At 42.2% G+C, this 53,510-nt stretch overlaps 1 protein-coding gene across 2 annotated transcripts; it reads right to left on the bottom strand.

Annotated features, from left to right (window-relative positions):
- Positions 1-8,441: 8,441 nt before the first annotated feature.
- On the bottom strand, positions 8,442-52,450 carry LOC122754108 (zinc finger protein 84-like). Of its 2 annotated transcripts, XM_044002161.1 has the most exons (10): positions 52,091-52,450; positions 51,475-51,563; positions 51,063-51,154; positions 45,320-45,446; positions 43,042-43,137; positions 24,811-24,919; positions 24,476-24,518; positions 15,749-15,875; positions 14,139-14,234; positions 8,442-11,549 (listed from the first exon to the last, which is right to left on the bottom strand). In XM_044002161.1, exons 1-10 carry the CDS (start codon positions 52,114-52,116, stop codon positions 9,091-9,093), a joined length of 3,264 nt encoding a protein of 1,087 aa, XP_043858096.1. In that variant the 5' UTR covers positions 52,117-52,450; the 3' UTR covers positions 8,442-9,090. The 2 variants fall into 2 exon arrangements, with proteins under 2 accessions (XP_043858096.1, XP_043858097.1); XM_044002162.1 differs by lacking the exons at positions 8,442-11,549; positions 14,139-14,234; positions 15,749-15,875; positions 24,476-24,518; positions 24,811-24,919 and adding an exon at positions 33,326-36,140.
- Positions 52,451-53,510: the final 1,060 nt, after the last annotated feature.

Below are 53,510 nucleotides of genomic sequence, written 5' to 3'. Positions count from 1 at the left end.
AATCCTGTATTTCAACATCAAAGAAAAACTACAAACAGTCTGAAACCAGCAGCTTCAAGTACCAAAGAAGTAGAGCCAGGATCCCATAATACCTGGCAGCTACTACTACAAATAGGTGAAGATTAATTGGGATACAGATTTTCAGTTTACAGTGAAAAATAATGTACCCTACAAAGTTGAGTGTAACCTCTGTGTGTGTGTGTGTGTGTGTGTGTGTGAGAGAGAGAGAGAGACAGAGAGACAGAGAGACAGAGAGACAGAGATTGAGAGAGAGAGAGAGAGAGATGCCTAGAGAAGGGAGCGATACCCGAATGTGGAAGGAGAAAGAAGAGGCTGGGACTTGCTATTTCTCATAACTGTGGTGGTGAGAAGTGTATGTAAATATGGAGGAAGGGGAGAGGGAGCAGGCATTGGCTAAACCTCACTTATCTGACATGGACAAAGGAGGGTTGTGCACTCACATACATGCTCCAAACAATTTGGTAGAGAAATACCAATAGGGAAATAAGTCAGATTGGGGAGGAGACATGCTTAAGAGTGAAGACAATACCAGGGAGGGAACAGTCACAAAACTCCTCAAGGGGGAATTTAAAGGGGGAGAGAAGAGAGAGAAAAGAACTAGACTCTAAGGAGGTGCCTCAGAGACAACTGGGAAGTGGATAAGCAGAATAATAATGGAATGGAATATCACTGTGCCATAAGAAATGACAAGAAAAAAAATGATAAGAGAGACAATTTTAGAGAATCCTGGGTGGTATGGACTGGTTGTGAAGGGAGCAGAAACAGAAAAACAATTTCTACAAGGAGGGCGACATTGTAGACTTAAGAACTCTGATCATTTTTACAGCTGGTGTTTCTGATGAAGGCCTCATTTCAAAAATATATAGGGAACTAAATCAAATTTATAAGAACTGAAGTCATTCCCCAATTGAGAAATGGTCAAAGGATAAGAACAGGCAGTTTTCAGATGAAGAAATCAAAGTTATCTTTTGCTAATATGAAAAAAATGCTCTAAATCACTATTGATTAGAGAAATGCAAATTAAAACAACTCTGAGGTACCACCTGACACCTATCAGATTGGCTAATATGACAAAAAAGAAAAATAATAAATGTTGGAGAAGCTGTGGAAAAATTGGAACACTAATGCATTGTTGGTGGAGCTGTGAACTGATCCAGCCATCCTGGAGAGCAATTTGGAACTATGCCCAAAGGGCTTATGGGCTGTGCATACCCTTTGATCCAGTAATACCACTACTAGGTCCGTATCTCAAAGAGACCATAAAAAAGGGAAAAGGACCCACATGTACAAAAAGATTCATAGCTTGCTCTTTCAAAGAATTGGAAATCGAGGGCATGGCCATCAATTGGGGAATGGTTTAACAAGTTGTGGTATATGAATGTAATGGAATACTATTGTGCTGTAAGAAATGATGAGCAGGCAGATTTCAGAAAAACCTGGAAAAACTTAAGTGGCCTAATGCTGAGTAAAGTGAACAGATCCAGGAGAACACTGTACACAGTAACAGCAATCTTGTGTGATGGTCAACTGTGATAGACTTAGCTCTTCTCAGCAGTGCAATGATACAAGACAACTTCAAAGGACTCATGATGGAAAATGTTCTCCACATCCAGAAAAAAGAACTGTAGATTCTGAGTGCAGATTGAACCATACTGTTTCTGCTTTTTTTCTGTTTTTTGAGGTTTTCCCTTTTGTTCTGATTCTTCTTTCACAACATGACTAATGCAGAAATATGTCTAATGTGATTGTACATATATAACCTATATCAGATTGCTTTCTGTCTTGGGGAGGAGGGAGGGAAGGGAGGGTGGAAGAAAAATTTGGAACTAAAAATCTTATGAAAACAAATGTTGAAAACTATCTTTACATGTAACTGGAAAATAATAAAATACTTTTATGATAAAAAAAAAAAAAGAACTCTGATCAATGCGATCAATGACCTTCCAGTGTCTAGATGATAGATGATGCAGCTTGGTACTCACCTCCTAATGAGATGAACAACAGGAATTGTGGCTGTGGCCACTGTGTCGATTCATTTTGCTTAACCATACATGTTGAATACAAATGTGTCTTTTTCCCTCTTTTAAACTGAGAGAGAGTACAGGAAGGGGTAGCAATAATGTTGTTGTTCAGTCATTTTTCAGTAGCGTCCAACTTTTCATGACCCTACTTGGGATTTTCTTGGCAAAGGTACTGGGGTGGTTTGCCATTTCCTTCTTTCTTTTTTTGCAAGGCAGTGAGGGTTAAGTGACTTGCCGGGGTCACACAGCTAGTAAGTGTCAACAGTCTGAGGCCGGATTTGAACTCAGGTCCTCCTGAATCCAAGGCCAGTGCTTTATCCACTGTACCACCTAGCTGTCCGCATTTCCTTCTTTAAACAAAAAAAGTATTTTATTATTTTCCAGTTACATGTAAGGATAGTTTTCAACATTTGTTTTCATAGGATTTTTAGTTCCAAATTTTTCTCTCACCTTCCTTTCCCTCCCTCCTCCCCAAGACGGAAAGCAATCTGATATGTTATATGTGTACAATCACATTAAACATATTCCTGCATTAGTCATGTTGTGAAAGAAGAATCAGAGCACAAGGGAAAAAACTCAAAAAAGAAGGAGAAAAAAACCAACCCCAAAGTAGAGATAGTATGGTTCAATCTGAATTCAGAATCCACAGTTCTTTTTTCTGGATGTTGAGAACATTTTCTATCCTGAGTTCTTTGAAATTGTTTTGGATCATTGAACTACTGAGAAGAGCCAAGTCTATCACAGTTGTTCATCACACAATGTTGCTGTTGCCATTTCCTTCTCAGCTTGCTTTTACAGAGGAAACTGAGGCAAACAGGGTGAAGTGAGTTGCCCAGGGTCACACAGCTAATAAGTGTCTGAGGCCATATATGAACTCCTGAAGATGAGTCTTCCTGACTACAGATCCAGTCACCTACCTGGCCTGTAGCAATAATATCTCCTCCCCAAGGATGCCATTATAACTTTTTTTCATTTCATACTTTTTTACTTGAAAAATTCTATTTTACAAAATACCATTTTTCCTATCAAAGAAACTTCCCTCTAGAGTATATAAACAGTTTTTCTGCCTCAAAGATTATTACATTATAAAAGAAATTACTAGAAGGGGAAAAGAAACAAATTTTGTAACAGCCACCTATTTGCAAAACCTACAACAATGTAGATACAAAACTGTCTTTAAAATGCTAAAGCAAGTAATGAAATATAATTGTTGAATCCATTTGAAATTTTTAAAGTTTCTTTAAAATGGTCCATAGAAGAGACAAGATATTCTGGCTTACTCCACTTTCCATCGGCAGATCTGCTTGGTCTGAAGTTCTGAAGCCTCTTCATCGTGCTGTTTGACCTCAATACTTTCCCAATTCCCCCAGCCTTTTCTCCCTCCATTTGGAGGGCTGGATGGGGAGAACTCCACCCAAAGCTTCCCTTTAGAGGGGCAAGACCTGAACTTTCCTACCTTGGGCTCCATCTGCAGCTCTGCTGGATAACCTGCCCCCTCCTCCCAGTTCCCTACCCCACCAGCACTCACCAGGTCCACCCTCCCCCACTCGTCCCCTTCCAGCTTCCTTTTGTGTGGACTTCCCCCTTTAAACTGTAAGGGTAGGGGGGCAGCTAAGTGGCACAGTGGATGAAGCACTGGCCCTGGAGTCAGGAGGACCTGAATTCAGGTCCGGCCTCAGGCACTTAACACTTACTGGCTGTGTGACCCTGGGTAAGTCACTTAACCCCAATTGCCTCATTAAACAAATAAACTGAAAGGGTAGGGACTGCTTTTTTCCTATTCTTGCCCCCAGAACCTAACACAGTGTCTCACTCATAGTTGATGCTTACTTAATGTTTAGGGAATTGCATTGAATTCAGAAGTGTTATGGGAATGTTAGCTTTCTCCATAACAGAAAGAAACACAATTAGGCAGTACAGTTTTAAAAGTAATGTGCAGAAGTAATTATATATTTAGGCAAGTTGTATAAACTAGCCCACAGTTTTATACAGAATCTTCTCGTGCCTGCTATATTATGGAAACATTCTTTTTTGGTATTTAAGTTCAAAATTAAAAAAAAATTTTAAGTGATTCATAGGTGGGAGGGGGTATTACTGAGGCTTATGAACCTTATTTCAAGCAGAGCACACTCACTGAGGGGGTCAGGGTATGTAAGTATTAATGAATCCTAACGTACAGTATGACTCTATTTGATAAATCCAATCCAATTAATGTGTGGTGGATTAATTGTAGTCCACATAAGTCATTCTTACAATGTTAAATCAAATTTAACTCTACTCCACTTATAATCACTGATACCATTGAATCACAATGACCCCAATAAATACTGATTAAATTGAGTAAGGGTCGGGGCAGCTAGGTGGCGAAGTGGATAGAGCACCAGCCCTGGAGTCAGGAGGACCTGAGTTCAAATCCGGCCTCAGACATTTGACACTTACTAGCTGTGTGACCCTGGGCAAGTCATTTAACCCCAATTGCCTCACCAAAAAAAAAAAAAAATAGAAAAATTGAGTAAAGGTAGCAAAATTATCTTCGCCATGTATCACTGTCTCCTTGGAGCCTTTACAACCAAATAGATATTTGTTTGGCATTTAAATACCTTCACAACCATGTCCCTTCCTAACTCTCCACACTTCTTATACTTCTCTTCCCTCCTTGCAGTCTATGATCCCACCATATTGGTCTACTTGCATACATAATGTTCAGACTTCCTTCTCAATATCTTTGCAAGGGTTCTCTCATGAGAGAACTAGTCTCCTCACTTCCCTCCTTGGAATCTCTAGCTTCTCTCAAATGACTAGTCAGCTCATTTCCATGTACCGTCCTCTCTACCTCTGCTGGTTGCCCAAGCTGCTGGAACATCCTCTCCTCAAACTACCTTTTATTCATTGTGTATCTATGTTGCAGGTGACATAGATGAGAAACTTGAAAGGGCAGCTCCCACACATGTGGCTGGTTCACTGATGTCAACTGATAATCGATGGGGGAGCACATTGGTGGGGGTCTGTGAACAAAAGGATCAGAAGCCACTCTCTAAACCCTCCAGAACACTCTAGCATCTTTGGGGAAGCCAGAATTGTGTTCCAGGGACCTAGTTTGTTAGGATTTGAGGGAGATCACTGTCTAAATTGTTCTCCAGGTTCTCAGGTTCCTCTGATTCTGTCCTTTTCATCATTTTTATAGCATGAGAACAGTCATGAATCTGGGGGTTCAATGCCTAGGAGTGCTATCACTGGGTCAAAAGGTAGTTGCAATTTAGTGACTTTGGGGGTATAGACCCAAACAGCTTTTCCAGAATGGCTGGACCAATTTATGACTCCACCAACAGTACATTAGAATGCCTGTGTTTCAACAGGACCACTAAAAACCGTCATTTTCCTTCTAGGTCATCTTTACCAATCTGATGTATATGAGGGAAAACCTCAGCTGTTTTCATTTGCTTTTCTCTCATGATTAGCAATCTGGAACATTTTATTTATTTGTTTGTTTTTTAAATCTGGAACATTTGGATATGGTTGCTGGTAGCACTTCAATATACAAAGAACAGAAAGAAAGGATTGCATATGAAACCATAAACCTCCATTAGTAGTTTGCTTTGCTTTTCAAAATTATAGCATAAATATAAGTGTCAAAGCTCTCCTGGCTACTTATGGGGGTTTTTTTTGGTGTTGTTTTTTTTTTTTTAGTGAGGCAATTGGGGTTAAGTGACTTGCCCAGGGTCACACAGCTAGTAAGTGTGAAATGTCTGAGGCCAGATTTGAACTCAGGTCCTCCTGACTCCAGGGCTGGTGCTCTATCCACTGCGCCACCTAGCTGCCCCTTACTTATGTTTTTAAATCTTGTTTCCTTGTACATGTTTTTGGGGTTTTTTTTTTTGGCAGGGCAATGGGGATTAAGTGACTTGCCCAGGGTCACATAGCTAGTAAGTGTCAAGTGTCTGAGGCCAGATTTGAACTCGGGTCCTCCTGAATCCAGGGCCGGTGCTTTATCCACTGCGCCACCTAGCCGCCTCCTTGTACATGTTTTTTAAATGGCTATAGGGACCGTCTTTTCTTTTTGTTGGGGAGTGGAGGAAGGGAAGTATCATTAAATCAAATACTACTCTCCTAATCCCTCCTTTAAAAAAAAATTCTCACCAAAAAAACCCAGTTAAGGAAAAAAAAATCGACATATTAGCTGTGTCTAAAAATGTATGGCTCACTCGATGCCTTGAGTCTTTCAGATATTGAGCAGGAGGAATCAGGAAAAACTTGAATTTCCTCTTAAAGAAAGGGAGAGGGGCAGCTAGGTGTCGCAGTGGATAGAGCACCGGCCCTGGATTCAGGAGTACCTTAGTTCAAATCCGGCTTCAGACACTTAACACTTACTAGCTGTGTGACCCTGGGCAAGTCACTTAACCCCAATTGCCCCTCCAAAAAAAAAAAAAAAAAAGGGAGAGCTCTGAGACAGCAGTAAGGAGAGAATTCATTTCAGGCGTGTGGGATGACTAGTATAAAGGCACAGGGGGAGGGGAGGCAGGAAGAGAGAGGGACAGAGCGTCCTGTGTGAGGAACAAAGCAAAGGCCAATTTGATCAAATCTTAAGAGTACAAGATAGGAATAATGTCTGGTGAAATTGTATAGAGCCAGGTTGCATTTGGTTTTAAAAGCTAAAGTTTCTATCTTATCTTAGAGGCCAAGGGAAGCCATCAGAGTTGAGTAGGGGTGAGTGCCACAGTCAGATCTGTGCTTAAGGGAAATTAGTCTGGTGAGCAGCATGTAGACTGGACTGGAGTGCTGAGAACCTAGAGAGACGGAGTCCCATTGAAAGGCTGTTTCAACAAGTTAGTTTCAAGGCAATGAGGACCTGTCTAAGTGGTGAAACAGATGGATTCAAAAGAGTTGTGAAGGTAGAAATGGCAAGTTTTACAACTGATTGGCTATGGGGGGCAAGGAACAGAGGAATAGGATCATGATAAGGTTATGAACCTGGGAAGATGAAAAGATAATGGTGCCTTGGATGAAAAAAGGGAAGTCTGGAAGAGAGGAAGGCTTGGGGGGAGAGATAATGAGCTGGTTTAGAACATGTGGAGTTCAGATACCTATCTATCAATACACATGCTCGCGCGCGCACACACACACGACACTCTATCTGTGAAATCTCTGGATGTCGCCCAAATAAAGGTGATAACTAAACTAAACCCATGGGAAGGTGACAAGAACAATGATGATGACTGCCAACCAGCACGTGAAGGTTTGCAAAGGGCTTTATAGGCAACTAGCGCCACTGAACGGCATGGAGGGTTTGATGGCACTTCTCATCCCATCCAGCCTTCATTGCATTCTCCTTCTCTCCACTTGGAATAGCACTGTTCAAGCTGCCTCCAGAAGCCAGCAGCACAGTACCTAGGGAAGTGAATACACTAACTCAGAACTCCAGCTCTCCTGGTGCTATAGTTTGTCATTGTTGGGTTTTTTTGTTTGTTTGTTTGTTTGGGGTTTTTTTGCAGGACAATGAGGGTTAAGTGACTTTCCCAGGGTCACACAGCTAGTAAGTTTCAAGTGTCTGAGGCCGGATTTGAACTCAGGTCCTCCTGAATCCAGGGCCGGTGCTTTACCACTGCGCCATCACACCTCATCCAACCTAGCCCCCGGCCATCCTTACACAGGACCTACATCTCCCCACCTGGAACACTAACTTTTCCTGTGAGTATGAGTCCTGGGATGAGCTGAAGCCTTTTCTGTATTCATAACTTTTACAGCATTTCTCTCTGACATGATGAATGAAACAGATCAACTGACTAAATGGGGTTTTTTTCCCATTAAAATTATTTTATTATCATCTTAAACATAAAGACACAAAGAGCAGAAAAAAGGATTGCATATAAAATTATGAACCTTTATTATTTTGTGCAACTTACTGAAGTTGTTACATAGTACATATATAAAGAACAAAAAAGAAGACTGTATTTCAAACTGAAATTCTATTATGTGCAGTTTAAGCAAATATCAAATTTAACACAAGAGAAATAAATATGCCCTGCTTGTCTGAAATTCTTCCTGCTCTCTTCTTTGTACTTTTTTTTCTTTTTTCTTTTTTTTGGTAGGGCAATGAGGGTTAAGTGACTTGCCCAAGGCCACACAGCTAGTAAATGTCAAGTGTCTGATGTGGGATTTGAACTCAGGCCCTCCTGAATCCAAGGCCAGTGCTTTATCCACTGTGCCACTGCCCTTCTGTGTACTTTTAAACATTTCACTGACACTTTTTTTTAAGCACCACTATTACTACTAGGCACAGGGCAGCTAGGTGGCACAATGGATAGAGCACTGGGCCTGGAGTCATCTTCTTGAGTCCAAATTTGGCCTCAGACACTTACTAACTAGGTGACCTTGGACAAGTCACATAACTGATTACCTTGGTTTCATCATCTGCAAAATTAGCTGGAGGAGGAAATGGCAAATCATGCCAGTATCTTTGTCAAGAAAACCCCAAATGGGTTGACAAAGAGTTGAACATGACTGAAATATCTGAACAACAACAATTACTAACCACTTGTTCTCCCCTAACAACTCCCCCCACTCCAAATAAAAGCCCTCTCTGGTAATAAGTAAGTATAGTTAAACAAAATGAACTCCCCTCAGCTGTGTCTGAAAATGTATTTCCTATAATGAATATATAGTCAATGACTTCACTGCCAATTAGTCTTCTGATTACTGATTACAGATAAATCAATGTAAATTATCATTTCACTGATTAGATTTCTAAAAATTTTCAAGGGTGTTTTACATTACTGTAGTCAATACATAAGTTGTTTTATTGGTGCTGGAGGTCTTAGTACATACATATATACATAAAATATTCAAACAGTTTTTCTCCCCTACAAATTCTCTGATGTCTAGTAAGTTTGTTTTCTCGTTGAAGCCTTCCAAATATCCATTTTTTCCCTCTAAACTGAGTCTTCTGTTAGGTTTATGATAAGGCTTGTCCACTGTCTGAATCCTTTCCTACTTTAAGTATATTCAAAGAGTTTTCTCCAGTGTAAGTTGACTCATGACTAATAAGGGTTCCCTATTGACTAATGGCTGTCCCATTTTCATCATATTTAAAAGACTTCCCAGTAGTGTGTGTTCTCTGATGTCTCTTAAAGGACCCCCTCTCATTGAAGGCTTTCCCACATTCATTACACTCAAAGGATTTCTCTCTAGTATGAGTTTTCTGATGTCTGATGAGGTGTCCCTTCTCACTAAAGGCTTTCCCACACTGATTACATTCAAAAGGTTTCTCACCAGTATGAATTCTCTGATGGGTAACAAGGTTTCCTCTTTGTCTGAATCCTTTCCCACATTCATAGCATTCAAAGGGTTTCTCTCCAGTATGAGTTCTCTGATGTCTCTTAAAGGACCCCCTCTCATTGAAGGCTTTCCCACATTCATTACACTCAAAGGCTTTCTCTCCAGTATGAGTTCTCTGATGTCTAATAAGGTGTCCCTTCTCATTGAAGGCTTTCCCACACTGATTACATTCAAAAGGTTTCTCACCAGTATGAATTCTCTGATGGGTAATGAGGTTTACTCTCTGTCTGAATCCTTTCCCACATTCATGACATTCAAAGGGTTTCTCTCCAGTATGAGTCCTCTGATGTTTATTAAATGATCCCCACTCACTGAAAGCTTTCCCACATTCATGACATTCAAAGGGTTTCTCGCCAGTATGAGTTCTCATATGGGTAATAAGGCTAGCCCTCCAACTAAAGCCTTTTCCACATTCCTGACATTCAAAAGGTTTCTCTCCAGTATGAGTTCTCTGATGGCTTTTGAGAACATTACCATCACTGAAGGCCTTTCCACATTGATCACATTCAAATGGTTTCAATCCAGTGTGAATTCTTTGATGTGTTTTGAGAATATTACTCTTACTGAAAGCTTTCCCACATTGATTACACTCAAAAGGTTTCTCTCCAGTGTGAGTTCTCTGATGTGTGGTGAGGTTTGCCCTCTGTCTGAAGCCCTTTCCACATTCATGACATTCAAAGGGTTTCTCTCCAGTGTGCGTTCTCTGATGGGCAATAAGGCTGGCCCTCCAGCTGAAACCTTTGCCACATTCCTGACATTCAAAGGGCTTCTCTCCAGTGTGAGTTCTCTGATGGCTAATAAGTGTTCCTTTCTGACTGAAGCCTTTGCCACAATTCTCACATTCAAAGGGTTTTTCTCCAGTGTGAGTTCTCTGATGACTTTTGAGGACGTTATTGTCACTGAAGGCCTTCCCACATTGGTTACATGCAAAGGGTTTCACTCCAGTGTGAGTTCTTTGGTGGATTCTGAGTACTTTCCGCTCACTGAAAGCTTTCCCACATTCATGACATTCAAAAGGCTTTTCTCCGGTATGATTTCTCTGATGTGTTTTGAGACCATTACTTGAAGTGAAGGCTTTCCCGCATTCATGACATTCGAAAGGTTTTTCTCCAGTATGAGTTCTCTGGTGGCTGATGAGAGTTCCCCTCTGACTGAATCCCTTCCCACATTCATGACACTCAAAGGGTTTCTCACCAGTATGAGTTCTGAGATGCCTATTAAAAGATCCCCACTCACTGAAAGCTTTCCCGCATTCATGACATTCAAAAGGTTTTTCTCCAGTATGAGTTCTCTGGTGGCTGATGAGAGTTCCCCTCTGACTAAAGCCTTTCCCACATTCTTTACATTCAAATGGTTTCTCACCAGTATGAGTTCTCTGATGAGTAATAAGGTTTCCTCTCTGGCTGAAGCCTTTCCCACATTCATGACATTCAAAAGGTTTCTCTCCAGTATGGATTCTGTGATGGTTTTCAAGTATTTTATTATCATTGAAGACTTTCCCACATTCATTACATTCAAAGGACTTCTCTCTAATATTAATATTTTTCATTTTAATCAATCTTTTTTGGTGCCTAAAGGTTTTTCCATATTTACGATATTCACATTTGTCTCTAGTTGGAATTTTCGGGCACCCAGTGACACATGATCTTCTGCCAAAGGTTTTCCCCCTTTCCTTATCCTCATGGAGCTTTTCTCCAGCATGTATTCTATGAAATTTAATGAGGTCCGAGTGGTAACTGAAGGGCTTCTTGCATTTGTTATATTTAGAAAGGCTCTTCCCTAAGGAAAAAGCATTGCATACAAGTAGGTCTGAAAAATCATTTACCTGCTTTTTAGGTGTCTCACATTCATGGAGATTTTTCTCCATAAGATTTCTCCATGATGGAACAAAGGTTGATTCCAGATTAAAACTTCCTCCCAAATTATTACCATGTGGTACAGACATTTCATTAAAAGTTGTTCTCTGTGGGACTGCTGTTAGTCTGGATTGTCTCTCCTGGTTGCTGTTTTGTAGCTCTAAATTAATATCATATTCCATTGTTCCTATTGATTCTGTTGTCCTGGAATGCCAGAGGATATTCCCTGAAAGCCTTGTCTTGGCTGATTCCCCCATGTAAATGCAGTTTATCGGACTTGATTCTTTGCTTTCAAACCTGGTCTCCTGACTAGAAGCATCTGAAAGAAATGTTTAAAAAGTTACTGGCCACTGTTGGCCATGAAAGAATGGAAACTTCTTTGGAATAAGTTCTAGTTCCATCAAGAGAACAAGACACAGGGCAGCTAAGTGACACAGTGGATAAAGCACCAGCCTTGGATTCAGGAGGATCTGAGTTCAAATCTGGCCTCAGACACTTGAAACTTACTAGCTGTGTGACCCTGGGCAAGTCACTTAACCCCAATTGCCCCGCAAAAAAAAAAAAGAGAGAGAGAGCAAGACACAATCTGGCCTCAGTAGGATAAACACTACTCAAAAGGAACTGAAGCCAAGGACAAGGGAGAAGACACTAACACAACAACTGGCTACTAAGTACCAAATTAATTACATTCTAGGGAACTCGAAGAACTCACAGATATCATAAGAAAACAACAAGCATGAAAAGCTGAAATACCTTCTTCAGGGAAGTCTATAGAAAACCATACAGGGTGGGGGAAAAGTAGGTTAGAAAATGGGAGCTGGAAAACAACTTGCAATTTAGACAGTTAAAACTGATGGAACGGGAAAACCAAGCAATTGGGGAACATTTCAGAAATACTGTTCTTCCCCAAAATTGTAAAAAATAAAAGAATCAAATCTATTTCAGAAATTTTTTAAATTCTCAAAATATTGAAAAAAAGACAAAACAAATCCATTGAATATCAAAAGCTATAAACAATAAACTCAATTCAACCAGACACATTTTTGTAACTCTTCAAAAATATGACTAAAAGCAGCATGATGAAAGGCATGACAAATCATATAATAGCAATCTGACTTACAGGACTCCTTCAAAAATAAGTACAGCACCCCCTACTGGCAACCCTGCCAACTTGAACTCAAAAGCTGGGTGTTGGAGGTATTACTATTCCAGGTTCAAGGTATTTTGTGTGTTCAGACTCCTAAAACTATTGCACAGCTCATCAACCCCTACCAGTGTGCTTAAGTTTAACAGTTAAAATGGCCTAATAACAACAGTAACAATGAAACTTTTCACCCCCAAATGAGAATCCTCCCCTTAAGATAGACATCCATGGTCAGAATGGGTGCATGCAATGATGGAGAGGTTGGTAGATCTGTGAATCACTACCACCGTTTTGGAAAGCCAACTGAATTATTCACATAAATTGAATAAAACATCCATACTCTTTGACCCGGTGATTCCATTACTAGGCTTATTCCACAAGGTCATTGATAAGAAAGGTCCCACATACACCAAAATATTTATAGCAGCACTTTCTATACCTGCCAAGAATTGGGAATAAATGCTCATTGATTAGGAACCAGCTAAACAAACTGTGATACATGAATGTAATGTAAGATTACTGTGCTGTAAGAAATGGTGAATGTGATTAAAAGGGTGAAAAGCGCTGCATGAACTGATGCAGAGTGAAGGGAAGAGACAAGAAAATAACATACACAATGACTGCAAAATTCAACAGAAAGAACTACCACAAAATCAAAAGGGAACGCAAGCCTGGCTCTAGAGGGCAGTCGTGAGAAGACACCCCCACCTGTCCCCAGGCAGAGGCAGGGAGGCCCAAAGTTCTGCACACTGAGCACATTTCTGGACTTTTGAAATGTAGGGATAAATTATACTGATGTTTCCCTCTTCCTTCTCCTTTTTTGTCCCTGGTCTTTACAAAGGTGCTATTTGTTGTAATGTTGAGACGACTCTCTGGGAGGGGAAACGGAGGGATACTGGGGGAAATGATGATAAAAAAGAACTTGATAAACTCATTTAAAAAAGTAGGCCTGGGCCTAAGTACGGGAGGAGCGACTCTCCACGGTCCTCCCTCTGGCACAGCAGGATTCCTTCTGAGGCTTCGGTTCTTGTCATGATCACTACAGAGCCTGCTGTTTCCCTGGGCGCCTGGGCCTACTCTCTGTCCATCTCCACAACTCTCCTCACCAGGCAAGCCCTCTGTGGACAAGGGTGGGCTACAGGGGCAGGTGCTCTGATGAAAAGTGCGCTGCTGATGGTGGGGAGAGACCTCCTTTCACTTCACTAGACAAGAGTCACAATGGGAAAAGGCCAAGAGCAAAAGCTGGGATCTACCCCGCACCTGTCTCTTGCTGGCTGAGTTTCTGAGACTTGTCTGACCAGCTTGGGACCAAAGGGCATAAGAGGAGGGAGACCAGGAGAGTAAAAACTACCACCTTGAACCTCAGGCTTTTTGGACGTCTTAGCCAGTTTGGCTGAATTGGATTTTTGTTGTTCTCCTTTTAAATTCTCCCCCTTATAGGGGAGAGAAAGGAGTAAGTTGGAGTATGTAGATGAAATGTGAGATTCGTACTTGATATATAGACAGCTACTAAATTTTAAATCACTTTACACACAAAAGAAAAAACACACCTCGTTCCCTGAGACAGAGAAACATGAAAGGAGAGAGATCAGGGAATTGATGCGCTCCGGAGAGGCCTCATTTTTCCCCACACATACTAATGTCCTCTAAGAAGAGGTCACACAAGTCCAGCATAGCAGAGGTATGGTCACCTTCTTGGAGAGCTGTTGCCTTGCTCCAGATGGGGATGACTCTCATCTGAGTGCGTTTCACTGACTCACTTACCTGGGCAAGGGCCTTGGGGACCTCCTCCCTCTGGCTGCCAAGGTACTTCCCCTCTCTCCAACAGGGAGATCACATCCAGTTTGGAAACAGGAAGTCCTACATATAGGCACAGAAATGATAAAGTACTGAAAAGGGGAGCTTAGGAAGATACCTAATTCAGTTCTAGTTACGGAAAAGAAAGCAGCTAAGAAGCCTACAGGGTGCACTGCACCTGTTCTGTATCCTGAAGATTTGTGGGTTACAGACCTACTTCTTTTGACCCAGGCCAAGCTTAGGGGCTGAGACCTTTTTTCCATGCATCTCGATTGCAATTTGGGTATTTCGATCACATGATTCCATTGGCCAAGCACCTGTGATGTGCCAGGCTCATGCTAGACATTAGGGATAAAAAGAAAAGGCAAGGGCAGCTAGATGGTGCAGTGGATAAAGCACCAGCCCTGGATTCAGGAGGACCTGAGTTCAAATCCGGCTTCAGACACTTGACACTTACTAGCTGTGTGACCCTGGGCAAGTCACTTAACCCCAACAGCCTCACCAAAAAAAAAAAAGCATAAAAATCACTGCCCCTGAGGGAGCTGACACTCTGCTGAAGGAAACAGCATGTATACAGAGAAGTAGATAAAAAATATATTGATAATACATACAAGTGTGTGGTCACTGAAGCCTTTTTACAGAATGACAAACAGGATAAAGCAGAAGAAAACTGAGACACACAGGACAGCTTTGAAAGCAACACGCTGAACTTATTATTTACATAAAAGTAAAAGCAAACTGTACATGAGATATTCACAGGCTAATGGCCAATCCTCTTTTTCTAGGAGGAAAAGCAAAAAGGCCATTTCTGCTGGCTGAAGAATGCCTAAAGGAGAGGAATGTGGATCAGCCTGGAAAGGGAGGTGGGAGCTGGGCTGTGACAGGCTCTGAATGCCAAGCAGAAGATCTGAGAAGTGACAGGGACCCACTGAAGTCCTGAAGAGGAGGACCTGGGTCTGGACTGGGAACTTCTTCTGTAATTCACCCTGCTGTACTTCAGACTTTCTGTGAGCAGAGAACAGTGAAGGGAAGAGGAAACTTGAATGAAGACAGGCCACCATTTGCCTCAGGGGGCTTCCAGTCTAGGGAAAGGGAAAGCCATTCAAAGCAGAGCCCCAGAGTAGCTAATATGGGAAAGAATGGGGGATAAAACTGAGGCCTGAGCTGAGATCCTCAAAACGCGAGTAGAGCATACTGTTTTTCCCCTGAAGTCTGTGGTTTAGTACCAACTTCCTCACATATGCCTCTGTTTACTGAAATATGCTTTCCTGTCTGTAAGCAGCTCACCACAATGTACCTGTGAAGCCCTGCGAGAGAAGATTCCCCTAGTATTTTAGCATCCCTGGAGCCTCAAGGCCAGTACAATGAAGCTGTGGGACACTGGCCACCTGGGAAGAATCAACAGAAATGTCATCTCCACTGGCCATAAGGAACAGGGGCCTTCTGCCACGGGTCAGGCAGCCTTGAACGTTCCTGCAGAACAAGCCTACACTCAGCTCAGCGTTTCAGGACACTCAGAGCTAACCCCAAGGAAACCTGTCAAGACTCCGCAGGGGACAGAGAGATGGTGCACTTACCCAGAAACACCAGGTTCTCATAAGTCTCCCACATCACATCCCTGTGCAGGGCCCTCTGGGCAGGCGCCAGGCGCCTCCACTCCTCCCCAGTGAAGTCCACAGCCACGTCTCTGAACGTCACGGACGCCTGAATCAAACACATGCCTGTTTAAGTGTTTGTTTAACTCATATGCCTGGAGACACACAAAGCTGTAGGCAATCAAGGAAAAAGTTTGCAGAACATTCAGTTCTGAGTTTTCTACTTAGCAACTTGTTCTGGGCCTCACTTTATACTTGACTCAGCAGCATATGAATTGTTTTCCTTGATTGATGAGGTTTACCGGGATACGTCCTCTTCAGTTACTCCTAAAACTCTAAAACAAACAGCAGATGCACAACGCTAACATCAGCAGTCACACTCCTACATGTCTACTTAGCCACATTTTAACAACCACCTCCACATTCTGGGGAGACTGACTGGGGAGGCAGGCTCCCACAGACACTCTCTCAGGCTGCGAGGTCGCTTTCAGCCACTAATAGTGCTCTGCTCTCTCTTTGTACTGTGGAGCCTAGAAGGAAAATCCGGCCCCTAGCCCCCTCCATATTATGTCCTAAGGGAGATGCTTCTGCTAATGCTCCAATGGATCCAGGCCCTTTGTGGAAGGCTCATCCCTCCAGAGATGCCCACAGCCCTCCATGCCTCCTCAGCCCAAATGAACCTTGCCTATATCTCCCCAAGAAACCCTGATGGGCTCCGACCAAAGGTCAGGGCCCTTTCTCTAAGCCTCTTATTACACAAGAGCTGCACACAGGCACGCTGAGAGCTGTCCAGCTCCTCCCTCGTTCTGCATCTATAACAAATCTCATAAAACAAGATAACATCTGTAAAGCACAGTGACGGCCTGGGGAGGGGGGAAAAAGAGGGGGTACCTCATAAACGCTCTTTCCCTGCTGTTCTCCTTCCATCCTTTTCCAGTCCTAGATTTTTTCTATCTTTGTACACAATTCTTCACTGGAAACAGGCCACGGTCTATTTACACACGTGCCCTCCTATCTCTTCACTGACACAGTTCTGAGTGCCCATCAGTGTTCTGTCAGTCACCGAAATAATAAATGCATCAACAGAAAAACAGTGGTGTTAAAAAATGGAATTCTGGGGGCAGCTAGGTGGCGCAGTGGATAAAGCACCGGCCCTGGATTCAGGAGGACCTGAGTTCAAATCCAGCCTCAGACACTTGACACTTACTAGCTGTGTGACCCTGGGCAAGTCACTTAACCCTCATTGCCCAGCAAAAAACAAAAAAACCCAAAACAAAACAAAACAAAAAAAAGGAATTCTGTTTCAGGCAGAAACTGAAGTCATTCTAGGCACAGCATAATTTCCCATGTGCCAAGGAGCCTGTTCTCTTCCAAGCACATTCAATTCAGGTTCAATTCATGTCTCATCACCATCACTCTCATCCTCTGTCATTTCAAAATCATCTTCTGGACAACCAGCATCCTTTGCCACCTTGGTTTTTCTGTTGGGGCTGGAAGAATCAAACTCTTCAGAATGAAGGGACTCTCTTCTTCAGTGAGTGAGAAAGGGGTAGAGGATGGGAGAGAAGTTGGGGCTGAAAATAAAAAAAAAATTCAAAAAAGGAAGGGACTCTGCAGTGTGCTGGCCCTAGACCGAAACACAATAGCATACCTAAAGTAGACCATTAGAGAGCATTCTTGGGCACTGTACTTATTTGCCCTTTTGTCTTTGCTGTTTGGGGTATGTGCAAGGCAAACATTCTGCCCCCATTAGTTTTGTTGTTGTTGTTGTATTTTCAGGAAAGTCTAAACCACCATCTTGTGTTGAACATCTATTTGTTTTGCCTCCTCTCTGTTGCATTTTGAGCTCTAGTGCTTTTCAGAATAGATTATTTCATTATCTTCTGAAGTTTCTAGTGGACACAGAATCGTCTTGTCTTATCTGGACATCCTGCCTGAAGAAACAGAGCAAGAAGCTATTGGTGCAGCTAGTACCCAGAAAGGCAGGGGAACAAGGACTCAAAGGAAAGGAGAATGACCCTGGGGGCAGCACGGGGCAGAACGACTGCTAAAAGATATGGGGCACAACAATTTCTACCACTGGGACTTGCTACAATCTCTACTACTTCCCTTATGAATTAATATTTCTGAGAACGAGGCAGAGAAAAGATAACGGAGCAAGAGCTGTAACATACAAATCAGTCAGGAGTGACAGCTCAGATCTGGTACTTTTGAAGCTCTGAATGAATTAATAAATAAAGGGATTGGAGAAGAAACAAATCAGGGCAGAGGCCATGAATCAGAGAAGAAGAGTTCAGACTGGACAGAAAATGACCAAGATTAATGAAGCAAAGAAAAGAAATCCTTTTTTAGAAAGAGGTACAAACCTGCCCCCCTTATCCCAAAAAGAAGTTCAAGGAGGGACCTTGAACATTTTTTTTTTGTGGGGCAATGGGGGTTAAGTGACTTGCCCAGGGTCACACAGCTAGTAAGTGACCTTGAACATTTTTTAAAGCACTACTTAAAAAAATAAATAAAAGAAAGCAATACTAGAGACATGAATGAGAAAAACATAAACTTAACTCTGACTACTTTACATGTGAATTGATTAAACCAACAAAATGAAAGATAAATGGATAAGAAAAAACTACTACAATTTACGGCTTACACAAAGCACATCTAAAAAAAGACAAACAGAATCAAAATAAAATGCTAGAAAGAAATTATGTATCAGATGTGAACATGTGAATCAGAAAAAAAAGAAGTTGCAATTATGCAACTGGGCAAAGCAAAAATAAAAATCCACAATATCAACAGAGATAAACATGGAAATTACATTATGTTTAAAAAGAAAGCAGAGATTTAGAACATGGGAAAGAGTATTGATTCTGGAGTCAGAAGACCTGGATTCAAATCCTGTCTCTTATACTTACAACCTGTATGACCTTGAGCAAGTCACAGCCCCTCACTGGGCCTCAGGTTGCTCATCTGTAAAATGAGAGGGTTGGATTCAATGGTTTCTGTGGGTCAGTTTTACTTACATATCTATGATCCTCTGGTCCTCTGATCCTAAGTCTCTTCCCTACTCTGGGCCTTGATGTCATCATTTTACAGCTAAGGAAAGAAAGGGGTAGAAGCAGTGGCCTCTGAGGTCCATTCTAGTTCTATATCAATGATCCTTGTAGCAACCAGCATAGGATCTAAATTCATAAAGAAAACATTAACTGAAATTTGAAATTAATTTGAAATAGACAGTAGAATAGAATAAATAGAAGAATTTAACATTCCTCTCATAGATGAACAAATCTAAAATAAAGAGAAACAAAAAGGGAAATACAGAGGCAAATAAAATGTTAGACAGTTAAGAGCTAAATATGGTACCCTTCTGAATGAGACCACTGAGAATACACATATTTTTCAGTACTAGATAGCATTTTTTTTTTTTGCAGGACAATGAGGGTTAAGTGACTTGTCCAGGGTCAAGTGTCTGAGGTCAAATTTGAACTCAGGTTCTCCTGAATCTAGGGCCAGTGCTTTATCCACTGTGCCATCTAGCTGCCCCTAGATAGCACTTTTTTGTTCATTTGTTTGTTTGGGTTGGGGTGTTTTTTTGGCAGGGCAATGAGGTTTAAGTGACTTGCCCAGGGTCACACAGCTAGTAAGTGTCAAGTGTCTGAGGTCGGATTTGAACTCAGGTCCTCCTGAATCCAGGGCCAGTGCTTTATCCACTGCCACCTAGCTGCCCCTAAATAGCACTTTAAAAAAAATTGCAGACTGCCTTAGGGCAATGGGTATCAAACTCAAGTAAAAGGGCTCCATATTAACTTAGAAAACCACAGATTAGCACTTTTTTTAGTGTATTTTTTATTTATTTTGTTAAACAGTTCCCAAATGCATTTTAATTTGGTTCAAGTTGCACTCAGGAGTTTTGAACAATTTCAAATGTTTATACAAAGGAAATGCTAAATGCTAAACACATACTTTGAGAAAATGCTAAACACATGAGGAAATAAAAATAGTAATAAAGTCAGGAAGTATAAGCAAAAGAAACAAACCTAAATTGAGGCTTAATGATGAAATCCTAAATGATGAGTAAATCAAAGAATAAATCATAAAATTAATGAATAACTATTTGAAAAACAATGATAGTAATGAGATAACATGCTAAACTCTGAGATGCAGCCAGAGCAGTACGCAAAAGAACAATCATAAGCCATAACGCATAAGACAGCCATCCCACAATCTGCCAGTGCCCTTCCCCCAAGCCTGGCATCCCTCCCTGAGCCAGCACTCCCTCTAGAACTATACCTGAGACCTGAGCGCCGCACCAGGGTCTTACTTAATCTATGCTTCCAGGTAAAAGTCCCAAGCCAGATGACTGGTGAGTGTGTGCAAATGAGTCCATCCAGTTTACTGTCTCTACTGGGTAATCCTAGGCACCAAACAAGGTTTCATTGGCACATTCAGTCATCTAGTCATAGGAAGACTTCAATGAATGCATCAACAATAGCAAAGTAAAAAAAGAGAGGATGAACTAAATATAGATTTTTTAAACTAGAAAGATAACAAACCAAACTAAAAGAATCATAAAAGAGGAAATCATGGAAAATTAGAATAGAAATAGAAACCAAAGACAGATCAACAAAACCAAAAACTAAAAAAGTCAGACCCTTTGAAAAGAATAACAAAATTGATAACTCTTTAACCAATGTCATTAAAAAGGAGAGTAGAAAATCAAATTAATTTTTAAAAACCAACAAGGCAAAATCACAAGCAAAAGAGATAAAAAGAAGTATCAGAACCTACTATACATAGTTATATGGAAAATAAAACAAACCTGAGCTATGGGGCTGTGCATGGCCCTTTGACCCAATAACACTAGGTCTGTATCCCAAAAAGATCATAAAACAGGGAAAAGGACCCACATGTACAAAAATACTTATAGCTGCTCTTTTTGTGGCAGCAAAGAATTGGAAATCGAGGGAATGCCCATCAAATGGGGAATGGCTGAACAAGTTATGGTATATGAATGTAATGGAATACTGCTGTGCTGTAAGAAATGATGAGCAGGTAGACGTTAGAAAAATCTGGAAAGACTTAAGTGGACTGATTCTGAGTGAAGTGAGCAGAACCAGGAGAACATTGTACAATAATCAGCTGTGATGGGCTTAACTCTTCTCAGCAATACAGTGACCCAAGAAAGGACTCAGGATGGAAAATGTTCTCCACATCCAGAAAGAAGAACTGTGGAATCTGAATGCAGATTGAACCATACTGTTTCTACTTCGCTGTTGATGTTTTTTAATTTTTTGAGGTTTTCCCCTTTTGTTCTGATTCTTCTTTCACAACATGACTAATGCAGAAATATGTTTAATGTGATTGTACATATATAACCTTTATCAGATTGCTTTCTGTCTGTGGAAGGGGGAAGCAAAGGGAGGGAGAAAAATTTGGAACTCAAAATCTTATAAAAACAAATGTTGGGGGCAACTAGGTGCTGTAGTGGATAAAGCACTGGCCCTGGATTCAGAAGGACCTGAGTTCAAATCCAGTCTCAGACACTTGACACTTACAAGTTGTGTGACCCTGGGCAAGTCACTTAACCTCAACTGCCTCACCAAAACAACAACAACAACAACAACAACTATCTTTACATGTAACTGGAAAAAAAAATTTAAAACACAACCCCCCTCCCCACAAAAAAACCAACAACCCTAAGCATTACAAAAGGCATTATAGGATAATACTCAAATTAATGGAACACCAAAAAGAAATCTTAAATAATCCAATAGCACAAAATTTAATTAAATTAATCAAAGGGAGGCTGGGGGTGGGAACCTCCTGGTCCAGATGAATTTACAATAGAATTTTATTCATCTTTTAAAATATGTCCAAAACTCCACTTTTAATCTTTTCCCCTAAACCTCTCCCCTCCCCTATCAATGACAAGAGCACCCCCATCGTCCCAGTCCCTCAGGCTCACAGCCTGGGTGTCGTTCTGGACTCCTCACTATCTGTCATCCCCCATTTACAATCTGCTTCCATAGCTGGTCGATCTCAGCTGTGTAACTTAGAATCTGCCCCCACCCTGGTGTGGGCCCTCATCCCCTCACACCTAATAGTTGCTAGGGATCTGCCTGCCTCAAGTCTCTGCCCACGCCAAGCCATCCTTTATTCTGCCACTAAAGTGACTGTCCTGAAGTGAAGCTCCAATTATGTCACACACCACCCCCACCCAATGAACCCCAATGGCTCCTTATTGCCTCCAGAAGCAAATAGAGAATGTTGTTTGGCATTCAAAGCCCTTCCTAAGCTAACCCTCTCCTAAGTCTCCAGCCTTTTTACACCTTCCTGCCCCACACAGACTCTTCCAGCCAGTGACACTGGCCTCCTGGTTGCTCTTCCAACAAGACCCTCCATCTCTTAGCTCCAGACAGTGGGATACTCTCCCTCCTCCACTCTGGTGTATTGTCTCCCCCATTAGACTGTTAGCTCCTCCACCACAAGGAATGTCTTTTGCCCCAGGGCTCACTACAGTGCTGGGCACACATAGCTGCTTAATCACCATTTATTGATTGATGGAAGAACAGTTAATACTGTACCAATTTTTTAATAAGAGATATAATCTTAAGACAAATCAGTAAAGGACAAAGTAAAGAGAGAAAATCATAGACTGACATCATTAATGAAGATCAATCCGAAAACTCTAAAGAAACTCCTGGTAAAAGGGCTACAAGAATTTATCCCCCCAAATCAATCACTGCAATCAAGTTAGATTCGTATCGGCAATGTAAAGGACAATTCAACATTAGGAAAAGGACTACCATGATTAATAATACTGTGAAAACAGAAACTACTCTTTATCGAAGTATATCATACAATCTATAATTGTCCATTTATAATGGTGACACAGTCTAGCGTTAATGACGTGTGTGTGTGTGTGTGTATAGAGCATATACATGCCATATGTGAGAAAATAATTATTAATAATGGATTTCTTGGGCAGCTAGGTGGCGCAGTGGATAGAGCACCGGCCCTGGAGTCAGGAGGACCTGAGTTCAAATCCGGCCTCAGACACTTGACACTTACTAGCTGTGTGACCCTGGGCAAGTCACTTAACCCCCACTGCCCCACCAAAAAAAAAAAAAAAAGGATTTCTTGGGGGGACACAGGGACCCAGTCTTAGTCGCTTTCTCTTCACCTGCACTGTAAAGTTTAGTTCAGGAACTTTAGCTGGTCTCTTTCAGAGACAGCCCAAAGGTCTAATAGAAATGAGTGACCACCTCAGTGGAGTAAGGAGATTCAAACAACACTTATTTGAATTCCCCCTTGCTCCCTGGGGGTCCTTCTTCTACCAGACTCTGACGTCATCACCATGATTACAGCTCATTTTAATATGGACCACCCTCGAGTCAGGGCAATCACCAATTGGCCCTGATCAGTGGGTAAGGAGCCCCCTCTATGGGAAGGAGGAAGAGAGAATGGACCAAAGGAGGCTTCCTCTCTTTTTCCTGGGAGAGACACTCACATTCACTCACACACACACACACACACACACACACACACACACACACACACACACAGAGTCTCTGTTTCCACACACACTCACACACACCCCCACACACACTCTCCTGTTTCTGTCTGTCCACACACACACACACACATATTCTCTCTCTCTACACACTCACTCTCTCCTGTCTCTCTCCACACACATACACACAGTCTCACACACACACACATACACACTCTCCTGTCTCACACTGTCCCTGTCTCTCTGCACACACACACACACACACACACACACACACACACACACGATCACATTCACACATGAACACGAACTCTCTCTCCTCTGTCTCTCTCCACACCCACTCACACATACTCTCTGTCCCTCTCTCCACAATCACACTAACATTCACACATGAACACGAACTCTCTCTCCTCTGTCTGTCTCCACACACATGAACACTCACACAATCACACTCATATTCACACATGAACACACTCTCTCTCCTCTGTATCTGTCTCCACACACATGCACACTCTCACACACACTCACACTCTCTCCCTGTCTCTCTACACACACACACAGACACACACACAATCACACTCACATTCACACATTCACACACGCTCTCTCCCTGTCTCTCCACACACACAATCACACTCATACACAATCACTCATATTCACAAACACACACACTCTCTTCTGTGTCTGTCTCCACACACACATGCACACTCACACACAATCACACTCATACACAATCACTCATATTCACAAACACACACACACTCTCTTCTGTGTCTGTCTCCACACACACATGCACACTCACACACAATCACACTCACTCTCCTCTCTCCACACACACACAATCACACTCATTCACACGAACACACACACACACTCTCTCTCTCTTCTGTGTCTGTCTCCACACATATGCACACTCACACTCACTCTCTCCCTGTCTCTCCACACACACACAATCACACTCATATTCACACACTCACACTCTCTCCCTGTCTCTACACACACACACACACAATCACACTCATATTCACACACGAACACACACACTCTCTCTCTCTCCTGTGTCTGTCTCCACAGACACACACACAGAGTAGATTCTGTATCATCCCTCCAAACCACAGACTCGTGAGAAGGGTGACTGAACCTTAGCCTTGGCCGGGCCAGATGAGGTCGGGCCCTTAACAAAGTCCACCCGAACCCACCTGAGAGCCGGTGGTCCCTCGGGGCTGCTCCTCTGCGCTCCTCCTGTCTTGGGGAAGGAGAGGACGTGGATAAGGAGGACGCTGGAGGAGAGGCCCAGCCCCCCCACCCCAGGAAGCCCCCATCCGGCCTCTTCTCCCCCTGAGCTGAGCTGACCAGGGCACCCGCCCGTCCCTCCCAAGGCCTGAGCATGGGATGCAGACAGAGACCAGAGGCCGGGAAGGGTTTGGGGGGGACCAGGCAGGAGGAGGCGGCGGGGTATGGACGGGCAGGGTCTGGGGGTCGCGGGTTTCTGGTCTGCCCCGGGGCCATCCCCCCAGGAGCCGGCCTCGCTCACCTCTCCCTCCTGGCTCTGGGGCCGGCTTTTCCATGGTCACTCCCCCTGTGCCCGGCGTTCAAGGCCCCTGTCGGCCGCTCGGGTTCCTTCTCCCAGGGGCAGCCGGGACCTGGGGGGTCAGAAGCGAGGTCATTTCAGGGAGGCCCCTCACCCTGGGCCAGATGACCCCCTCCCCCAGGGGCCCGACGCCACGCAGAGGCACGTACTGGTATCATTGACTCAGGAGGCCGGGAAGAGCCTGATTGAGCACACGTGGGTGCACACCTGCGGGATGTGACGCGTGGACGCGGTGTGTGTGTGAGGAGGTCACTCGTGTGGTGTTACATTAGTGTGGGGTGTGTGACACTTGGGTGGGTGTGAGGGCGTGTCCGCAGAGTGCCCCGTGGGTATGTTATATGGAGGAATGTGTAGACAGCGGGTGTGTGTACGGTGCGTATATGTATGAAGTGTGTGCACGCGTGGGTGGGGAGTGTCTGTGCCCACGAGCACGGCCCGTCCCTGGGTCTCAGCAAAACCAACCAGGGCCCTTTCAGGCGGGGGAGGGAAGGAGGGCGAATCGTTAGGGGGAGCGCACCGACCCCCCCCCCCCAGCTCCCACACTTACACGCACAGTCACGCATGCTCTCACGCGGACACGCGTGTCTAATGGCCCTTTTACACCCTCCCCTTGTCCACATAGAATCACTTAGAGCAGGAGGCCGCGGGGGGGGGGGGGGGGGGGGAGGCCGGCTGGAGAAGAAGTTTCGGCGCGTGCGTACTGTCCTTCCCCCGCCCTCCCCCGCAGGCCTCGGCCCCTGGGATCCGCACCAAGAGTTCAAGTTTGGAAGTCGGGCGACGGCCCCTCCACTCCCAACACCGGAAGGACGCTCCTAGAAGGCGCCGCGCCGCCCGGCCATTCGCTAGGGACAAACCGGAGAGGGCCGGAGGAAGTACGCAATGGGCAGGGTCCCCCTGCCGCCTTCTGGGAAATGGAGTCCAAAAGCAAGAGGCCCCGGCGGGGCGCGCGCTCACCTGGACTCCATCCCCCAGAAGGCGCTGCGCTCCCGATTAGCCACGCCGGAGGTCCGCGTCTGCGCACTGGGCGTCGGCAGGGCCCCTCTGGGGCTGGTTTTGTCTGCCCAGGATTTGGGGCTTCGCCTCTTTGCATCCCTGACCTCGGGGAATCCGCTCTAAACGTATGCAGCAGTGACAGAGGCAGAGCGGATCAATAAATTGGGCACGCGACTAAAAACAAACCAACAACTAACTGGAAAAAGAACAAACTTAAAACCCCCAATTAAACACCAGATTGGAAATCTGAAAATCAAAGTAACGAAACCACGAACTAATCAATACAACTAGGAACTGGTTTTGTGTAAAAGGAGAACAGCAGCAAGGACTCTGAGCGCACCCTCTAGAGTAAACCACTGGTTAATGTGATTTTTAAAAAGGACACCAAGTTGGACAGCTAGGTGGCGCAGTGGATAGAGCATCGGCCCTGGAGTCAGGAGGACCTGAGTTCAAATCCGCCCTCAGACACTTGATACTAGCTGTGTGACCCTGGGCAAGTCACTTAACCCCAATTGCCTCGCACCCCCCCCAAAAAAAGAAAACCAACCCACTGGCATCAAAAATGAATAGGGTGGGGGGCAGTTAGGTGGCGCAGTGGATAGAGCACTGGCCCTGGAGTCAGGAGTACCTGAGTTCAAATCCGGCCTGAGACACTTAAGACTTACTAGCTGTGTGACCCTGGGAAAGTCACTTAACCCCAATTGCCTCACTAAAAACAAACAAACAAACAAAAAAAGAAAATAGGGTGAATTCACCACCAGTTAAGAGAAGATCAAAGCAATCATTAGGAGCTGTTTTGCCTGATTAAATGCCGATAAATCTGACAATCTAACTGAAAGGGAGGAATATTTACAAAACATAAATTGCTAGGATTAGCAGGAAATAGGTAACACTGTTAAAAAAATAAATTGAACAAGCCATAAATGAGCTCCCTAAGAAACACTTCCCTAGGACCAGATGGATTCACAGGTGCTGGTTTTCTCCTTCTGGGGCGCCCTAAACTCTAATGGAGGGGACTATGAGAAACAGGTGCAGACCACCTTCTCAAAATAAGTTCCTTCAGAGGAAGCTTTGGTATGACAAAAGCCTTTATTGCATTCCCATGAGAATGGGGCAACCACAGTAAAGCCAATCAGTGAATGCCAAATGCTGAAAGCAAGCATCAGTATTTATCCTTCACCCTGCTGCAATCAGTCCCTCCCCAGAGCCATCATAGGTTGCTAGGCACAGGTTCACAATCTTCTCCGGGAGTTCTAGCTAAATCCTCCTTGATATATTACCCCTCCCATACACATACACCTTCATGCAACCCATGATCAAAAATGGGGTGGAGGTTTTAGGCAGGGGAGAATATTAATGTCTATTAAGCAAGGCAGTAGAGACTAGAGTTAACCTTTTACCTACTTTTTCTAGAACACTGGAGAGTCAGCTCAAACTGGTTTCTATCTCTAGCCCTGAAAAACTTACTTTTCTCTTTCTTTAGTTGACATAATTCACTAGATAATATTGTCTGCTGTTCTCTATACAAGCATGCTTCCTTTGAGAAAATTTCCCCATGTATCAAGCTATTCTGAGAAGATTCCACCATGTATCAAACCATCACCATTTCTCACAGGGCCAAGGGCAGGGGGTTCCTTCCCTAGGCAAAGACTCATTCAGACTGGATTCTGTTTATACTGTAAATAAAAATTAGTTTTCCTAGTTAGGTGAGGTCCCCTCAACCTAGTTAACACGCATGTGCTTTGGGGGCTAGGAATAATCTCATCACTCAGCCATGCCTTTCACAGACTGACTGACCTTTTCGCGACTTGTGCCTTAATAGAAATAAGAGGAAAGGGATGGATCACAAATTATTAATTACTTATTATTATAATAGAATAATAGTAATTTCAGGGAAATGAATCAGGAAAAATTTTCTTGTGAGCACAGTAATAAAATCTATGCTCCCATTATTTTTGGAAAAGGCATTATCAGTTGACTGTCTTATGGAACAATGTACTATTTCCTATGACTGCCAAAACCAAAATTCTTCCCTGGTCACATGTATATGTTGTCTGTAAGAATGTATCTTCTTTGAAGTCAGGGACTATCTCACTTATACATTCCTATCTCTGGCACAGTGTACTTGGCATATAGTAAATCTGTTGATTCTGGTGTTACAACAAAGACATAAAAGAAGAAAAAAAAATCTCAAATCAGCAAACTATTTAAAAATTTTTCATAATCAAATTTTTTTTCAATCTGCAAAAATCTATCTTCTTTCACCCATCACCACTTACCTCCCCTACTGAGAAAGGAAGAAAAATAAAACCATTACAAACATGTATAGTCAATCATTACATATTTTATGCATTGTCTATGCCCCACCCCCACCCCAAATCATCTCTCATTCTGTACTCAGTATTTCACTTCTATCATCATTAGTCCTCTGGAATCATGGTTGGTCACTATGCTGATCAGAGTTCCTAAGTCTTTCACAATTGTTTGTCTTTACCATGTTGTTGTCATTGTATAAATTGCTATCTTAGGTCTGCTCACTTCACTCTGAATCAGTTCAAACAAGTCTTTCCAGGCTTCTCTAAAACCATCCCCCACTTCATCAACTCTTACAGCACAATAGTATTCCATCACACATATATCCTATAACTTGCTTAGCCATTCCCCAATTGATGGGAAACAACTCAGTTTCTAATTTTTTCCCATCACAACTCTCTTTCCTGAATTTTGAACTGAGGATGTAAAGACATGAGCAAGAAATCATAGTATTTAAAGCAGCTTTGGGGGCAGCTAGGTGGCGCAGTGGATAGAGCACTGGCCCTGGACTCAGGAGGACCTGAGTTCAAATCAGGTCTTAGACACCTGACACCTACTAGCTGTATGACCCTGGGAAAGTCACTTAACCCTCATTGCCCAGCAAAAAATAAATAAAATAAAGCCTTCCTACTGCAGATAGATAATGCCTACAGACAAAAGGGTGGAAGGGGAATAGTTTTCTTCCCCACTGACCTTCTCTCATTTGGCAAGTGAGAAATGAGATCACCTAGGAAACAGGATCAGGGTATTGGCTTCCCTGGGTAATTATTCAGCAAAGAAAAGGAAGAAAGCAAAATGTCATACCAACTACACACCTGCTTAGCCCACCTGTTTGTTCCCATGTTCTCCATAAACTCTCTTCCCTCAAGCTCAGAATTGAGTTTAGTTGGTTGGGGGAGGGTAAAGGAAACTATTCTTAACAAGGAGGCTATTCTTAACTCAGGCTAGGGGTGAAGAACACCATGGATTTGGAGTCAGAGAATCTAGGTTTGAATTCTGGCTCTGAAACACACTAACCTGCTCTATGTCCTTGGGCTAGTCACATCATCTCTAAGACTCAATTTTCTAATCTATAAAATGAGGTTGTTGGACTATATTATATCTAAGGTCTTTCCAGCTCTCACCTCAACCCACTCCCACCGCATGCTACAAATCAGGTTAGTGCCTCAGCTCTGGTTCTAGATTCCTCATCTCTGCTCTCCTCCAGTAGTGGCAATCAGGTGACAAAAGACTGCCAGTCATTCCTCTGTTCCTTGTTCAGTAAAGCTAAGGTGGAGTCCAAATAAACAATGCAGCTGCTGCTCCTTGTCTGCATGTCTGCCTGACTTCTTTGTGAAAGGATCTCTTTATGCCACAGGATGGCAAAGGGCATAGTTTTCCAATGTGACTGTACATTCTATTCAATCAACCAACTAATAAACATTTTAAGTGGCTCCAGTGTGCTAGGCACTGTGCTAACCACCAGGGATACAAATATGACAGTCCTTGCCCTCAAGGAGATTACACTCTAAAGGGAGAATACAACATAACAAGAGGAAGCAGAGAAGGGGAAGAAGCAGGAAGGTAGTGGGGAGAATGATGGAAAGAGCCACAGAAGTACAGCAGGGTGATGCTGTAGAAGTGCTTAGAAGCATGTTAAAAAACCTCATTTTGGGTTCAACTGAAAATATTAGGAAATAATATTTAGTCCAATTCTATCTAAGCTTGGTGATATGGATAGTGGATAGAGTGCTGGACCTCGAGTCAGAAAACCAGTTTAAATCTGGCCTTAAATACTAGCTATTTGACCCTTGATAAATCACTTAACCTTTGTCTGCCCGTTTCCTCAAGGGTAAAACAGGGATAATAACAGCACTTCCTAGGACTGTTGTGGGGATCAAACAAGTTAATATTTGTAAAAAGCATTTAGAAAAGTGCCTGGTACAAAATATCCCTTAATAAATGCTTGTTGACTGACTTCCTTTTAGGAGATTGAGTAGGTCAAGAACAAAAGCTAAAACCTTCCTCAGAAAATGGATTAAGGGCAATGACCAAATCGAATTCTCTCATAGTTAAGATAATTGTATTCCCCACCCACTGAAGTGATTGGACTATTGCCCCCTCTTCCCAACTCCTGGAGAAATGAGAAACTTCAAGTTACCAGTGACAAGCTAGGGGATGGAGGTGAAGCCCTTGAGGGGAATGGTCAAAGTAGAATGAGCTCAAGACAGTTCTCCAAGAGATATCTGAAAGATTGACTGGATTTATTAGATGAGGTAGAATGTTAACCTAGACCTGTTTCATAATTTTGTGACATTTTAATTGTTTGATAAGTGTCACATCAAATTGCCTGTCAGTTTAGACATTTCTCTATGCTAGAAATGCTTCGCTTTAAAATATGACTAATAAAGTTCCCATCAGACAATAAACATTAAATGACTACTTATGTGCCAGGCACTGTGCCAAGTGTTGTGACAACAAATACAAATTTTTTAGAAAGACAATACCTGACCTCAAATCCTTACAATCTAATGGAGGAAAACACCACACAAAAAGAAAGATGAAAGGGGAGGGGAGAAGAGAATGGAGATACCATGAATTGGGGCATGATGGAGAAATCCAAAAGGAATGTGGCTGGTAGAAATGGGGAGAAGCCTATGATCACCCCCTTTCTTAAATAGAGGCTCTGGAGCTCATGGCCCTGCCCTCCAGTCAGAGGGTCCAATCAGGGGAGCACAAGGTACTGAGATGTGAATATCAAGCAGATTTAATTTAACAGCATAAAAAGGCTTTGGGAAAACTTATGCCTAAGAGTACAGAATTTTCTTTTCTTTGCAACACTACTTTTCTTTGAAGTATGATTTGACTTTTTGCCAAAGGCTTTTCCACATTTGTTTTGTTCATACTGATTTTCTCCAGGATGTACTCTGAAATTTAATTAGGTCTCTGTGGTAACTAAAGGGCTTTCTGAATGTCATACTGAGCAGGTAGATAGAACAGTTGAAATCCAGCCTCAGGTATTCACTAGCTGTGTGATCCTGGACAAGTCACTTAAATTCTGTACACCTGTTTCCTCATCCATAAAGTGAGAAAATGATAGCGATTACCTTCCAGGGTTGTGAGACTCAGATAATAATTATAAAAGGGCTCAACACAGTGTCTTGGTGCTTAGGAAGCACTACATGTTAATTGTTATTGTTTCCTAAGAACAAAGTATTACATGTGAAAAACCCCTAAAGTTCATTCAAAGTATCTTAGATTTATGGAGACACTCTCCCATAGTTCCTTCTCCATACTGCAACAAAGACCAACTCCAGACTAAAACTTCTTTTCAAAAATGATGTTGTGGGAGTGGTGATGACTTCTCTCTCGGTTCCTCCTCTACTTCTTCGCATCACATTCCCTGACTTCTCTCATTTTGTAATGCCAGGAGCTGTCACCTGACAGACTTTTTTGGGCTAATGTCCCACATCAGATATGAATGGGCAGTTTTCAAAGAAATCCCATTTATCAATAATCATACAAAATGTTCTAAATCACTAATTAAGAGAAATACAAACTAAAGCAACAATGAGATTCCACTTCGTATTTATCAGACTAGGAGATGAAAAATGTCAAAAATGACACTGGAGAGGCTTTTGAATTAGGCCTATACCCCAAGGAAATAGCTCGAAATCTATTAAAATATTTATAGTAGGTTTTTTTGTAGTAGGCAAAAATATGAAATTAACATAATCCTATTGGGGAATGGCTAAACAAATTGTGATATAGTAATAATATTGTTTTGCCATAAAACATGGTAAAATGGACAGTTTCAGATTAAACAAATACAATCTCTGTGAACTGATGCAAAATGAAGTCAGCAGAACTAGGAGAACATGTTTTACAATGATAAGATTAATAAAGAAAAACAATTCTCAAAAACTTTGCAACTCTCATCAATGCAATGATAAACCACAATTCCAATAATTAATATGAAACACAACACTCACCTCGTCACAAAGATGCAATGAACTTAAAATGCAGAGAAATGTACATTTTCAAATATGGACAATATGGGAATTGGTTTTGACAAATATGCATATATCAAGGATATTATTTTTTGAATTTTTAAAAATATTGTTCAATGAGGGTAGGGAGAAGTGACAGATTTTTAAAATGTTTGTTACTTGAAAAAATAAAAGTCTATCAATAAACATTTATTAAGCACTTACTATGTGCTAAGTGATGAAGATACAAGGGCAAAAAAGTAGTGTTTATTAGAAAGTAATGTCTTTAAAACTAGTTGGCATGTTTTAAAAAAGATTTAATATGTAACAGAAATAGGTAGATAAAGGAAGGTATTTCTAAGGAATCCAAAGACCCTAACTACTAAGATAAGGACTCAATATGTAATAAAACTGAAAGCGGTTGGGTAGAAATTTAGGCACATGCCAGCATTTCATACTATCTACCAAAACAAAATAAGGAACAAAGAACCCTCTAGTGGACATAGGATTTAGATATAAAGGGTGAAATTACAAGCAAATTAGAGGAATAAGGAAGGAATTACCTTTTGTATCTATGGAGAAGGAAGAGTTGATCAAAGGGATAGAAAGGATCACAGAAAATGGACAGTGATTACACAGAAGACTGCTCTATTCCATAAACTTTTTAACCTGGTTACGCTGGCCTACCTGCTAGTTGTTCACCGATACAATACCCTATCACCTATATCTGTGGCTTTGCATCGGTTGTTCCATGCCTGGAATGATCCCCTCCCTCATCTCCAGTTAGGAATGGAAGATCACCTTCTTTTTAGTCTATATCTTATGTACCTAGCTGTTTATATGCTATCTATTCCATTTGAACGTGAACTGATTGATGCCAACAACTACTTTGTATTTCTAGCCTTGCAAATAGTAAGTGCTTAATAAACATTCATTTATGAAGTTGATTTTTTGGTACCCTATTATCTGCATTTATCATTATTGGATTTTCTTTCAACCCATGGTCGTCAAGATCATTTCAGGTAGCTCTTAATGCAGTGTCAGCTATTTATCCCAGTTTTGGGTCATCTGAAAATTTGATGAGTATATGCCATTCTAAAAAAGTTATATGGTCCACAGTAAAGCACAAACACCTGGGGTATTCAACTGAACACAGCGATAATGAACCATTTGGTGCAACTCTATTAATTACACGTAAATGCTTTACTCCAATATAAGTTCTCTAATATATAAAGGCATTCCCACATTTGTTACATGAAGTCTCTCTCCAAGATTAATTCTGTCATAGGATAAAGTATCTCCTCTGGCTGAAGCCTTTTCTGTATTAAGTATACATAACGGACTTTCATTCTGTAAAAGTTCTATGATAGTTAATAAGTTTTGTCCTATGAGTAAAAGATCTCTCACGTTCACTATGCACAAAGGGAATCTCTCTAGCATGAGTTTTCTGATGGGTATTAAGGTTTGCCTTTTGGGTAAATGCCTTCCCACATTCATTACACGTAAAGAATTTGTTTCCAGAATGATTTCTCTGATGGCTGGTAAGGTTTGCCCTTTGTGTAAAGGTTTTCCCACATTCATTACATGCAAAAGGTTTTTCTCCAGTATGAGTTCTTTGATGAGTAATGAGGTGTCCACTTTGTCTGAAGCCTTTTCCACATTCATTACATGCATATGGTTTCTCTCCAGTATGAGTTCTCTTATGGATAATAAGGGTCACTCTATGAAGGAAACTTGTTCCACAGTCATTACATACAAACTGTTTCTCTCCAGTATGAGTCCTCTGGTGAGTAACAAGGCTTCCCTTTTGGGTAAATGCCTTCCCACATTCATTGCATGAAAAAAGTTTCTCCCCAGTATGAGTTCTCTGATGGCTAGTAAGGTTAGATCTTTGGGTAAAGGTTTTTCCACACTGATTACATGTAAAGGGTCTCTCTCCAGTATGAGTCCTCTGATGGATCATGAGGTGTCCACTCTGTCTAAAGCCTTTCCCACATTCATTACATATATATGGTTTCTCTCCGGTATGAATTCTCTTATGTATAATAAAGCTTACTCTGTGTAAGAAGCCTGTTCCACATTCATTACATATAAACTGTTTCTCTCTAGTATGAGTCCTCTGATGAGTAACAAGGCTTCCCTTCTGGGTAAAGGTTTTCCCACATTCATTACAAGCAAAGAGTTTCTCTTGGGTATGAGTTCTTTGATGGCTATTAAGGTTTGACCTTTGAGTAAAGGTTTTCCCACACTCACTACATGCAAAAGGTTTCTCTCCAGTATGAGTTCTCTGATGGGTCATAAGATGTCCGCTCTGTCTGAAGCCTTTTCCACATTCATGACATGCAAATGGTTTCTCTCCAGTATGAGTCCTTTGATGGATATTAAGGTTTACTTTGTACCGGAAGCCTATTCCACATTCACTACATTCAAAGGGTTTTTCTCCAGTATGATTTCCTCTATGGCTAATAAGTCTTTTCTTTTGAGGGGCTTTTCCATATTCATTAGGAGCAAACTGTTTCTCTCTGGAATGAATTCCTCTATGAGTAATAAGGCTTGCCTTCTGGGTAAAGGCAATCCCACATTCATTACATGCAAAGAGTTTCTCTCTTGTATGAGTCCTGTAATGAGTAATAAGGCTTGACTTCTGGGTAAAGGTCTTTTCACATTCACTGCATGCAAAGGGTCTTTCTCCAGTATGAGTCCTATAATGTGTAATAAGGTTTGCCCTTTGTGTAAAAGTTTTCCCACATTCATTACATATAAAGGGTCTCTCTCCAGTATGAGTTCTCTGATGAGTTATAAGGCTTGCCTTTTGGGTAAAGGTTTTCCCACATTCATTACATAGAAAAGGTTTCTCTCCAGTATGAGTTCTCTGATGAATAATAAGATATGCACTCTGCCTAAAGCCTTTCCCACACTCATGACATACAAAGGGCTTCTCTTCAATGTGAATTCCATGCTGTGTGGTAGAATACCTGCTCTTTTTGAAGCCTTTACTGCATTCATTACATGCAAAGGAGGTCTCTCCAGAATGAGTTTTCTGATGGGTAATAAGACTTAATCTGTTTTGAAAGCCTGTCCCATGTTTATTACATGCAAAGGGTTTCTCTTCAGTATGAATTCTCTGATGCACAAGAAACTGTTCCTTTCTACTCCTGTCACATTCATCATACACAAAGTTCCCTCCAGTATGAGTTATCTGCTGATTAATAAAGTTTCCCCTGTGGCTGAAAGTTTTTTCACATTCATTAAATTCAGAGATTTTTTCTCCAGTGTGACTTCTCAGAGGTGAGGTAAGGATTTCCTTCTCACTGAAGACTTTCCCATATTCATTATAGGCAAAGGAATTCTCTCTAGTATAAATTACATTATGTTTATTCAAGCTTCCCTTATGGCTGAAATCTTTCTCATCTTTATAAAACTTGATGTTTTTCTCTCCACTATAAATTCTCTGAGGTCCAATAATATCTGATCTTCTGCCAGAGGATTTCGATTTCCCACATTCATTCTGTTCATGTCGCTTTTCTCCGGCATGAATTCTATGAAATTTAATTAAGTCTGAATGGTAACTAAAGGGCTTTTTGCATTTAGCATACTTAAAAATTTCTTTACTTAAGGAGAATGCATTATATGTAATTAAATAAGGAAAATCATCGCTGAAGCTCTTTCCAAAGGACTTATATTTATAGAGATTTTCTCCCATTAGCCCTTTCCATGCTGCAACCAAGTCTGACACTAGAATAATATTTCTAGCATTATGTTGAGGTGCCTGTACTTGACTGTAAGTTGTTCTGGGAGTGACTGTTCCTTTTCTCCATTGTCCCTCCTGATTGTACTTCGGCTCTTCTATGTTAACCTCACATTCACTTGCTTCTCTAATCTTGGAATGCCAGGCTACTGTATCCTTGCACACTCTTATCTTGGATGATATTCCCATGCAAAAGGCCTGCCCTGGATTTGAATCTTTGGGTTCAAACTTGGTCTTCTCACTAAGGGAATCTAAAAAACAAAAAAAAACAAAAAAAGGCTAAAAAAGTTAATAAGAGCAAGTTCTAATTTCTGTTTCTCATCATAGAGACTGATGCTCAATTTGTACAAACATATACTGAGTTCCTACTATGCACTGGGAACTGTATTCATTTATTTACTTATTTTGTAGGGTAATGGGGTTAAGTAACTTGCTCAGGGTCACACAGCTAGTAAGTGTCAAGTGTCTGAGGCCGGATTTGAACTCAGGTACTCCTGAATCCAGGGCCGGTGCTTTATCCACTGTGCCACCTAGCTGCCCCTAGATTATATTTTTTATCACGTATGGACTAGATAGATGGGTCTTGTCCAAACTGGATGTTCTGTGATTCCCTAAAGTTACATGAATCTCAATCATGTCAAATTGTTATTTTTTTATCTTTTGAAAATCCATAGATTATGAAAATGAAAAAGCTAAGAATGAACAATAAAAAGAATTATAATTACATAAAATTTTTAAAAGATGTTTAAATGATATCTCTATAGAGAAAAGAGAGACTAAGATGTAATTTGTATCTTGGAGAGTGGTGGAATAAAATTCACAAGCCTCTTTCCCTTCTTCAACCAGAATTGCACTTATGGTCTGTATAGACAAGAGACGCAGGATGACGAGCAGATGAGAGCAGTCGGAGGATGGAAAATCTGCTGAAAAGAGCTCTGGTCCTCCCTTGTCATGGACAGGCTTCCTACCATAGTATCACCCTGAAGATGGTATAAGGAATTGTGCTGGAGGATTTCTCTGTGGGTCCTCCCTCCTGGGGAAAGTCTCACTATCCCTGTGGATTTTCAGCAGAGGTTAGGCTTCCACGAAGATAGAATCAAGATAAGATTAAGACTGATGATAAGTAAGTAATAAAGAGAGAGTAGTGGAGATGCAATGCCTAGCACATAGTGGCAGAGAACCTATACCCATTGAGGAAGAGAAAGAAATATGGTTAACCTTAGTGGAAGACATTTGCAACACTGCAATGCTAGAAGCATGAGATGTCCCCTCTATGCACATATCCTAGTTATATGTATTCATTGCTAGAGTCCATCCATATGGGTGTCATGCCCATATGGGTTCCCCATGTGAACATTACACAAGATTCCTATACATATACCTATATATATTGGAAGAGTGGTTTATTCTTCCAATGAGAATTGTGTATTTGTGGAAATCCAATGTGTGGGTGGATATTTCTGGAATAATTATATGAAGCATGTTGTTACTATTATTACTAAATATCCTGACATGCTTTTGCTTTAAATGTTTCTACAAGCTGACTAGTAAAAATAAGCACACTAAGGGACAGCTAGGTAGCACAGTGGATAAAGCACCAGTCCTGGATTCAGGAGGACCTGAGTTCAAATCCAGCCTCAGACACTTGACACTTACTAGCTGTGTGACCCAAGGCAAGTCACTTAACCCCAATTGCTTCACCAAAAAAAAAAAAAAGGCACACTAATGGGGGTTTCTGTGCAATGGTTTGGAAAAGGATTCTGGGCTTTCAAGTGCATAGTAGCTAAGATAAGTTTGTACAGGTCCAAGGGTGGGAACAACTGTCCCAAGTAATACACAGCTAAAAATAAGTGATAGTTATAAATAACAACTGTGGAAAGAAAGAATATTCTTATCTATTGGGGGGAAAAGACACTATAAGAGAACACTGATTATATAAAAAGTTTTTGCACAACAAGAATATTTCCAGAATAACAAAGATAAAAAAGTGAGAAAAATCTTTACTATCAATAACTCCTATTTTTAAAATGACATTTGGATAGGAATGGAGGCAAAATGTTACAAAAGGATGAACACTAGCTCTGGAGAAAGAGAATGTGGTTTCAAATGCTACTTATGCCTCTTAAATTACCTATGTGACCTCAGATAAACCAGGTAAAACACTTAACTTTCCTGGACCTCAGTTGCTTCAACTGCAAAATTAGGTACACTAGAGGGGCCCTGAAGTTCTTTCCAGCTTAAAGTCAATGATCCTAGGAATGAAAAGAAATCTGTGGAGGGCAGCTAGGTGGCACAGTGGATAAAAGCACCGCCCCTGGATTCAGGAGGACCTGAGTTTAAATCCAGCCTCAGACACTTGACACTTACTAGTTGTGTGACCCTGGGCAAGTCAATTAACCCTTGTTACCCCACAAAAAAAAAAAAGAAAGAAAGAAAGAAAGAAAGAAATCTGTACAAAAATATTCCTAGAAGAGTTGGTTAGAAAAAAGGCTAGGAAACAAACCGAGCATCCAAGAACTGGGAAATAAGGAAGCCAAGTATGTTATACTAATGTTTTTGTTGTTCAGTCGTTTCAGTCTTGTCTGATTCTTCATAACCTCATGTGGGATTTTCTTGGCAAAGATATTAGAATTTGCCATTTCCTTCCTCAGCTCATTTTTACAAGGGAGGAAACTGAAGCAAAAAGGGTTAAGGGACTTGCCCAGAGTTGCACAGCTAGTAAGAGTCTGAGGCTAGATTTGAACTCAGGAAGAAGTGTCTTCCTGACTTCAGGCCCAGCACTCTATCCACTGTGCCACTTAGCTGTCCCATGTTATATTAATGTAATAGAATATTATTAATTGGAAGGATAAAAAAGGAAGAATCAAAGAAATCTGAGAAGGCTTCTATATCATGGAGAAAGTGAACAAATAAGAGCTAAAAGAAAAATATACAGACTTCCCACTCTAAAGAAATAGCAACAAAACTACATTATAAAGCTAAGACAGGTGGTTAGAAAGGGGAAACATAAGGATAGTGTAAGGTGGTATTGTAACTGATCATTACTACATCTTTTAGGGTAGAGATAAATATTAAATGACATTTAGACATAAGTATATTCTTTTTTCTTTTTCTTTTTTTTTTTGCGGGGCTATGGGGGTTAAGTAACTTCCCCAGGGTCACACAGCTAGTAAGTGTCTGAGGCCAGATCTGAACTCAGGTACTCCTGAATCCAGGGCCGGTGCTTTATCCACTGTGCCACGTAGCTGCCCCCTAGACATAAGTATGTTCATGTGTCAGTGCATGATTTTGGTTTTTATCTTAAATACACACAGCACACACAAAAAAAAATCCTGATCTTTTAGTATATCTGAGTATCTGTATTTGCCAATGTAAACCAAAATGAAATTTATGTTTTAAAAAAAAAAAGAAACTAATGAAGGGCCTTAGGGGGAAAAATCTTCAAGTGGTACATGAGACATCTATACTCCTGTGCTGTAGAGATGATGAACATGATGAATAGAGAGAAGCACAGAAAGATAATATGAACATAGGCAAAATGAAGACAGATGAAGCAGGAAATAATGATGTACAAAACCAACCACAACATAAATGGAAAGAAAATAAAGCTATCCAAACCAAATGTGGAGAAATGATTACGTCTAAACTTGGCCTTGAAGAAGATCTAAGACAACCTGCTCCTTCCTATTCCCACTATGGGGTAGAATACATATACAGTAGCTCCACAGCCTCAGTGCTGTTTTAAGCTATCACAGGAAATGGCAACAACCTGGAGTTATCCTGCACAACATCGGACTTTATTTTGTTAAGTTTTGCAAAAAAAATTTTTTCCTATTAAAAAAAGAAAACTTTATTATACAGTGGGAAACGAAGGTAATGTAAAAACAAAAAAGGGACAAATTTCTTTTAAAAAGATATCTAAATGTTATAAGGAACTGACACAAAGTATAACAGAAATACTGATTTCCCAACATATAACTAGTTGGATTTTAAGAATAAGCCATAAAGACATATGTTTGTTTATAGCAAATAATGCTAACTTTTGGGGTTTGGTTGTTTGTTTTTTTTGGGGGGGGGGGGCGGGGCAATGAGGGTTAAGTGACTTGCCCAGGGTCACACAGCTAGTACGTGTCAAGTGTCTGAAGCTGGCTTTGAACTCAGGTCCTCCTGAATCCAGGGCCGGTGCTTTGTCCACTGTGCCACCTACCTGCCCCTAACTTTTGGTTTTAAGTATATAATATCTATCATATGAAAAAATGAACTTGATACGTCTTTACTTTCTAAGTCTTTTTTTCCCCCCATAAATGATCTGTCAATGATTTTTATGGCACGTTAACTATTAGTACATTCGTTTGGTTTGGGGTGTTGTTTTTAAAAATGTGATTATAGGGGCAGCTAGGTAGCACACTGGATAGTGCACCGACCCTGTAGTCAGGAGGACCTGAGTTCAAATATGGCCTTAGACACTTGACACTTACTAGCTGTGTGACCCTGGGCAAGTCACTTAACCCCAATTGCCTCTCCAAAAAAAAAAAAAAAAAGAAAGAAAAAGAAAAATGTGATTATACTATTTCCCAAATGCTAAAATATCTTTACAGCTCAAGTACAAATCCAAATGGAAAATAGTGACAATTTTTTTTTGCATTTGTTGCTGTATTTGTATACTACTGAGCCACTATGGTGATAATTGAAAAGTCACGGAAAATAGGAGAGGACTGACCAAAAGATTGAAAGAAGGCCAATTATTATCCCCAACTTTCAATAAGAAGAGTATGTAAACTATAAATCTGCCTTCAATTCCTGAAAAAACTTTGGAACATATTATTCATGAGACAGGCAGAAAACATCTAGACAGGGAAGTAGTGATTAAAGAGAGCTAGCAAGGCTTCATCATAAAGAGGTCATGCTAGGCATTACTAAAATAGTAGATGACAGGAATGTCTTAAGTATACTTTACCTAGAGCTTAGCCAAGTGTATGATAAAAAAAATGCCATACTATCTTGTGGGGAAGATGGAGAAATATGGCTTAGACAGAATATAATTAAAAGGACTCAATTGATTGGTCTCAAATTATTGTTGCAAAGAATTCAATGTCAGTGTAGCAGGAGCACTTTCAAGAGTGTGCATGCGTGTGCACATGCACGCGCACACACACACACACACACACACACACACCCATCCACCTCTCCCCACCCCCCAATCTATCTACCTATGGAAAGACAATATGAACTGAGGCAAAGTGGAATCAACTGAAGCAGGAAATCAATATGCACAAAACCACAACAAATATATACACATTTATGGAGACCTGCAAATATATATTATGTATACATACATATGTATATTATATGTATTGTTCATTCTGAGGTGAAATAACTTAATAATGCCATTACCTAAATTATTTTATGAACTTAGTGCTTCACAAATCAAATGATGTAGGGCATTTTTTATAGAAGCAGACCAACAAAGAAACTTCATTTGAAGGAATAAAAGATGAGAATCTCAAGGTAAATACTGGGGGAAAAGGGACCTTTCTTCCTGTCTTTGACCTCTTTGGGATATATGCTAAGTAGGGGTGTCTATGGGCTAAGGTGTATGTGCATTTCAGTCACTTTATCAGTTGTTTATGGCAAGACACTCACACTAAGACTGCTGGTAAAGCTGTGAATTGTCTCAACCATTCTGGAAAGCAGTTTGGAATTAAGGCTACAAAATGCATGCCCTTGGAATTGGAAATTCCACTACTAGGTATAGACCTGAAAGAAGTAAAAAGACAGGAAAGGGTCCCATATACAACAAAACAGTCTTAACAGGTTGTTGGTTGTTTTTGCAGGGCAATGTGGGTTGTGATCTGCCCAGGGTCACACAGCTAGTAAGTGTCATGTCTCTAAGGCTGGATTTAAACTCAGGTCCTCCTGAATCCAGGGCCAGTGCTTTATCTACTGTGCTACTTAGCTGCCCCCATAACAGTCTTTTAATACTACCAAAGAGCAAGAACCAAAGCCAATGCTCACTTATTGGGAAGAATTTTTTTTTAATTATGGTATCTGAATATAACTGAATATTACTGTACCACAAAAACAATAAGATGACAAAAACTTCTGGGAAGAAAAGATGCAAATTGATGCAGTATGAAATAAGTAGAACCAAGAAAACAAAGTATTCAACAAATGTAACAATATAAATGAAAAGAAGGGGTAAAAAACCAAAACTAAATGCTGTATAATAACTAAGCTTAGCCCTAAAGAAGAGATGAGAAAAATTATCTGTTGTCTCTCTTCTTTGGAGTAACGTTGGACAAATGTGGAACACAGCTCATACTGTTAGACCAAATGGATGCATTAGTTTTTAGATTCATGGATGGATGGTTCAGTGGGGAGGGGAGCAGCGAGGAATTACTTGAAAACGAAACTGTTGTAAAAAGAGCAGAATGAGGCATACGCTTATTTTCAGGTACAGTGACAAGTGCATGATTTTGTCTTATTTGATTTTGGTTATTTGTTATGGGGTGAAGATACATACTGAGGGACTGAGAGTGATACCTAAAAAGGAAGAAAGGAAGAGTATCAATAAGATGCTTAAAGAACACACAAAATAGAACTCTTTCTTTTTAGGGTGAAACAAGCACAACAGCTTTGAGATGGAAGTGCTGAATTTCTCCTATCATTTAAAAACCCTGAAAACTTGAAGGACATAGATTTGCCATTTCAAATGATGTCCTCTTTTGCAGTTCTTTATTTATGGAAACATTCACATTTGTTGATGTTGAGTTCAGGATAACAGAAAGAAAATTTTAACAGAAAAAAACAAAAGATGATATAAAATGAAAAGATAGAAGAATTTTTAAAGACAACAACAACAAAAAGCCTTAAAAAAAGAAAAAAAACCCCCACCCTTCTTCTTACTCTCCAATAATTGCAAGAATCCAAATGAATACATTTCTGAGATACATCAAATCCATTTGATTCAAAGGGGAGTTATGAGATATAATGCCGGCAGGGCTATGGAGAGATGAGCTATTACATGAGGTCATCTTTTTAGAAAGCAACATAGAAATAAATGAAAGCCACAAAAAGGTCACATCTTAGTGATGTCACTACAAAAGTGCAGCAGTGCTTGCAATGATGCCCATCTGCCTGATTTTCACTCACCTGGACAGGTGCCACTCAAGACTCCTCCCTCAGGCATCCATGGGACATCTCGCTTCTCCAACAGAGAGATCATGTCTGTCGTCGAGACAGGAATTCCTACATACACCAAGAGAAATGAGAAAGTGCTTAGAAAAGCTCTCTAAGAATTCGGTTCTACTCTCTGACAAGTAGGAGACAGAGAAAATGCAGAGGGTTGTACAAAGGACCCCAGAAACAGGAAATATGAGTCATAATTCCAGACCAGATCCCACATCCACGTAAACTGTCCTAAATCCTGACAAACAAGCTCTATAGGCTGTCCACCCATCACATAATTTGGACAACAACATCTTCTTCCCCTTGCCCTTTTTGCATGGCGATAAAGCCAAATTCTTTAAGAGTACCTATAGGGGCAGCTAGGTGGCACAGTGGATAGAGCACCAGCCCTGGAGTCAGGAGTCCCTGAGTTCAAATCCAGCCTCAAGACACTTAATACTAGCTGTGTGACTCTGGGCAAGTCACTTAACCCCAGTTGCCTCACAAAAAAAAAAAAAAAAGAGTACCTATAGATCTCTTCTAGAAAACGTTCCAGGGCTTGATGCAACCAGGACAATGTCATTCACAAACAGAAACACTGGGAGGACCTCACCATCAACAGAGAAACTAGCTTCAAGTCAAATCAAATTAACAAACATTTATCAAGTACTTTCTAGTGTGCTAACCTCTGAGAATATAAGGAGAAGCCAAAAGAATTGACTCTGCCCTCAAGAAACTCACAATCTAATGGAAGGAGACAACGTGCAAACAACTGTACAAACAGGTGATATACAAACATTGATCTGTGTACACACACAAAATAAATTGGAGACAAACAGAGGGAAGGCACCAGAATTAGGGAGTATCAGGAAAGGCTTCTTGTGGAAGGTGGGATTTTAGCTGAAGACTTCAAAGAAATCAGGGAAGCTAGGAGACAGGGATGAGAAGGAAGAAAATTCTAGGCATGAGGGACAACCACAAAAAATGCATGGAGTCAAGGGATGGAGTATCCTGGGTAAGGAATGGCAAGGAGGCCAAGTGTCACTGGGTCATCAGGTAAGGAGTAAGAAGATCAGAAAGGTGGTGGGGAGCCAGGTTATGCAGGGAATTAAATGCCAAACAGAGGATTTTCTCTGACTGAAGGCAGAGAAGTCAACCAGAACCTGCCATACCAATAGTCCAGGCACAAGGGGACAAGGGCCTGCACCAGAGGGGCATCAGAAGAGACGGGACAGTATAGAAGAGACATCATACTGACAGGACTTATGGAGGGTAAGAGAAAGGAAGGAATCAAGGATGACAGTGGGCCTTGGTGACAAGTGGTGCCCTTAGCATTATGAAGAATAAGAAGATGGAGGAAATGAATTCGGTTCTGGAGATGTGAAGTTTAAAACATCTAGGTGACACCCACATGGAGATTTCCAATAAGCACCTAGAGATGTGATACTAGAGCTCAACAGAGGTTAGGGCTGGATAAGCAGGTCTGAGAATCACCAGCAGAGAGATGATAATTTCATTCATGGGAGCTGATGAGCTCACCAAACAAAATATCAGTGAGGGATAAGAGAGCCAAGAACTGAGTGTTGGGAGATAGCCAAGGCTAGCAGGTGTAGCCTAGATAAAAATCCAGCAAAGGAGACTAAAAAGGAGCAGTCAAGTAGGTAGGAAGAGAACCAGGAAAGGGCAGAGAAAGAAGAGTTATGTCTTCAACCAGTATTCTAGGACAGATCTTCTCTATTACAGGGGTGACCATCATTCAAGTGCAGATAGGGAAGTTGGGCCGGATTGCCTTTGGGGAATTTCAAAGTCCCTTCAATGACCTACCATAAGGTTCTTTGGAAATAAAAAAGACCCATCTTTTTACTCTCAATATTCAGCAGGGATTGCTTTCCAGCAGAGAGATACAGAATCTGACAGTCCAAAGACTTAAAAGTAAATATTACACAATGGGCAATGAATAAGATCCTGCTGGGTTTGAACAAGATACAACACATAATCAAGGAGGAATTCCAAAGAATAGGAATGAAAAACATAATCAAGGAAATATATGCTAGGAAAAGATGATGAGCTGGCCACATAGCTAGGGGAAGAGAATACAGGTAGACAGCCTGAGAATTCCCCTGGCACTTTCAAAAGTGCTAATGATTAAGTCATGAGCAAGACTAGAAGGCCCCCAGCATGTGAGGTGGACCTGACACAGCAAGCTTATGGAATATGGGCAGGATCATAGATTCTGCATCCCAGGGACAGACAGTGGGCTTACCCACATAGACGAGGTTCTCATAGTTCTCCAACATCACATTCTTATACAGGTCCCTCTGGGCAGGATCCAGGTGTCTCCACTCCTCCCAAGTGAAGTCCACAGCCACATCTTTGAATGTCACTGATTCCTAAATCAAACGTATAACTGCTTAACCAGGGAACACTCCTCCAAATATTTCTTCATTACCTAATTCTGAAGGGACTCAATCTGGACTAGATTCAGTAGGCAGTATTGCTCAAGTTCACATTCACAAATCCTCTCTGCAAGTAAGCCCAAGAATATCATGACTGTAATCAATCAATCAATAAACAAACATTTATTAAGCCCCTACTATGTGCCAGGCACTATGCTAAGCACTGGGGATACAAAAAGAGGCAAAAAACAATCCCTGCCCTCAAGGGATTTACAATTTACTGGGGGAAATACCACAAAATCAAACATATACAAAGCAAGCTATATCCAGGCGAAATAGGATCTGGATAAGAGGGGTTGGGAAAGGCTTCCTGCAGAAGGCAGGACTTTAGTTGGGCCTTGAAAGAAGCCAGAGAGGTCTGAAGTCCCACTTTACCCAAGCCATATCACAGATCATTACATACAGAACACCTGCAATGGCAATGCAACTCCAAACATGAATTTCTTCCCTCAAGGTCATCATTCTCTCTCACCAATCACCCGTGTATTCTAGGCAGATTTATTCAAGAGGGAGTACGCCAGAAAGGGGGTGACAAGTGAAGTGAAGCACTGATGGCGCTCTGCTCTCTGTCCTGGGTCATCTCCTTCCTAGTGTAGAGACCTAGAACAAAATTCTGTCCTCCTTATTAGAACATTTACTAAGTACTTCCACTATATAGAGGACAGTGCTCCGTCCTAAGGAAAAGCTTTTCTCCAATATGTCAGTGGTTCCGTAGATCTCCTGATAAGGGTACATTTCTGCAATGGTGAAGGTTGAAATCCAACCACATCTTCTTAGCAATCATCATCTCTGCTTCCATCATCTGAAGACCTTCAGAGGTTGGTCCAACCAACATGCAGGGAACCTTCCTCTGTCTCTTCTCACGCAGCCTGGGGAATGATCCCCCCATCCTTCATTCTCCCCACGACGTGCCCACCGCATTTCCCAGCCATACTTTTTTGGTTGATAACGCTTGCACTGATTCCTGGGCACAATTCTTCACTGGCAATATGCTACAACATATTTATACCCATCTCATGTCCTTCTGTTGTCCTTTAGTCTTCTCAAAATAGGAATTCTTCTGAGACAATGGTATTGCATGGTTCACAGCCATAATGAACAATCAGGAAAACAATAGTGATGTTTTATTTCAAACAGAAGCCAGAGATTATTAAAAGTGCTGCACAGGGGCAGCTAGGTGGCACAGTGGATAGAGCACTGGCCCTGGATTCAGGAGTACCTGAGTTCGGATCCAGCCTCAGACACTTAACACTTACTAGCCTCACTAAAAAAAAAAAAAAAAAAAAAAAAAGTGCTGCACAGATATGCTTTGACCCGGCTAGGCCACTACTGGGTCTGCATCCCAAAGAGATCATAAACAAGGGGAAAGGACCCACATGTACAAAAATATTTGTAGCTGCTATTTTTGTAGTGACAAAGAATTGGAAATTGAGGGGATGCCCATCAATTAGGGAATGGCTGAACAAGTTGTGATATATGAGTGTAATGGAATACTACGATACTATAAGAAATGATGAGCAGGCAGATTTCAGAAAAAGCTGGGAAGACTTACATGAATTGATGCTGAGTAAAGTGAGCAGAACCAGAACATGGTAAATAATATGTGATGATCAACTAAGATAGACTTAGTTCTTCTCAGCAATACAACGATCCATGACAATTTAAAAAGAATCATGATCGAAAATGCTATCTACATCCAAAGAAAGAACTGGAATCTGAATGCAGATCAAAGCATACTATTTTTACTTTTTTTTCATGTTTTTTTCCTTTTGTTCTATTTCTTCTTTCACATGACTAACAAGGAAATATGTTTAACATGACTGCACATGTAAAACCTATCACATTGCTTGCTGTCTTGGGAAAGAATGAGGGTAGGGAGGGATGGAGAAAATTTTATCTACTCAAAATCCTATAAAAAACAAATGTTGGGGGGCAGCTAAGTGGCACAGTGGATAAAGCACTGGCCCTGGACTCAGGAGGACCTGAATTCAAATCCAGCCTCAGACACTTGACACTTACTAGCTGTGTGACCCTGGGGAAATCACTTAACCCTCACTGCCCCACAAAACAAACAAAAAAACCCCCAAATGCTGAAAACTAACTTTATATGTAATTGGAAAAGATTAAAAAGTGTTGTAGTTTCCCAAATGCTTTTCTGCTGCTCTCTTCCACTTGTTTACTTATGGGCCTATTTCATTTCCAAACTGTATTTTCTGAACATAATATATGAACATATGGATGATTACCAAGGCCAGTCGCTGTAACCACTTTTCACATTTTGGACAACAGTCACTCTTCCTTGCCTTGGCTTTTCAACTGGGAATCTCTAGGTCAAAGTACTGAGTACTTATGGACATAATTCAGGAGGCTCACCGGTGTACTGGGTCTTAATGGAGCCAAATCAAGGATGTACTCATAAGAAAGAGTATTTGGAAAATAGCCTGAAGATTACCCTTTCTGAGAAAAATGATTATTTCTCTCTTGTATCTAATAACTAATTCTTCCCCCCCCCCCCATATAACTAATTCTTGAATTAGGAACCAAAGTTTTTCCCCTTTTCTACTTCCTTATTCAGAAATCAAACCCTGTAGGTTATTCAGACAGACTTTGAAGTGCTAGGCTGATATTGAGAGGAAGAAGTCACCTCTGTTCAAAAGTTAAAGTGAATGGATGGATTCTGGTCCACCGTGTTTTACTCAGACAGGTCTGGGAAAATGTGGATTCTCCCTTTTTGATAGGTGAGATAATTCTCTTCAACTTAAACTGAGTGATCCCAGTCTTGGCCCCCATTCCCTCATTAGAATAAGTCCAGCTCTCATTACAATATTCATTCTTCTCATTACTTGTTTTTGTTGTTGTTTTGTTTTTGTGGGGGCAATGAGGGTTAAGAGAATTGCCCAGGGTCACACAGCTACTAAGTGTCAAGTGTTTAAGGCCGAATTTGAACTCAGGACCTCCTGAATCCAGGGCCAGTGTTTTATCTAATTAGACACCTAGCTGCCCCCTTCTCGTTACTTGTTAACCAAAGTCGATTAGTCAATTGTCACTGACTCTTCCATCTTTTCCATATAAACATCAAGTGGGTTCCATGATCGGTCTTTGGTGTAAGAGAGCCAGGCAAATAACCAGTCTTTTATCAGTATTATGCTAGCAACACTAATAAAATGATTAATTACCCAGAAACTGTCTTGAACTTTTTATACATCACATTTCTGTGATGGACCTTAAGCAGGACAGTCTTCGTGGCTACAGCAAACGCAGTCCCCCCCCTAAAGTTAGGCTTAATGGGAATAATCTAGAAGCCATCCAAAAGTTATCTTTGCGATATCAACCAAGGCAGCTTCTATTAACTTCGCATATCCATGGGACAGACTGGTGGAGAAGAGGCTCCTATGTTGCATCTTTGCTCTACAGGACCAAATACCAATTTACAGTTAACAATCACCCAAGGGAGATCTGCTCTCTGAACCTTTCACTCAGCTGAGTGACAAGCTGTATACTATAGAGCAGAGGGGTCAACCATGCAGCCAGGCCGTGCTGTGGCCAAAGCATAACCAAAAACAAAAACACCGCTCTTGAGTGCAGCCCAAACCTGATTAAAATGTAATTGGGAAATATTTTTAAAAATACAACAGATGGGGCAGGTAGGTGGGACAGTGGATACAGCACAGGCTCTAAAGTCAGGGGGGCCTGAGTTCAAATCCAGCCTCAGACATTTACTAGCTGTGCGACCCTGGGCAACCCACTTAACCCTGTTTGCCTCCATAAAAGAAAGCACGATAAAACATGGATCATGTTCATATGTGTTTTTCTCAGTCAATATGTGGCCCACAGGGATCCTCATGTTTACAGTTTCATGGCCTGTTCTGAATTGCAAATCATGGCTGTAGAGTACTTTTTGAAAAGGACTGCTTGTTCCCTTCTCATGCTTTCTTACCCCCTTCCACATGCACATTTTTTCCTCATGAAGATTTTGTAGAGATGGGAAAGTAGCTCCAGAGGTCTGTAGATCTTTCTTAAAACCTTCTGTCTGGATTTGTTCTGGAATAATAATATCTGGTGATCTTTTCCAAGTAGCTGGAAAATATTCTTTCATGGTGTTCTTGGAAACTCATCCCTCAATGTTCTCAAAACCATGCACCTTCCTGTGTAAATCTCCCAGGTCAATACTTGACCTGTTCCAGTTGCTTTTTGTTTTCTTCACTGTCACTTGTATTTCCCCATGCTCCATGTGATAGTTTACACATTTAGAGTACGAATGCAGTGGCTCCATTGTCCCTGATGGCTAATACATCGTTATCGGTTTCCTGACATATGTTTCCCATTTTATTTGTTTTCCTCGTTCTAGTCTCATCCATAACTATAATCAGTATGATCAGGTTTAAATGGTATTCACACTAAGCTTTGTATAAATTTACTTTTCCCTCTGTTTATTCTTAGGCAATGAAGTGACAGTCGTTATAACAATCATGGAGTTGAACGGGGCCTCTAGTTCAAGAAATACCCATACAACATAACTAATGAGTGGTCACCCAGCCTTTTCTTTACAACCTCCAGTAAGACCTCCCCACCCCACCCCCAATCTCCCGTGTCGACCCATGCCACACTTTGATACAGCTGTCAGAACACCATGTTCCTCTGGCTAGTTCCCCACACGGCTTCTGGTTCGGTTCCCTGGGCCCAAGCAGAACAAGTCTACTCTTTCCTTATGAATCCTTTCAAAGCATTGGCAAAGCACTCGAATTCTGACCAAACCTTCTCTTCTCTAACCTAAATATTACCAGACCATTCGACTGATGTAACCATTTGATATGATTCCCATCAACCTGTACAGCTTCCACTCAACAACATTCTGCTTGTCGATTCTCCACCTCAGAAGTGGGGCCACACACTGTCCACAATACTCCACAACTGCAGTGCCAATGAGGTACTAAATAAGGATGTCTTCTGTTTCTCCTACATTCTCTCTCTCTCCTTCCCTTGTTCCTTCTTTCATCCTATAAACCACCTTCTTCCCTGGCCTCACCTATATACTCCATCTCTCCCTTACTGGATTTCTACGTTGTACTATTTTATTTGTCTCTTACCTGTGTATATGTGTATCCTACCAGGAAATGTAAGGTCTTCGGAGTCAGGGGCAATTTCATTTTTATCTGAGTACCACCAGTAGGTCAACTTACTAAATGTTTGCTAAATTGTAGGAAAAAAATCTTAAATTAGAAGGAATCTGTGAGGTCAACCAGCACAATGTTTTGACCCACCTTTAAATGCTTAACTCTCACCATTCATCTATAAGCACAAAAGGCAACTGCTTTTCAAATCATAAGCATTTGTTCTAACGGTTCTTAATTTATATGATGGAGACATTCCAGTTTTGTTGGTCAGCCTTCTCTATGTCAGTGATCAGAATGGCTAGAGGCTTCAGAAGGACCGAGGCTCTGCAGCCTAGATGGGATCTGAGTGCACCGAGAAGTGAAAGGAGAGAAACATTACTCTTAGAACAGATATGTGGCATGAAACAGGAAAGACAGAAAGCAAACTTGAACTCACCTGAATCTTTGCTGTCAGGAACCCAAAAGTCATTCCCTCCTGGTTCTCTATCCTCCTGTCTAAGGGAAGAGCCAATGCTGGAGGAGACTGAGCTGGATAAGGAGAAAGAAGTCAAAGGTCAGAGCGACTACAGAACACCGAGTCCTTGTGCATCATCAGCCCCATCCTTCAGTGCCCCCTTCCCCATGGTCTATATTCCACTTCTCCAATCACTGCTGAGGACGTACCAGAGGTGCAGCCTCCAGGCCCCCCCCCACCCCATAACCAAAGACCAGTTCGTTGCCTAGGTGACTGACCAAGCCGGGCGTGGGAAGGGGGGGATGGGCACTGAGCTGGGTGCAGAGGGCCGGGACCTGCCCTAGGGGTTCTTCATCCTCCCCTGCCCCCCATCTCTGCCCCTGGGATTGCTCACCTCCATCCCGCAGTAGGAGGGCCCTGTCCTCCATGTCACCTCCTCCCAGCTTCTTTCTCACGGGTCTGATTTCAGTCCTTTCTGCCCATCTGGTTTAACGAGGGTGAGGAACTTGGGCAGAGGCCCTGACGCCTCCAGCATCCGGTCCCTCCTCATGGCGAGGGCTTTCCTGGGGCCGTAGTGAGGGGTCTCGGGGAAGGGTCTCTTCCTTTTCCTGGGGAGGGTTTCCACTTTCTGGTACGGCTGGGCCTGAGGGCTCAAGACGCCGCCCCCCCACCCCGGGGGTCTTCCAAGAGCTACTTTCCCCTCCTCCCCCCAAGGATGGGGGCAGCCCAGAAATGACCACGAAGTGGACGATTTACCACGTGAGGATCCTGGCCACAGCGACGCCCGAAGCATTAACTTGTGGGGATGTTGGGATGTGCACCCGCACCCACCCCCACCCACGGGCCTGCAGCGGCTCCACAAGCCCCACGCCAGTAGAGCCACGGGCACGGGCACACACACACGTGCACAAAAACTGCCACCCCCAACACGCACAAAGTTTCTCACACACACATCACCCCCTCACACACACGCAGTGATACACCCACAAAGTCACACAACTACCACACACCTCCTCCCACGGGGGTCCCCAAACATCCCCCGGCTCGCACACACGTGCACCGCGCGCCTGGAGCCGCGCCTGCGCACTCAGCCCGCCAAGCTCCCAAGGAAGGGCGCTCCTGGGCTGGAAAAGGGGTAACGGAAGCGGAAGCGCGGTCCTTGCGCGCTCCTTTAGCCAAGTCCGAGGCCCGAGGCCCCAGGCTCAGAAGCGCAGGATAGGGCGTCCGGGGCGGTTACGGGCTGACGCCTGCACACAGACTCCCTCATTCACCCACCCCGCTAGCGGGCCCGGAGGTTTAAAGCCCCACCGGCTACCAAGCTTAGTAGGATAAGAGTCCGGCCGGAAGAGCATCACGGTGCTATGCACAGCCCTTATCGGAGAGGCAAAGGGGCGACACAGCCTGGACCCGGAGGAACCTCTCGAGGCATTCTGGGAAATGGAGTCCGAGCGCAGCCACGTTTGGACTCGCGCCCGCCTGGGCTCCACGGCGCATGCTCTGCCCCGGACTCAATCTCCCAGAAGACGCCGCGGTCACCCCTACTTGAGCAGTGAAGTCTGCCCCCCCCCCCCCGCTCGTGGGGTCCAGGCCCGATTTAGGGAAGTCCTACCCTCTACTCCCGGAAGCGAGGGAGGAAAGGAAGTCAGACCCCCCCCAGGCCCCCCAAAATGCCGCCTTATGTTTGCATGTATATGTGTCGGGGTGTTCCCCGGAATTCTCCTCAAGTGACTGCAAGCTCGGGTCCCAATTTTCTCATCTATAAAATGGAGCAAATAGCATTTACCTCGCAGGGCAGACGTTAGCATAAAAATGAAATTACAAAATCCACGGACCACAAAGACCGTGCCGTGCTGTGACTCGCCGTTATAAAGTTGGGTGTTGCAGAGGACACAGCGCCGGCCGGGAGAGTAAGGAGACCCTCCCTAAGTGATTTAACCGCAGTCTGCCTCAGTTTCCCCAACTGTGCCTGCCCCCGCGGTTGCTATTTGAAACTAAGAAATGCTGATTGATGATCAGTCAGTCGGTTCGTTGGAATCGTCCCAAAGCCCAAGTCGGTTTGGGGAAGCTGAGCTGGAGCAGTGGGGAGCTGAGAAAGGCAAGCAGCTGGTGACTGGGGCTGTAATTAACTCCCTTCCCAGCACCCTCCCTGCCCCTGCTGCCCACAGCCCGGCCGGACCCCAATTCTGCTGCTCTCCCTGCGGCCTGGGCCCCGTATGCTGGCCATCTCCTCACTGTCCTGAGTGCCCAGGCACTGTTGGTTCTCTGTCTTGGAGCCCTTTTCCAGGCTGTATCCTCTACCCCCTTCACCCTCTGGGAAAATGGAAAACGCTGCAGGGCCTTCCTAGTGGGCTGTGGGTAGAACTCGGCCTTCTAGAGAACAGTTGGGAATGGGCTGTTGGGGGAGGGAGGGAGAGAGGAACCACATCTCTC

This window comes from Dromiciops gliroides, chromosome 4 (genome assembly GCF_019393635.1).
Source record: "Dromiciops gliroides isolate mDroGli1 chromosome 4, mDroGli1.pri, whole genome shotgun sequence".
In the NCBI taxonomy this organism is placed as follows: domain Eukaryota; kingdom Metazoa; phylum Chordata; class Mammalia; order Microbiotheria; family Microbiotheriidae; genus Dromiciops; species Dromiciops gliroides.
This window is presented reverse-complemented; position numbering and strand designations above follow the sequence as displayed.

Coding starts and splice junctions, on each gene's coding strand:
- LOC122754108 (XM_044002161.1), bottom strand. CDS start 52,116: ATGTTTGGGGACCCCCGTGGGAGGAG. Junction 51,155..51,474: donor CCTCCTACTGCGGGATGGAG/GTGAGCAATCCC, acceptor CTCCTTATCCAG/CTCAGTCTCCTCCAGCATTG. Junction 45,447..51,062: donor TCCTGACAGCAAAGATTCAG/GTGAGTTCAAGT, acceptor CGTTTGATTTAG/GAATCAGTGACATTCAAAGA.